Source organism: Rattus norvegicus, chromosome 4 (assembly GCF_036323735.1).
Source record: "Rattus norvegicus strain BN/NHsdMcwi chromosome 4, GRCr8, whole genome shotgun sequence".
NCBI lineage: Eukaryota > Metazoa > Chordata > Mammalia > Rodentia > Muridae > Rattus > Rattus norvegicus.
Window position 1 is genome coordinate 78,982,291 of NC_086022.1, and position 70,951 is coordinate 79,053,241.

A 70,951-nucleotide genomic window follows, 5' to 3' on the forward strand; every position below is an offset into this window, starting at 1 on the left:
AGAAGCCAGGGCAGAGGAAACGATCTGTTTCCTGTTTGGGGACAGTCAAAAACAATACAAGGAAGTGCTGCACCCTTTATCAGGGACTTCCCAGAAACTTTCCAAACCAGAGCCATCATTGTCATTTGCCAAAGGAAGTGATTTGTGGTGGTTTTGCCTGTGCAACAGAGGCTAGGAGTTCCTCTTTTTAGGTAGATCGGAGAGATTAGACACAGACCTGCAGATAAGCACCCAGCAGGACCTCAGGACACATCTTCTGACAGTCTCTATTGGGTCCTCACCACCCTGCTTCCCAACCTTCTATGAAGGAGGGAGCCTCAGCTGCACAGCTGAAGGGAGCAGAAGAGGTAATGGAGATCTGTCCCTTCTTCCCTTTAGTAACTGATTAGCTAAAGAGGTCACACTCCCTGGACCTCACTGAATCTCCCAGATGCTCAACTGCATTTGAGGCATGATGGGGCTGGTTAAACTGTCTCCTGCAAGAGATCCGAGCCAATGTCCGGTTTCCTTCTTTTGTTGGTCACACCATATCTGTAGGGAACATCTCTCCTGGAAGACATTCTTGTGTTGCAGAGTTCCCACCAACACACGCCCTCTAAGCACCCAGCCTTCTTTTGCAGGGTCTCTTTTCTCAGTTACCCTTCCTTCTGCTCACCCTTCTAAAGGATCTTCCTGCAGAGCTCATACACATATGCAGACCCTCCCTTCACCCCATCTACACTGCTATCAAAGTAAAAGATGTTCCTGTGAACGTGAAAATATCCTTTGCTTTCTAATATTTCCAAAGCTAGATCTAAATCTGAGTGATAGACCCAAAAGAAAAAGGGGAGGTAACAAGGGTGACATGCCCTATCCCAGCCTCATGGGGGGAAGGGAGCACTGACCTTTTCTACCCAAGTCCATGCAGATGTAGATAGCCTCAGGGTACTCACATCCCATAGCCTCAGGGTAAGGGTCTCCTTCTAGGCTGAGGCTGGCTTCTTCAGTTCTCATCCCAACCTCCCTCATTCTGACCCATAGGAAGTGCCCATGAGACCTTTTTGTTATGTTTCAAGGGAAACAAATGGTTTGACTTATTTTTATTTTTGTTTCTCACTAGGTTCCTATTCAAATTCTTCCATAGCTCAGGATAGATCTTGCCATGTATGTCAGAGCCACTGTGGTTCAAGGTTGTTTTCCCAAACCAGACAAGAATCATAAAGAGGCAAGTGGTACCAATGGAACATGAAGGCTTTATTGGGGTCTTATGGTGGAGCAGAGGGGAGACAGCACAAAGATGACGACGGTTCTGGGTTGACTCTCTCATATTTGCCTCCTCAGACTCTCTGCCAGGTCCTGTCTATCTTTGACTCTGTCTCAATGACTGCATGTGCTTGGTGGTCTGCTCCTAGACATCTATCTGTACTTAGCTCACAAAGGAGGGAGAAGGCACTACCCCCTGCTCCTCTCCAGGAAGACATATACAGTTCAGAATTAGTCATTGTACACATGTGGTCATTGCAGCAAAGTCTCTCAAGAGCTTAGAAGTAAGCCAGTGGTTAGAACATGGTTATAGAACACAACCTATTAAAATACTTTACATCGTGGGGGAAAACTCTAAGTGGAGGTCTGGGCCTTTCTATTCTGTCTCATTGTCATTTCCTCCCACTACACAGGGCAGGCATTTCAAGAATCACAGTGCCTGTTCCTCTTTACGGACAAGGAGGAAGCCCAAGAGATGTACAGCTATCTGGTCCATGGCTACCCCTGGGGCTAGGCAGCTGTGCAGTTTACACAAGAGAAAGAACTAGTCCTGCTGTCAAGAAGCTTTGATTATAGCCAAGAACAGACACAGGATATAAAAATGTGGTGTCAGTGGGACACGATTTATGAGGGCACCGCGCTGATGACTGAGGTGAAGGAGGGCCTGTGTGTTCAGAAAGAAGCTATGTAGCTGGACATAGAATGTAGCTGGGCCCTCTGGCCCAAGGACTGCAAAGTCCTCTGTGGAGACAGAGGGAACAGGCGACAGGCTGGACATAGGGTACAGCTACTGGTAAAGCCTCCTTGTGGTGGTTTGAATGAGAATGGCCCTCGTAGGCTCATAGATTCGAATCCTCGGTCCCCAGGGAGTGGCACTATTTGAAAGGATTAGGAGGCGTGGCCTTGGTGAACTGTGTCACTGCGGGAGGGTGGAGGGACGGTATTGAGGTTTGAAAAGCCCTTTCCAAGCCCAGAGTCTCTCTTTCCTGCTGCTCGTGTATCTAGACAGCAGAACTTGCAGCTACCTTCCCAGCACCATGTCTGCCTGCCTGCCCTGCTATGCTTTAGGCCATGATGATAATGGGCTAAGCCTCTGACACTGTAAGCAAGGCCCAATAAAATGCTTTCTTTTGTAAGAGTTGCCATGGTCATGGTGTTTCTTCATAGCAATAGAACACTGACTAAGACACTCCTGCTTATGGCCAGCTTGGGCTCATCTGGATGCCCTCTGCATCAGTACCTTCTCAGAGGCCATCTGAATCTGGGACAGCCTTTCTAGTCAGGACTCTTTAAGGGTGGCCTCCTCAGACCCTTGCTATTGGGTTAAAGGGTTTTGCTGGAGACATTTGGAAGTTCCATGGTGTAACAATGGCCCTCATTTTCCCACAAGATCGACTCAATTTCCTCCATAAGTTTCTGCAACTGGGCCTCCTGCTCATCCCCTTGTGCCCTGTTGTTGAAGCCACAATGGCGTCTCTCACATGCAACATCCAGAGCATCCAGGGTCTTATTGTTGTTCTCTTTAATATATTCTTCTAAAGAGCCCTCGGCCAGTTCTTCCTTCCGGGTGAACACCAGAATAGTGTAAGCCAGGATCCCGTTTCCAAAGATCTCCTGGAGGCACCTGGCAGCCTCCTGATCCTCTGTGGTGTACCGGCCTACCTGTATCACCAGGAGCACTGCATGAGGCCCTGGTGAGGCCAAGATGTCACAGATCTTCTTAGCTGTTGCCTCAGGCTGGTTCTGAGGTGACAAAATATCTGGGGTGTCGATCACCTCAAGTTCCTTCCCCTCCAACTCCCTGCTGCCTTTCTGGAATGCCATGGTCACTGGTCGAGCGCTGATTTTGGACTCAAATACTTGCCTGCCAAGGATGCTGTTTCCTGTTGCACTTTTCCCACTTCCTGTCTTCCCCACCAGAAGGAGCTGCAGTCTCTTTGGAGTGAGCTTTTTCTCCTTCAGATCTGGAAGAATTTTACAAAACCAAACACCGAGAGGGAGATGGGATTAGAACCTATCCTTCCTCTCTGTTTATCAGAGGCCATGCCCCTGAATACCTGAGAACAGTGTCCCAGGATGAGGAGAGCAGTGGTGACAAAGGTTAGCACCTGTGCCCAGGATCTGCCTCTCAGCCTGTGTCCTGAAAGGTAGAAGTAAACATACTTACCAAGTGGACATTAGAGCCACCAGCTGAGAAGTAAGACTCAGATGTCAACCAAACACTAGGTAATCCAATGCCAATATTTTTTTAAAAAAACAACTGGGGTTGGAGGCTAGGAAGGAAATGCCCTTCTCCTTAACCTGTGGGTGCTAAGACTGAAAGCACTTAAAGTGGCAAATGATAGTTTTCCAAGTGTGGTCCACATGGGAAACACTGATGGCTCTCAGATTACAGAGCACCAACACTCCCAAGGGCTGCTAGGCTCTGCCCTCCTTGCCTTCTCAGCACCCAAGGGTTTTACTTCTGCATGCCTGCACTCTAGCCTGACCTGAAGTCTTCATGGTTCTCTTGAGCTTTTCCAAAGGGGATAGAAATGAATTTGAGTGTGTTCATGGGAGTTTCAAGTCAGTGTGGGCGGTTAGATGTCTGTTCCTGCATGCCTAGCCAAGGCACAGTTAGAACCAAAGAGTAGCTCCTATCTGAGCCACTAGAGAGAATACTTAGAAGCTAAATGCATCATGAGATGCAGAAAGGAGATTTTTCAAATAGTGACTAACTTTGCTTCCTGTAAGAAGTGAAGAAGGCTTAGTCTGTGTTGGTGACTATGCCTCGTGGTAGAATAATCTGATTCCCCCCGCCCCCGACATCCCAGGTACTTCAAATTTATAAAGAAAAAAAATTATGTTGAAGATGCATGTTAAAATATAACGAATCACAGTTGGTTTCTTCTAGAAAGAAAACATGGGTAGGTATCTAGCATCTGTAAATTCCGTCTTCCTAGGTTAGGTGGCAATGGTGAATCTCTGTGAAGGCTGAGCCCAGCCTTACCTAGTGGCCACTGAGGAGGACATTCTGCTTGCTTGCACGACACTGTCGATCAGTATGACACATCAGACTGAGCTAATCACCCACACAGGGACTACTGACTTCCAGAGTTGCCCATGTGTATGACCAGCATGTCCTTCTCAAGGAGGAGCTTAGGTGTGAAGACTCTTCGCCTTGGGACTGGCAATTCTTAACTCTTGGGCCATCGCACCTGTCAGGGGTTCTTCCTGGTGTGAAGGGGAGCCCCTTTGCTTTCTTTAGACTACAGTGGGTAGATCTCTGTGATGAGGGCCTTCACCTGCCCCTCCCAGCACTCAGTGTGTTTCCCCCATGTTCATTTGCATACCAACATTCCCATCTGCACTTCTTAGATTCCCCTCTGCTAGGAAAGTAGTACCTTTTGTCAATTCTTGTCCAGGGTCCAGGGGCAACTGCCTTGTGGGATTCTTCTGGAGGCTGTGTTCACACCCTTCTTCTTCCATCTACAGGAAAAAAAAATGCATCTTAAAAACATGCAGGAAGCTATTTTTTTTATGTATGTGCATGAGCATACTCACGTGCTATGCACATGCAGGCAGTTATATGCTATGGTACACATGAAGAGGTTAGAGGCAACTTTTGGGACTCTGTTTTCTCCTTCCCCAGTGGGTGCCAGGCTAGGATCTCTCAGCAAGCACTTTTATCCATTAACTCACCACTACAGCCTGTAAATTTTCACTGAATGTATTTAAGGGGTACTTGCCTTTCTCTGGTCAGGGTAAAGTTATTCCACATGCTTGGGGGAGGGTGCTTGATGAGGAGAGGGAAAGAGGAGTATGAGACACTCTCTGGAGGCTTTAGGAACCATATCCCCCACCCAACTGTGGTCTCCATCATGAATGTAAGACATTATTTGTCATAGAGAAAGGAGCTACTAAATGTGTTATGGTAGACAGTCCAGAGCTATGCAATGAGGGCCTGGAATGGGGAGTTGGGTCACCAGAAGGAGAAGGGTGAAGGAGAGAAAGAAGAAAAGAAGGAAGCCATGTGGTCTTTATCTTGTGTTTTAGACATATAAGATCTATATGGACAGGATCAGGAACTTATGGGGAGAGGGTACAGCTTTGGGTCTTGAGTCTAGAAAGAACCATTTATGTTTTAATGCTGAGAACTGGTGTGGCTGTATGCTAGTAGCTGGACTCAGCACTTGTAAGCAAGATGGCGGCCATGGGGACCTTCTAGTGCAAGATAGAACCCTGCTGAGACCTGGGCACCTCAGTGTGCAGTGGAGACATGGTCATTGGCTAGGATGCTCACACTGCCTGGGCTTCAGTGTCCATTTAGGGGAAATTGTAGGCCTAACTCTGAAGAGACCTGCTCCTCCAATGTCACAACATATTGTTGTTATAGATTAACTTTGACTTCCCTTTGCAAATTAGAGCCACAGTGGCTCCAGCTCTGCTCTAATGAGAGTGATGCTCACTGCTTCCTGAGCCAATTCTATCCTCTGTTTCAAGAACTTGCAATGCTATTATCAGAGTCAGGAAGAAAACTGCATGGTCCATGGCTTTCCCAGAATGACCAATTAAACAATCTAATAAAGGCTCTGGGGTGGCATGCCCAAGTGCAGGAGATCTGGGTTCATCGCCACAGCACTGCTGGATGCTCTATTCTTCTCAGCTAGCAGATTGCTCTATTGTCTCTGAACCCCAGAGAACAGACATCCCTGAAGAGATGGCTTTGAGACAGGCTCTCAAGGGTTTCAGCAAATGTCTGGCTTCGTGGGCTAGCAGTAGAAAGCGAGAAAGATTAAGCGTAAAAGGTCATCAGAGAACAGAAGGCTGTCTGGCTTTTCTGTGTCACAGCTCTTTCTACAACCACACACATACACATGAGTGTGTATGCACTACACAGCCACACACATGTTTATAAATATACAAACATATTTACAACATATATAACATACATGAAAATACATGTGTAATACAAACAATAATGGTTTGGGGGCCATTTTCCTCCTTATTTTTTTATTCAAAATAGATTTTTTTCAATATGATATATTCTGACTATGGTTTCTTCTCTCCCAACACCCTCAAGATCCTTCCTGACTCTACCCTTATCAGAATCGGTACTCTTTCTGTCTCTCACAAAACAGACATATAAAAAAATTAATAATAATAATAATAATAGTAGTAATAATAAGAAAGAGAAAACAAAAATAATCAAACCAGAATAGGACAAATAGGCAAACAAACAAAAACATATAGATGCAGAGACACAGGCGTTCACATGCACAGGAATCCCCCAAAAACTTGAAACTGGAAGCCCTTAAATACCCCGACAAAACACGAGATGAAGAACTTCCAAACAAGTGTGCTGCTGACTTTGGGGTTAGCTGTCTATTGCTGGTGTGGGCTCACAACTCAACAATTAGTTTTGTGCACTCTTTGACTTTTTTCATTTTGTTTTGACTTTTTTTTGTCTTATTGGTTTTTTGTTTGTTTATTTTGATTTTCATGTTTTGAAATTTTATTTTGTATTTTTTAAGAGAGGGAGAGAATATGAAATTTGGTTGGAAAGGAGGTGGGAAAAAGAAAAACGCAATCAAAATGTCTTCTATAAAATAAATTTAAATAAAAACTATAAACACGATACCCACCATAAATTCAGTCTGCATCCATTTAAACACACATACACAAAAGCACACAAGCAGCACACATAACATTTATACAGCTGAAAACACATACACATATACAACACATGGATACACCAGAACAGTACATAAATGTAAACTCATGTATCCATCCAAATATGACACATACATAAAAATACAGCATACCCAATTCAAACACATGCACGTAAGTAAACAAGCATGCAGATGAACAGAAATGCACTTACATAGCCACTTAAATATGCCCGTCAGTACACAAACATACATACAACATATATAGATATGTAAGCTATATACACATATAAACATACCACAAGGCATGTAATCACATATATACACAAACACAAATGTTTATAAACAGTAAATATAACCAAACACACAAACACATATAACACACACTCAGCATGAACTCACATCTAAACACAAACACAAATCAAAACAGGACACACACTGTGCGCACACATACATGTAAACATACTCACATATTGGGACTTACCACTGGGCTGGCTGACAGGCAAGAACGGCTCTGTTTCCCACTTTCAGTCGCACTGGACTCCAGTGGATTTCCTGGCTCTCCTGGTAGGGCCAGAAGGTTTCTCTGAAAGAAGGAATGGAACGGCCAGGGCAAAGTGTCTATACAGCATGAGCCAATGGACCCGAGCGTTTTACTGTAAAGCCAATTCATCTTTCAAGCCATATTTTGTAAGCAAAATATGATCTGAGCTCAAGAAATGGCCTTCAGAATAGCAGCTCACTGTGCGACGAGAAACAGGAAACGAGCAGAAACACAAACCAGTCACTTCCGCTCAGTCACAGCTTAGGCAAATTTTAAAGAGTACACAGTCGCGGTTATTTTTACCCTGATCCAGGATAGCAGAGCTCAGTCAGAAGCTTAGGAAACTGCAGGTCGGGAACAGGAATCACTGGCCCCACTTTTTGGAGCCAAGCTCACTTCCTAGGGTGATCTTCCCCCAATCCATCTTGTAAATCTCTTTTTTTGGAACAAGGTCTAAAAATTCATTCTTTCTAAGGCTCTCCAAGTGTGGAGAATCTTTTAAAATCATCAGGCTGGTCCCAAATTTTTGATCACCAATCAAGAAGATGAACATATCTAAGTTACATGACTTTTACTACTTTGTTGACCCAGGGTGTCACAGTGTAAAGTTTAACAGCTTACAACCTACAGAGAGCAGCCTGCTGGTCTCCAGGGTTTGGAGTTCACTGATTTAAAAAAATAAAGATTTATTTATATTTTTTAGTAATGCCTATGTTCGTGTGTGTGTGTGTGTGTGTGTGTGTGTGTGTGTGTGTGTGTGTGTGTGTGCATGCCCAGAGGTACCTGTGGAGGACAGAGGTGTTAGATCTCTTGGTGCTGGAGTTACAAACTGTTGTGAACAGCATATTTGGGCGCTGGGAACAGAACCCAGTTTCTCTGAAGCCAAATATATGCTTCCTTTTTCTTTTCTTTTTGAGACAGGGTTTTTCTGTGTAGCCCTGGCTGTCCTGGAACTCATTCTAGACCAGACTAGCCTTGAACTCAAGAGACCCGCCTGCCTCTGCCTCCTGGCTGCTGGGGTTAGAGCCATACACCAGCACTGCCCAGCACAGTGTACACACTTAACTGCTGAGTCATCTCTCCAGGCCTCACTGAGATTTTTGGTAATGATTTTTATTATAAGTAAAAAGTAAAAGAAAAGAGAGCAACATAAACGGAATGGGCTACTTGACATTGTATTCGAGGAACTGTGGCATCACTAACTGGTTCAGGGGAGGTAGCTGTGGTCCTCTTGAGGTGCCCATAGGATATCGTGATTCTAATTTTACTTCTAGCTCACTTTATTTTGAAGCCAGTTGCTCATGAACGTAGGTGCTGCCTCAAAGGGGAGATGTGAATAAGGCACGATAGTTAAGTAGGAAGCCTCGTGAAGAGGTAGGCTTAGGTCTTTCTTTAAGCAGGGTTTAAGATGGCAGCTCTTTGTACTCCATCTGGAAAATGGCAAATAACATATTTACATTAACTTGAAATTAGAGGTGCAAATAGACCAAATATTTCCCCCAAATCTGTTCTCAAATCTTGTATCAGGTTAAAAAGCAAGACATTCTATGGTGACTTGAATAGATAAATATAGAATAGTGCATTTTCAGGGCATACTGTGTCTTTCATACACTCCATACACTGCCTAGTAAACTCAGTATGAGTAGTTTTGATTTTCTATTAAAGATGTCAGCAGAAAATCAGCCTTACAATAGATTTGGAGTTGTAACTTAAAACAATTCTACTTGAGACAACACACTTGTTCTCAATTGCATAATTTTATCAGTACAGCACAATCCCTGATGCACGTGGAATTTGGCAGCATACATCTTTGGATATTTTCAAACTATGAAAAGCCCCTGCAAAATAAGAGACCGCCTTACCATATTCCTCATCCAGGAAGCCGGGCATCAGCTCAATGTCAGTGGACAATCATCCTTCATCTGTAAATCAAGGGAACTGAGGAGGGTTTGTTTTCTTTTGAGATCTCCACAAACTCAGTGGAGTGTGTGTGTGTGTGTGTGTGTGTGTGTGTGTGTGTGTGTGTGTGTGTACCCACATAAATACACATAGGGAAGAAAGCAAAACATAGAAAAGAAAAAGCAACACAAACCACAGAGCTTCATAGGAACATCCAATGGATAACATGGCTGGCGGGACAATCTTAGTTGTAGTGAGGATTTTGGAGTTTTGGTTTCTTGAGAGACACAGAAATATTATAAGAATATGTTTTCCTTTTAATCCCAGATGTGAGGTATGGGGCTGCTTCAGACTGTCCATAGCAGCTGACTGTGATATGCCTCATGCTCTAGCAGGGACATGATTTTGCAATTGTGTGATATTTAGAATTTGGAGGACTTTTAAGAGAGTATATGTGCTAGGACTGGGGGTTGTTGGCTATAGAAACAAGAAGAAATTAGTTACTCTGATGGCAAAGATCAAACTTGTCCCTAATCAGCAGGAAGTTGTCTAAAGATAAAGTTTCCCCCTTTCTCACCCTTGACTTTATTTAGGGCTCTCTTCCCTTTCTTCTCTATCCTTTTCTCTCTCTTGTCAGGTGGGTTGACAGGATGGAAGAAAGAACCCACTAAATACCAAAAAGACAGATGCACCTAGTGACTGAGTTCAACCTTTGGAATTCAGATAACGGTGAAAGGAGAGAATTAACTCCATAAAGCCAACCTCTGACTGACACACATGTGCTGTGCCACCGACATTCATATGTCCTCTGCCTCAGACATAAGACAAGTGAATGCAGATAAGAAGAGCTTCTAAGTCATGGATCCAGGCATGCTGAGGTGAAAACACAGCAGTGAAGAGACTATGGATTTTTACCATGAAAATTAACTGATAGGAAAAATATAAAGCAAGATTTGGAGCCTTGCACAACTCATCTGTGTGTGTGTGACATTAAGTGGCAGTCAGTTGTAAAGCATTGTGGGTGATACAAGGGGCATGGCCACCAAACTATCCTTAAATATGAACTAAAACACTTTCCAGCCTTCTACATCACAGCAGACGCTATCCTTGGCAGTAGGAGGCTACAACAGTATGGATAGCTCTTGTGTTTCACGTGCTGAGTCACCACAAGTGCATGTAATGTCTGCTGGTGCTAATTTGACCCTTTGTGCTTGGAAACGTGTACACCAGTTATCTGAAGCCACACATACATGTAGATACCGGTGTCATTTTGTGTGACAGTGTGACACAGGGTTGTCGTCTACAAAATTCATGTTTGAGAAGCACACAACTGTGTTACCAACATATTCCCTCCACACACACCTGTCATGCTTTGTGGCTGGAGAGATGGCTCAGCAGTTAAGATCACTGACTGCTCTTATGAGGGACCTGGGTTGAATTCTCAACACACACGTGGCAGCTCAGAACTGTCTGTAACCCCAGTTCCAGGTGATCTGTGCACTTTTCTGACCACTACATGTTAACAGTCATGCCCATGGGGTCCCTGTACATGCAGGCTAGCACTAATCCACAATAAATAGTTAAATAAATAACTTTAAGTAAGTTCAGTTCTGTCTTGGACTGCGTGCATGGCTATGTGGGCCTATGTTGGTCATCCTTGTGTCAGTCTCCCAGTGTTGTAGTTTAATTTATTCAGAATGTTGTCCCAACATGATTTGTTTTTAGGACTTATATATTACTCTAAATCATTCTGTCCATCACCTCTGTAAATGCTGTTGCTTTTCCCATTCATAATCAGAATGAAACATCTATTTTTAGTTCTGATAGTTACTGTTTTCTGCAAGATGGCTTTACGTCTTTCAGGTCTGTGGCAGCTCAGGCCAGAGATAGCTGGTATTTAGCTACTGAGAATTCAGTACTTGTTACTGCATCCTAATCGGGCCCAACCTGACAGATGCAAGATACAAATGTGATATTCTGATGTTGAGCTCCCTCCAACCTTTACTTCCCAGACCCTTACTTTTGATGATTTAATTTCTTTGGACGGAGTTCCCTGTCTTTGGTTTTGAATGGAAGTTTGGGGACCTTCAAGGGTCTGAAGCCAGTGCTTTGTTCCAGAGTTTGTATTTTACCAGGAACTGAGGAATTAGTGCTACTGAACAGAGAATACTTTAGTTTTCTTATTGAGTCTCTGGACTCATTCACAGCTAAGGGAAAATGCAGGCCCTAGGGAGTTCAGCTGACACCCTCAGTTACCATCCAGGAGACCAATCTTCCCTTTGAGTTCATAGTTCACAGCTCCCAACTCAACTTAAGGTCATTCTGCTTCTCTCTCTCTCTCTCTCTCTCTCTCTCTCTCTCTCTCTCTCTCTCTCTTCTGAGCTAGGGTTCCTTCATATGGCCCAGGATGTCCTTGAACTTGCTATCTTCCTGTCCTAGCCTCTTGAGTGATGGGATTGCCTTACCTTTCTCTGTGTGTTTAACTCACATATGTTAACATTCACTTCATGCAAATCAAATACTTCTTTGTTCAAATCTCTTCAGCGTGTCTGTGTTGAAGGTGGCTCAGCAGTCTTTCTCACTGCATCTCTGTTGCAGAACCTAGACACCCATTTCTTGCTGGAAGACAAGAGGAGCATACGGTTGCTCGTAAACAGTGAGGTCCCTGAACAATCCATCTGACTCTGGGGTTTTGGAGAAAAAGTCACAGTTACAAAGAACCGGCTTTTAAGAAAGGGGATGTGGATTATGGGAAGAATAGTGGCACACAACTGCCAACTTTAAGTAGCACTTGCTGATCATTGAGGCATCTCTAAGGACTGTGCTAACTCACTTCAGCCTCACAACCACCTGTCGAGGAGGAAACTGTTCTATTCTCGGTTTAACAGACAAGGAAACAGACACAGAAAGCTGAGCTTTGAGCTTGCCGTGACCAAGTACCTAACAGAAATAACTTAAAGGAAGAAGTAGTTATTTTGTCAGAATGTAATCTTAGAAACAAAAGCAGACTGCGGGTCAGCCACAGCTACCAATAGCAGGACTCCCCCTTTCACAGATGCTGACTGGCACCCCTGAGGGCATTCCAGAAGTCTCCAGGGAACAGATTTTCAACTGTCTAGGTTTCTTACCCGGGGAGGTGCGTTTATGTTAAAGGGGTTTTTGATGACCACCCATTCTGCCTCCTACCCCTTTGACTAGGGATCTGAGCCTGACTGCAGAGTCCTGCTGTGAAGTCACCCCTCATCCTTAGAAGCCATAAGAGATCCTCACTTCTGCTGCACAGGCCATATGGTTGCCCATGTCTCCACATATTAATGACTCTTCTAATAAACTCTTTAGTACCCAATCACCTTTCTTACCATCCATATTGGACCTGCAACCAAGACCTCTCAAGGTTGTTTCGTGATTCCAGAGGGTTTGGAGTGGGATTCTCAGACAACGACATAGGACGTGGAGGCTTTTCTCCTAGGAAGTGGCTTTATTTGGGCTGGCGCATGCTCAGCAGATTCAAGCCGTGAGAGCAGTAGGGCTTGACCTTGTATACATTTTTAATTCTTCTTCCCCTTATATAGTATAGAAGTATAGACTCAAAGACTACATGGATGCTACAGCATTGCTGTGACCCTGGAGCAGTGAGGCTTCAGGGAGATGAGAATGCTAGGCTAAGGCGTGTTGCCTTCTCTCTCTCTCTCTCTCTCTCTCTCTCTCTCTCTCTCCCTTTCTCTGTCTCTACAACCCTCTCAACTCCCCTCCCCATTCTCTGGTCAATACTATACCGTCGTCCTGTGTGGCTGATCCCTCGGGGGGGGGGGGGAGGGATTCCTCAACTTGGCTGGCAGAGGCAAGCCCTTCTCCCACTGCTGACCACACATCCACCAAACATAGTCCTTCTCTCCTTATATTTTTATAAAACACAACAGATTCTCCTTCCAACAATTTTATTGCCATGTCCAGAGCATTTGTGCCGCTAATAGAAAGCCTGTGTGCCCTCATATTCTCTCTATACACAACAGGAGTTTAAAAGAGCACAAAAGGACACAAGTTTGTATTTGAGCTGCCATAAAGATCCTGCCTCTCCGGCCTTGTACATCATGGACCAGCACTTAGGACAGAGAGCTGATCATCTCCCTCCTACAAAGGCACAACTCACATGGAAATGTGTCCTGACTAGCTAGCAAGTCTCAGAGGGAGGACAGCGGACATGGAGCAGAGCTGGCCCAGCCGATCGACATACTAACTGAGGGCTAATACAAATGTCACCTGGCCTAGGCTACAGAACCCACGTGTTCAGACGAGGGAAGGACTGGGTGTTGCTGTGAGTATTGGTTAGCTGTGGTCTTTTTGAGAGAAAATATAATATTTTATTAACTCTTTGAGAATTTTATACATGAACACAATGTGTTTGATTATACGTATCCCTGACTCCTCCCAAGTCTAACCGTCACCTCTTCCCAACTTCATGTCCTTCCTGGTGGTTTTTTTTTTTTTTAAATAAAATTCATCAAGTCCAATTTATGCTGTCCACATATTCCTGAATGTGTGTCCTTTTACTGAAGCATGGTTGACCTACCAGGAGACACACCCTTTAAGAAAATTGGCTCTCTTTTCCCTAGAAGGTATCAACTCTGTGACTGGCATTTTAAGTGAGATTACCCTCTGTGGTATGAGTGAACCTTGTCTAATTAGTTGAAGACCTTAATAGAGCAGACTAAAAATTTCCCCAAAAGAAGTTTGGCCTCAAGATTAGTGCAGAAAATCTCCCTGGTATGGGCAATGTACAATGATAGACATGAAAATGTCATAATGAAACCCATTTGTCTGTCCACTGACTAAAAATATTAGTTAAAAGAGAGAAAGAGGAAACAGAAAAACTTCTTTGTTCCTAGCCTATCCGTCTTAGTCAGTGGATTTTGAACTGTGGACACAAGTCTCCTCACCTTCCTGGCTTAGATCTCTATCCTGCTGGTCTATCTTCTTCATTTTGAATTCCTTATGAATTCTTACAGTTGAAATTGCCTTTTAAATATCTATCTATCTATCTATCTATCTATCTATCTATCTATCTATCTATCTATCTATCCATCCATCCATCCATCCATCCATCCATCTATCTCTTTCTCTCTCAATACAGATAAAGATAAAATACAGGTACAATTGCCTGCTTCCTACTTTACTCCACAGACCCATAGGAGCCTACAGGTGCTGATCCGGGTCCAACTCACTCAGCTAAAACCTAACCAGACAGCAGTGTAGTAACTCAGGATTGAGCCCCAGGGTTTGGAAGCTATTTATTACTGGACACTGTGTGGCAAACAGTAATAAACACCATCAATTGTTCTCAGTGGCTTTTACATGAGTGTGTGGATTTGGCCAGATGCTGTCAACATTGGAAGATAATCAAAATTTCTAATTCTCTATATATTCTAAATAGGAATCCCTGTCTGATGTGTAACTCAACCTTGTTTCCCATTCTCTGTGCTGCCTCTAAACTCCTTTAATTGCTTCTCTTGCTTACAAAGACTATGAATTTCATGTACTCCCATTGGTCAATTCCTGGGGTTATGTCTTGTACGATTAGAGTCCTTATCAGAACGTTCTTGCTATAAGAGCATTTTGAAGAGTTTCTCCTGAGCTTTCCTCTACAGTTTCAAAGCTTCAGGTCCATCACTGTGTTTGATCCATTTTGTAATGTTTGGTGGGGCAAGAATTAAAGATCTTACTTTGTTCTTCTGTGTGTAGATGTGTAGTATCGCTATTTGCTGAAGAAGCTTTTAGGTAATGTATGTTTTTGACAAATTTTCAAAATATTAGGTGTCTATAGCTGTGCAGTTTATTCCTAGGTCTTACTGTAATTCTGTAGCTCATTGGTCAATGTGTCTGTTTTTCTGACAGTACAATGATGTTTTCATCACTGTGGCTCTGTACCATGGGTTGAAATCAGGTATTGTGGTATCTGCACCATTGCTCTTTTGGCTAAGAGTTGACTCTTTGTCATCTTTTTGCTTCTATATAATTTTCCCCCCTTTCCCCTAGTCGAGTAAAGAATGTCATTAGAGATTTTATGGAGATTATGCTTTTGTAGGTTTCTTTCCGCAATGTTGCAATTTTTACAGTATGAGTTCTGCCAGTCTATGAGTGTAAGAGGTCTTCCTCTCTTTACTATCCTCATTAATATCTTCACTGCCTTAAAGGTTTTTTTCTTTATTTTTTGCAAGGTTTTTTAATCTCTATGCTCAGGGAACCAGTTTAGCTTGGTTGTGATTATTTCTAGGGATTTTTTTCCTGGCTGTAGCAGATGGACTGTTTGCTAACTTCCTTACATGGTTGCTGTTACTGCACAGAAGCATTACTGAGCTGTCTGTGTTGGTTTTGTGTCCTTGATGGAATTATTTCAGTTTCTTAAGCAATTCATGACTTCTCTTCATTAACAATGTAAAGAAGGGCTACCAAATTGCTCATCAAGAAAAGTATCTGATCATAACAAGATTGTGATAAACATTTTATATTAAGCTGTGGTCCCATAATGCATGGACCTAAATGCAGAAGCTAAAACAACCAAATAAATATACTAACTTCTTTGAGTCAGTAGTAACAGACTCACTCAGGGGTGAGTGCACACACACACACACTCACACACAGAGACATATACTTACATACAAAGACACACACAGATACACACATAAACACACACACATGTAGAGACATATACTTATACACAAAGACACACAGATACACACATAAGCACACACACACACACACACAGAGAAAGAGAGAGAGAGAGAGAGAGAGAGAGAGAGAGAGAGAGAGATGAAAACTAAATATAAGTGCAATTCTTTAACTGAAGAGTCCTTCATTGCTAGGTAAGAATGCTAAGTAGTTAAATGTTAGGGCATCTACAGATGAAATTCACTACGGCCATTCAGTCAAAAAGAAATATAGTTTGACCATCTATTTAGATGCTTCTATGGCTCGAATATAGTTTAAATACCTCCCAAAGGTTTCTGCATTGGAAGTTTGGTTCTTGGTGTGATGATGCAAGAGGTAAGAGCATTTAAGAGATAAAGCTGATTATGGATCCTGTGATCTACAATACCATTCTGCCAGGCAGAGTGTGTCTTCTGATGCAATAGAGGAACAATTATTATCGGGGAAACCAAATCCATTCTCCTTGGATTTGAGGCCCATTCCATATAAGCAAGCTCATGCCTGGTACAGTTTACCTGGCTCAGAGGCCTTGACTGACAAAGTCATAGGCCTCTGGGGGAAACTTCTACTATTATTTTCCTAAGTGGTAATGTCAAATTGTCTTCTCAATACCTATTTATATCCACCGATTAGTGTTTCAGTTTCGGTAATAGAAATTTCTGTTTTCCATGGCAACAGTCAATGCATAGATTTATAACTGGTTCAAGGGTCAAGAATGAGTGAAAATAGAATTCATGACCTTATCATGGGACAGCTATATCACCCCTTCCATGGCTCATAGAACAAAGCAAAACATATATAAGACCCAGAGGATGGTATGGCCTTTATACTCATGAATTCACTGTAGCTCTGTACTGCACAAAATGAAGAAGGCTTGACTCATCAACATTTCGTCGTGGGTAGGGGAAGGGGCTATGAGTCCCCACCTCTCTCTAAAGAACTAATGGCAGCAAGTGGTTGTTAGAAGAGAGTAGTATCATTTTCTTCAGTAGTATAGTTGTCAAAACTACAGGAAATAAGCCATACCCATGCAAGCAACTCTAATCGAACTCTGTGTCACACACAACAGGAAAACATGAAACTAGGAGGGAGACTTAGAGAGAACTAGAAGAGTTCATTGAGAGAAGAAGCAGGATGAGTGGGTACTGGAGAGGTAAGAACAGCTCTGTGTGTGTGTGTGTGTGTGTGTGTGTGTGTGTGTGTGTGTGTGTGTGTTAATAAAAGGAGGGGAATAACCCTCATGGAAGGATTTAAGAAAGTATTAAGGTAGTTCTGTGCTTGAGAATGTTCTTCCAAGAGCGAGTTCTATTTTTCCCTGTAGTCTGGTTTCTGGTCTTGCCTTAGAGTTTTTACCTCTGGATGTGGCAATTTCCTCTGAATTGAATCATTTCCATAAGGAGGAAGCTAAATATATCCGTGGGCAAGGGGAAGCTCATAAGATTCAGGAAGAAAAACATTTACAAGACTTAGGAAGATCCTGAAACTTATAAGACTTCAAGAGATCCTACTCAAGGTTGTGTGTACCACAGCATTCACTGGAAAGAACAAACTCTTCTGAGGTGTTGAGGGCAAGTTTTTTCAGAAAGCCTCAAGAATGCAGCTTTGATGAATCATGAATGTCATCCTATGTTAGGTGTTAGGTGAACTTTTCAATCATTCATATGCCTGTAAGCAATTCCTTATCTATCTTTTTGTAAGGAATCACAATAACTTCACTGGCTCACTAAGCAAAATGGGTTGGAATTCTTTCTGTGATCTTTCACTAGTGCCCTATCTAAGATGCGTAAAGATTTTTTTTCCTATCTCCCCAGGGGGGGGGGAAAATCACACATGTGATTTTACATGCTCTTATACACACGGCTTATTGGTTGCTCTACTTCTGGGTAAACATCACCATAAATAAATAAGGACATCAAGTTAGTTGTTACATAGACATTTAAATCACCTAGAAATAGAGCCACTTTTTCAAATGACTAAAATAATTACCCTGCATGATGTAACCATGAGAGTTACCCTAGGCTATCTCAAGTACCACAGCCTGAGCAATGCTAAGCCTGGACCCTCCCCCAAACTGAGCTCTCAGCTTTCCACCAACACAGAGAAGAGGGTTAAACAGAACTTTCTGATGCTCCGAGTATGAGTGCATGTAACAGGTTGTTACTTGGAGATATGCAGGTGAAAAATGTACTTACAATCAAGACTTCTAGGACACTGAAGTAAAGAGAAGACACAGGGATGTGATGTGTCAAGAAGACCCAGAGTGTCAGCTCAGTTGGAGCATGGGAGCTAAGGTGGAATTGTAGCTATATTTCAACATGGCACCAAAGACGCACCTTATATCTCCATGCTGACCAATCACTGATTAGAAGCTACCTTGGCACAGGAGATGACCTTTCAAGATGTTGCTGTTCAGCTAAGAGTGATCCTCAGTGGTGGCTAGGGATGGTCCATGCTCTGCTGAGCCCCATCAGTGGTTAGTACTCCTCTCAGTTTGGAGATTAGGGCTACACTCCTGCAGAGAGGAGCAACATGCCGTCCTGCAGCAGATGGTCCTAAGCAACATACGTACCACTGAACAGGGTCTTCAGAGCCAATGCCATTAAACGAAAGCACTGGCTGTCACTTGACCTCTCAGCAGGTACAAGAAGGAAGGGATTCACCCAGGGCTAAGCTGAAGCATCCACAATAGGGGACTGTTTCCTGTTTTTCTTTCTTTCTTTTTTCTTTTTTCTCTCCATCTTTATTAAATTGGGTATTTCTTATTTACATTACAATTGTTATTCCCTTTCCCGGTTTCCAGGCCAACATCCCCCTAACCCTTCCCCCTCCCCTTTTTTAAGGGTGTTCCCCTCCCCATCCTCCCCCTATTACCACCCTCCCCTCAACAATCACGTTCACTGGTGTTCAGTCTTAGCAGGACCAAGGGCTTCCCCTTCCACTGGTGCCCTTACTAGGCTATTCATTGCTACCTATGAGGTTGGAGCCCAGGGTCAGCCCATGTATAGTCTTTGGGTAGGAGCTTAGTCTCTTGTTTCCTGTTTTTCAAACTGAAACCTTTCACATCGGCTCCACCCCTCTAGTTTCTGTGTTCCTTCAGGGTTTGTAGAACTGCAGCCAGATTCCTTGAGGACAGTGTGAGAGCTCATCTGTCCTGCAGAAGGTAAGCTGGGTGGGAAGCTGCAGAGCATGTGGGATAGGGGATGGGGGCGATGACCACGGTGCAGCCCGGCCACTCTGTACATGATGTTGAGAGGTCCTGGAAGACTTCTGGGACTGCTCAGTATGAGGCCCATCATTGCATGAGCAACAGGAAAGACTTGCTTGATGGCAGCCTCTGCCCATGTCGTCATTAGAAGCTGTTGCCTGGAAAACCCAGCACTTTTCCTTCAGATTCACTGCTGTCCCCGAGGATCTTCAGAAGCAGGAGGCAGGGCACCAAGTGTGAATGTGCTCTAACTCCCTTCAACTTCCCACATTATATCTCAGGGCACTGATGACTATTTGAGGACCATCAACATGGGCAGGATTGAAATCCTGTTGCTGACTCTGTGTCTAGGTCCACCTTATGATTCTTAAGAAAGAGGCTGTGACTCTGAAAGTATGGGGGCTGGAGTGGAGGATGGGAGCTCTGGAGCAGGGTGTGATATGCAGGGGGGTTGTATTTGTAATTCTGGCTGAGCCTGTGAGCTGGGGTGCTTTGCAGTCTCCTTTCCTAATGCTGAGGACTCTAATACAGGATCATTTACACGCTGGGCCAGTGCTCTGCCACTGAGCTGCGGCTCCAACCCTGTGTGAATTTCCTTCACACAAATGGCATTGCATAGCAAATGCCTTAATCCTGAGTGGTAGTTATACTTAACACTGCAAACAGAACTTGCCCTGTGCAGTCCCCAGGACCACCATGATGGACTGGTTGCTTGTCCCCTTTGACAGTTGGAGGGAACTGAATCTTACAAGGCTTCAGAGATTCTCAAGAATGGTCAAGGCCCTGACCATTCTGAAGCACTTTCTGCATTCATTTCTAGGTTCTCTGGGTGACCTGGAACCACTTCAGACTGTTGTGAGTTGGGTAGTTTTGATTCTTGGCTCTTGAGATTGCCTTGTCAGTATGGAAAAAAGAAAAATAAATCCAACTGAGAGATGGGTGGTCCTCACCTGGAATGCTTAGGGCTTCACTTCACTTCACTCCAGCTTCACTTCCTGGGGGAAGGGCTGTTCTCTCCCTTCCTGTTCCAGGTGGTGCATCTGATGAGATGTTCATGGGCCTTTAAACTCATGACCTGAGGATGAGACAGGTCTCTGAGAGTTCTAAGGGGCGTGGTGGAGGCAGAGGGTCTTGCCTTTCAGTCCCTGTACTGGGCAGTGTGAGTACAGGGATGTTGGGTGTTGTTTGGACGTGTTGGAACTACTGTTTCTATACCTATAAAATTAGAAAGAAATGGTTTCTCCATCCTTGAATCTTTATATGGAGAAAATACTCCCATGAAATATGTATGCTACTATGCATATATTGAACCATATACTTGCAAGGAACAGATTGCTGGACAAGGTCTGTTATTTGATAAGAGTGTTTTGGTTTCTGCAGTTTTACTATGGATAGTGAAACTGTCTCTTTGTTATTTGTTTTCTCTATTCAAGTTGGCTAATTCTTCAAATACTTAGGGAAAGTGAGGCAGAAACATCTGAGTTTTAGTAGAAAATATTTTCCCCACTAGTATCTTGCTAGCTTGGGGACTTGATGAATAAGGTGGAGACAAAAAAAAAAAAAAGGAAGGATAAATAGATAGGAAGCTTCCATCAATTCACATTTTCACATTTCCTGGAGTGTTCTTACATGAATATTGGCTGGTGGGTTATCTTAATAATTTCCTCTTCTTGAGCACAGGCACTCTGTAGAAACCCCACTAACAGAAATCCCACTTGGTCATGATGAGTCATGTTTATAATGCCATGGGATTCTGTCTTGCTGATATTTTATTAGAATTTGGTATTGATAATTGTATGTGAGATTTGTTTGCATTTTGCTTCAATCTTTGTGAACTTTGGCCCGTGAGGTTTATTTGCCTCATAGAAAGCTTAGGGAAGCTTTCCTTCTTTCCCTAGGTTCTGGGCAGTAGAGTAGCATTGGAATTTTCCAGTTACCTGGAGTTTAATGTAATAAAATCGTTCTGAGAAGCTATGAGGAACTGTGTACTTTGATGGGGAGCTTGAAAAGTAATTTGTATATCTTTCATGGTCCCTGGACTATCTCACTGCCTGTGACTTGGATCTAAACTAAAAGGAGGTATCTATACACAGAACACATTTGTGACTCAGACATTAGCCTCTGAGCTTTTTACTTAGGATGGGATGGTGGCCTACAGTTCCGTGCCTGGTGACCTTCAAACACTTTGCTAAACACCATAGTTTATCTTTTATCTCCCTGGAGTATGAGAATTTTCGAAAAATAATTTGAAGCTTGAAAAAGTAAGGCCAACACTGCCTTAAATAATACAGAGTTAAACAATTTCTACACCTCTACCAAACGCTCTTTTCTTTTGGAGCTAACAGTCTCTGCAGTAGATTGTCTGCATACATTAACATATGCTTCCCATCTAGGCCATGATCTCAAAATCAACCTGAGATGTTTAGCAAGACCTTTGTCTCAAAACACAGAAACAAAGACATACTTTAAATCTGGCCACTACATATGGCCAGATCGTTAATGCCTTCTACTGACTTCTTTCTCATAGGACAGAATGGTAATTGCTTCTCCCTGGATTCCCCTGAGCTGATGTCTCAAAAACAAAGTCGAATCTGTTTTAGAACAAAATATATCTAGATAACAATATGATAGTAAAACATCAGATTTCAAGCTGGGTGGGTGTTTTCCTCACAGGGAATGGAGAAGGGACTGCAGTAGGCTAGAATCTTAAGAAGGACATACTATGGAGTGTTCTAGATGAAAAGTCTCTCAGAAGCCTTAGGCTGTTTAGATCTGCAGTGGGGGAAGACAGAAGGTCAGAAGGTTAGTGTGGTTTCCATCTTATCTGACCCAGTTTCTCCCCTTCGACACCATAGTCAAGGCACCTGGATTCCAGAGCTTCCACATCAGACCATGGCTGAACTGGATGATGACTCTCTGAGGATTGTTCTGGTAGGGAAAACAGGAAGTGGAAAGAGCGCCACAGCAAACACCATCCTGGGGCAAAAGATATTTACTTCTAGAATCGCACCCCACGCTGTCACCCAGACCTGTCAGAAGGCATCCCGCAGGTGGAAGGAAAGAGACCTCCTGGTTGTTGACACCCCAGGACTCTTCGACACCAAGGTGAACCTGGAAACCACCAGCATTGAAATCAGCCGGTGTGTCCTTCAGTCCTGCCCCGGGCCTCATGCCATCATTCTTGTTCTGCAACTGAATCGCTTCACGATAGAAGAGCAAGAGACCGTTACTAGGATCAAGGCTATCTTTGGGAAGGCAGTCATGAAGTACCTGATCATCTTGTTCACCCGCAAAGACGAGTTGGAGGACCAGAACCTAAACGATTTCATTGAAGACTCAGATACTAACCTTAAAAGCATCATCAAGGAGTGTGACAGCCGCTATCTGGCCATCAATAACAAAGCGGAGGGGGCTGAGGGGGAAATGCAGGTGCAGGAACTGATGGGGTTTGTAGAATCCCTGGTGCGCAGCAATGGCGGGCTCTACTTCTCTGATCCCATATACAAGTATGCAGAGCAAAGGCTGAAGAAACAAGTGGGGATCTTGAGGGAAATTTACACTGACGTACTAGAGAAGGAGATTAGAATAGTGGAGGAGGAGTGTGGTCTTGGGAAACTTAGTACTCAGGAAGGAGAGGAAAAAATACAAGCCATTAGGGAAAAATACAACCTGAAGATAGGAAACCTACGTGAAGCAGCAGAGAAAAACATATTCACTTGGATTGTTGAAGAAGTTAAGAAAGTTCTTTTGAAAATATGGCATTTTTTTTCTTAAGGAGTCTGAATTTTTTTTCCATTTATTCTGAGCATTTCTTCCAGCTCACTCTCTACAACTCACCCTGCTGGCCCTTTCCTACAGCCACCAGCCACCGGCAGATTTAAGAGATAGCAAACCCAGGAATTCAATGCACCAGGGTCAGGACTCAGTGTCAGGCTCCAAGGCTGGATCACACTTGGCGCTCAGCTCCCTATGCTAGCCTGTCCTCCCGTTCCCACCATGATGAACTGAAATGACTTTGTAACCATGAGCCCAAATAAACACTGCTATCTTTAAGTTGCTTCTGTGAGATGTTTTGTCACACTAACAGAGAAGGCAAAATAAGCCTTTTCTCAGTTTGTAGTTCTGATTTTATTGTTAAAGGAGATCATCGGTGGTGTTATCGAAATATAGGAGCTTTTGTTCTGGATTTCAGAGTCAAATCCTTAACCACTGCTCCCCAACCCCCTACACGCCCATCATGGCTACACACCAGGGTTTCCTCTAGGAACCATTCCTAAGCCTTCCTTTGTAACTCTTCAGTCACTGCCTCATGTTGCTTAATCCTAACTCCACACAGCCTTGGCTGCCCGCAGGAAATGATTTACTGACATAGAATCTAGCTTTGGGCTGGAACACAAGGACAGGGAGAGAGGAGAAAGTATCTCCCCACACTTGCTGTGAGAAATGTCCCAGACCTCATGACTAAGAGTCAGTGCTCGCATGAAGACCGTATCCCACCTGATCCCAGGATGTTAGATGCTCACTGTTCTGTGGATTCCGGTTTTTGGTCTTCTGGATGGGTTGGCTCCGTTTTGTTCAGATTTTCTTTCAGGATTTGCCCAGTTCTTGTATCTTTTGTGAAACTCTATTAGGGTATGAAAAAAAAAAGACAATTGCTAATTTTAATGGGTGATCAGAAATAGGAATAGAAGCACGCATATTCCAAAGAAATGACCATTTCCCACACACCCACTCAGCAGGAGAGGCTCGGAATCTGACTAGCAGATTCCACCCCAGGGCTGATATATCTATGAATTCCTGCAACCCAGCTGAGGAACCTTTCTGGCCCTTGCCTAGAACCCATTTCCTTTTCTCCTTAGATTGATCTTCTTTGTACAGTTGGTGGTGTTAGCATGTTAGCTTTCCTTCTGAGCTCTGCCCAACATTACCTAGCAACAGCCAGGTAGAGCCTGGCTTGCTATAAAAAGACAGGCCTCTCCCTCTATCTGACCCTTTTCTCTCACTGGCCTCTCTCTCTCTCTGGCCTCTTGTCCCTTCCCTTTTCACTTTATGTGTTACCTGATGGCCTCTCCTCTCCTCTTCTCTTCTCTCCTCTCCTCTCCTCTCCTCTCCTCTCCTCTCCTCTTCTCTTCTCTTTGTGTTCCCTCTCTTTCTCTGCCTCTCTTTCCCCCAAAAAACTTCATTCTATACTAGAGTGGTACCTGGGAGTGGGGAGGGTTGCCCACCATACCTTGCTTTACAAAACATATCAGATGGGACTTAGATATTCCTGATAGCAGCTAAAGATCAGTTGTTTGCCCTTAGACTAATGTAGTCATCATGGTCTCCAACTCCTTCTGACTAATTCCTGACAGTCCCTGATGGCTGGCTCAGAAGGTCCAGAAGTCATCAGACAGATGCAACGTTATTCCAAACACCTGCCCAACTAGAGTGGGAGCTTTGTGCAGCCAGAAGCTATCCATGAATACCTGGTTAGAAGAGCCCAATAGTTATCAAGTAAACCATCTTAAATATGTACTCTGAAAACAAAGGGTAATTGTCTCTCAGAATAAGGTGCTCTGTGGTGAGCAATTTAACTATATGTAAAGTCAAGCTCTAAAGATGAACTACTGCATGACCTTCCCAGAGCTACTGACATTTGCATCAACTCCTTGGCTCCTGGAAAGCCCAGAAAATTCTCACAGATCTCATTTCTTTGCATTCTCAGTGAGTCAGCCACTTTCCTGAGTAAAAACATGGAGGAGCTTCACAGACACTGGTTCCTCCTCCCACTAGCTCACAGAGGAGCTGGCACCAGAGGAAACCCTCAGAGAGGTCCTGGCCATTTCTGAAGGCATTACAACTGGCCCTTTCTGAAGGCATGACATTCCAGCAATGTGCCATACCCTCAAAGTCCCGAGAACATGCTTCTGCCTCAGATAGTTCCCCTCTATCCTTCTCCATTTACAACACACACACACACACACACACACACACACACACACACGCACGCGCGCGCGCGCGTGCACACACACACACATTATTTTTTACAGAATGTTTCACTTGAACTTTTTACTTTTTGGCATTGCTAATGAGGTCTTACACAGCACATGTCATCAATTGGTATGTTTGCCATTGTGGTGCTAGCAATGAATCCCAAGCCTCCAGCACCATTAGCAATTGTATAATCACATAGTGATATCCCTAGTGCATGCGTGCTTGCTTGCTTGCTTTCTTTCTCTCTTTCTCTCTTTCTTTCTTTCTTTCTTTCTTCCTTCCTTCCTTTCTTTCCTCCTCTTCCTCTTCCTCCTCTTCCTCCTCTTCCTCCTCTTCCTCCTCTTCCTCCTCTTCCTCCTCTTCCTCCTCTTCCTCCTCTTCCTCCTCTTCCTCCTCTTCCTCCTCTTCCTCCTCCTCCTCCTCCTCCTCCTCCTCCTCCTCCTCCTCCTCCTCCTCCTCCTCCTCCTCCTGACACAGAGTCTCATTAAGTTGCCCAGGCTGGCCTGGAAAGCCATAATCCTCCTGTCTCAGCCTCCTGAGTGCTTGGACTATAGGTGTACATCACCACACTAGGCATGTTTTATTTTAGAAGGATTAGATTCTTTTTTAATGATTTGTTTTTATTGTTTCTGAAAATAAGTGTGTAGATGTGTGTATGTGTGTGGCTGTGTGGAGGTGAGTAAAAGGCCAGAAGCTTTTGATCTCTCAGAGCTAGAGTTCCAGACAGTTGTGGGGCTGCCTGACATTGGTGCTGGGAACTGAACTTGCTTCCTCGGTGAGAGCAGCTAGTGCTCTTAACCACTACCCTTGGGTGTCCAGCCCCACATTCTCTTATATTAAGCATGTTTTTAAAGCTATAAAAATCTACACTCAGATTAAGGAGCACAATCCCTAATGTTAGAAGCGTAATAACTGCATGTATTTCTATTTTGTATAAAATTGAGTCCTAGTGAATAGAGGGGAATGGTTCCTGCATCCCCATGCCTCTGCATTGTTGTCTTAGGCTGATGCAGCCTCTGTGCATTGGTATCCACAATGACTGATTATGGACACCTGCAATTTTAAATAATTTAAGTTTTTTTTTCCCGGAGCTGGGGACCGAACCCAGGGCCTTGTGCTTGCTAGGCAAGTGTTCTACCACTGAGCTAAATCCCCAACCTAAATAATTTAAAATAATTTTCCATGTGAATTTCAAGTCTGCATGGCTTCAAAATACACACTAAACCTACAAAAGAGGGGTGGCAGTTTACACATTGGGAACCATGTTACCCTATTTCTCAAGTACACGCCAAGGGTGAAAGAACACACTGCGGTCATGTGCCACGAGACCTTGCTCCTGGGGAAGAAGAAATTCCCCTGTTGCTCTGCTCTGAGTGAGACTCTGTCTGACAGGAAACATGTATCTCACTCTGGTTCAGTGAGAAAAGTCTGAGATGTCTGGGCAAGGCACTGTAGAAGAGCCCAAAACACCTCAATGGGAACTCTCTGGTGAGGTCTCACCATGTCCAGCCTATCCTCACGACTCATCCCAAACACTGAATGACTAGACCACCCAAGGGTTCCAGGTAAGGGGAGGGATGTCAGGCCTCTAACATCCTAACTCTGCCCTGTGAGGCGACCAGGTTGTTATATGAAAGGTCCAACCATTGGGTGGTGGAGAAACAAAACAGCTTAGGTGGAGACAGCAGGTGTGGTGTTGCTACAAACACACAGGTAAAATGTCAGGAAATGATCTTGTTTTCATAATTTGAGACCTTTCTGAGAAATGGAGGTCACAGGCTCCCAGAGATATGTAGAGATCAAAGAGAACAAAGCTGCATAGTGAATCGAGAGCGTTGTTCTGTGAGTGCGGCCCGGCACGTGTAAAGAAAGATGTTAAGGGTTGAAGGTAGAAGCCTGTGTTGACCTCATGTGCACACTCGGATAACTATGACTCACTGTTCATAGCTTTCCTCCTGTTCACACTCTTCCTGGCACAAATGGCTCTCTCCATGATAGTGGGGTCTGTGTAGAAGCCAGAGGCTGTGTGAGGACATAGTATAGTGTGTGACTGGGCAAGAAAGAGACTTGGAGGGACAGGAGAAAGAATTAAACGTCTGTCTAGCAATGTGATCTGCCTCCTGGGGTCAATATTTTGGGCCAAGATGTGAGCTGACCCAAGGTGTAATCACCTATCAGTGTCTACAGCACAGCAAGGCCATGAGGAGTCTCGTCAGCCAAAGTCCCAAACTGCTGCTCCATGACAGATCTTCTTAGTATAGCAAAGGCAGCCCCAGTCCCCAGTAGGGTCCTTATTTACATCTGAAACGTCATGAACATGACCCTCCCATTGCTACTAAGAGTCTGGAATTCTGAGCCCTCATCAGAACTACCCACGAAGCTCTGATTCTACAATTTCTAGGTCCCAGATTCTCAAAACTTCTCAAATTCCTCCTCCACACCTGTTACCAGCTCCATGTCAACCTCAGGTGTAATCACAGCAATGACCACATCCTGGTTCCAATTTTCTATTAGCTTCTTGTACTTTAGAAAATACCCAAGACAGTCAATTGTGTTTTGCTCCAGTCTGGAATTCACTATAGAACCAGACTGGCCTTGAACTCACAACCCTCTCATCTCAGTCTCCCAAGTGCTGTGATTTCAGACATGCCTCACCATGCCTAGTAGAAAATAATCACATAATAGGGAAAGTTTCAGAGGTATCCCTCCATGCTGGTTTGGTCCGGTTACTTCAGGCCTGTTACACCACCATACATAATGGTAGAAACATAAGGGAGAAGATCTCTTAATCATAGAATTAAAAGAGTAAAGAGAGAATCAGGAAGTGCCAAGGGGCACCAGTAGCTGCTTTAAAGACACATCTCCAATGACTTAACCTCTTGTCATTAATGCCATCTCCTGATGGTTTCACCGCCTCCTTTAAAGCCTTAGACTAGAGAGAACCCCATCAACATGTGGGTCTTTGGAGACCCTTGTACAAGCTATACCACAGCCTACATGTCACAAATAAAAAGCAAACCCAGAAAGTTAAGGTACCTTAGAAATAAACTCTCATTATTAGAATCCAATTAGCCCGACCTGTTCTATCGGATATGGGGGTGAGACAGCACCAGTGGTCCATACGAGGACAGTGTGCCAGGACAGCTGTTCTGAATTCGAAGTTTCTGTTCAGCAGCATCTTGGGAACCAGGGGCTCCAGGCTCTGTCACAGTCCTCTCAGGGGACAAAGGCAAAGGCTTGAGAGTCCTGCGGTGGGCAGAAGAAAGGAAAAGCTAGAAACTGGTAAGGGGAATGATCTCTGCTAACTTTTCATGCATTTCTGCTTTCTTGACATTTTTATTAAGGTTAAGGGCTTTGTATTTACATGCACACTTATAGTTTGTACTGTTCAAATCCAGTCTCCCTCTTCCCGCAGTTCCCAGCCTCCAGTAAGTGCCACTTTATATTATTATCAATGTTTCTTAGAGAATTCCCGCGTGCAGTATTAATCTTTCTGTGTTTCATCCACTTTGATGGAAGTTCCTTTATGGGTAAATGAAATTACATTGTGTATATATATTCCCCTTTTTTTTTCTATCTATCCATCTGTTGAGCACCTATTTTGATTCACAGCAATGTTTCATCTATTGTGAATGCTATTCCGATAAACATGGGCAGGCAAGTATCTCCTTGATATTCAGTTGTCATTTCCTTTGGGTATGCAGCCCCATGTGGAATCTCTGTGTTATGAGGTAGATTTATTTATATATCCTTTTGAAAAGCCTCACTGTTCATGGCTGTAGTAGTTAGCATTCCCTTCATCAGTGTATGAGCGCCTCCCGTCATGTCTAATAATAATAATAATAATAATAATAATAACAATAATAATAATAGCATTTACTTTTTGCTGTTTTGTAATGTCCATTCTAATTTAGGTGAGATGGCATTTTGTTGTTTTGGTTTGCATTTCCTTCAAGGTTAATTATACTGAGAATTTTCCATCCATTTATTGGCTACCTACAGGTCTTCTGAGAAGTGTCTGCTCAGCCCACCTTTTGCTCTTTCTTTATTTTATTCTTTCTTGATTTTACTTTTCTCTGTGGTCAAGGCGTCTAACTCCTTATGTGGAGCAGTGGTTGAAGCCCCTGTCAGATGACGAGATTACAGCTGTGTCCTCCCCCATGGTGTGGTATTTAAGGCTGTGTCCTCCTTCCTTGTGTAGTGCCTCTTCACGCTGTTTTCTCTCTGATGTAATTTCACTTTGAGGTCAAATACAAACCACCCATCCTCAATAGCAGTCTCCTGAAGTATCTTTTCTATAATTTGTTCTAATGATTTCAGAGTTCCAGATCTTAAATCCAGGCCTTTGAGTTAGTGTCTATGGTGGATAACAAGTAGGGCCAAGTTTCAATCTTCTATATGCAAATGTCCAGGTTTTTTTTGGGGGGGGGTGCTGTCTGTTGAAAAGGCTGCCCTCTCTACAGTGTATAATTTTGGCACCTCTGCCAGGATTCAGGTGGCTGAAAATGTGTGAATTTATTTCTGGATCCTCTGTTGGGCTCAACTGATCTATATGGTCAGCTGCATACTTTTCTATTCCTATGGCTATATTGTATTTCTTGGAACATGAATTGGTCATGTTGCCTACAACATGGCTTCTTGTGCTGGATGGCTTTGTCAATGTGGGAGGTCTTTTGTGTTTCCATGTGAATTTTTGGATTGCTTTTTCTAGTTACCTGAAGAATATCATTGGAATTTTGATGAGGATGGTGTGTCTGTAAAGGGATTTCAGCAATGAGGACATTTAAACTGCATTTTCTCCAATTCCATTTGCGAGTGCATGCACACGCACGCCTGTATAGCAGTGTCTCTGTGTGTGTATCTATACACATGTGTCTTTTTCAATTCACCTCACCAGTGCTTTATAATTTTCTTTGCAGAGGCCCTTCACTTCCCAAGTTAAATTTATTTCTATGTGCCTTTGTAACTATTGTGGATGAAATGGCTTTTATCGTGTGATATCTTAGAGTGTGCTATTTGAGACCTGTGACTTCAATAAGTGGTATTTAAGCCCAGGCTTGTGGTGCTCAGCATGCAGAGCTCATCTCTTTCCCATGGTGCTGTGTATCCAAGAGTAACAGCCATGGATTGTACCAGCCAAACTGCCTACAAACACCTAGCACTTAGGGACGTGAGTTATTAATGCTTCAGTCAATTTGCTTTTGTTTATTTTCTTTTATTCAGCTACTTTGCGCTTTATCCCAGTCTACCTGAGCTTTAGTATTTGTTTCATCTGGTCACTGTTCCCATGGAAAATGTTTACTCGTAAACTTCGGACCAGAGGGTGACTTTTGACCCTTCTGCTCACACAGTGAAGTTCTCTGCAGGACTCTGCAGCAGCCATTTACTGTTTTCTTTACATACTGAACCGGAAACAGTTATTTCACACGTGGCTGATCGTCTAACCACAGGGTTTATCTCACGATGTGGTTGAACTCAGGAAGGATAAAAGTCAAAATGAAACATTTCTTAGCATGTTTGGTGAGAAAACCAGTTGTTGAGGAGCTTCTGAGCAGGGGAAAGCAGCAGGTGAGAGGAAGCCAGTGAGATCTCAACTAAGGCTCCTCCTGGGCTCACTCTGACCACAATTACCTGTTTACATATACCAAGGAAGTGCGTGACGAAGCAGAGGACCTGGAGGAGGGCCCCAGTAAGAGAACCAGAGCCCAGCTCCTGTGAGGCACAGTGAGGGGAAGGGGCATGGCAACCCCTGAGGTGAGTTTTCATTTTCAGTAAGAAAAATGTGAGGACCCCTCCGCCTGAACCCTGCTCCAAGTCCTCACAATCTGACTTTCATCAGTAGATCTCGCTACTCTTTGCTTCCTTTGACAATCTGAGACCTTCTTGCTGCCACTTGCCTTGGGGTATACTACAGAGATAGCTCAGCAGCTAAGAGCACTCGATGCTCTTGCAAAGGACCTCCTGAGCTACCAAACAGTAATTAATGAGCTAACCCCTGGCAAATAGTTCCCCTTTTACCAGAAGTAAAGTTTTCCATCTCCATCTTGTGTGGTAAGAAATACTGATGTCATACCATGGACACCCACGTACTCCTAGATATTAGCTGTAGTGAGATGACAGTGGAAGAATCTAGAAGTTTGTTTTCTAAGTTCAAGAATACAAGACAAGCTGTTTGTCATTTGAGCCAAAAAAGACATACCTCTATCAATCCACATCAAAGTAACTACAGGAAGAACAGAGAGATTGGCAATAAATGTGAAAAGTGGACTTCAATAGATAGACATTGTTCTTTAACTTATTAAAATGATTCAACTACATCCACATTGGGTAATTTGTATGAAAAATCACAATGAAAAAATTACCTATGGGATTCATAAAGATAGCAAGGTGAACAAAGGTTTGAGAAAAGCTAACATTAGTAAGATGATAGTGAAATGTATTTTTGCTAATGTTTTACTGGGATCTGCACAGTAATACTTACAAAACTTATAAGTGCAGGTGTCAATTGTTTACTAATCCTCCATGAAGAAGTCAACTTAGACAACCGAGTCACCTGTAAAGTCATTGTAAAACCTGAGGATATTAAATAATTTTATTACACTCATAGTTTGTGTCAGGGGTTCAGGCTAAGCCCAGTGGGTACAACTGAGCCCTGCTGGGCCTCAGCAGGAGTGGTTCAAATGACTAAGGATAGCAGAGAATTAAATAAGGGGACAGGCCTGACCCCCTTGCTGTTACCTGTTCCTCAGTCCTCTGAGGTGCCCTTGTGGAGGCAGGAGTGGAACTTTCTACACCTTTCCAACCATTTCTCCCTGGTGTGTGTGCTCCCTAGTCTACCAGAGCACTGTAAAGTCAGAGGTGGCGCTAGTCAGCTCTGGTCCTTATTGGGCTAATAACAGGGGAAAAGGCCGATTCTGTGTGAGACCCTGAGTTCACAGATGCTCAAAGGTCTCATTTTAATAGTCCATTGTATTGTTACAGCAGCTCAGCCATCTTCACTCACTGAAGCAACAGCTCTGAATATACTCAAACAGCCCTTAAAGAAGCATGCCCTTGGGCTGGAGAGATGGCTCAGCGGTTAAGAGCGCCGACTGCTCTTCCAGAGGTCCTGAGTTCAAATCCCAGCAACCACATGGTGGCTCACAACCATCTGTAATGGGATCCAATGCCCTCTTCTGGTGTGTCTGAAGACAGCTACAGTGTGCTTATATACATAAAATAAATAAATCTTAAAAAAAAAAAAGCATGCCCTTGCATGCACCTTTGAGGAATTGTCAGCAAACTCTGCAAATAGAGGCCTCTGTGGAGCCCTGGCCCACTCGTAGCTCATACTGAACCTTCTCTATTCCCAACACACTGTAGTTCAAAACTACAGTGTAGTTGTTCTGAATAGAACTACTAACAATATATCCAGAGTTTCTATAAAGTGTAATATTAAAGTTAGATGTCAACCTAACGGTTCACCACTAACCGCCATTGGATAGACAACTGAACTCATAAGTAGGTAATGACCTGCGTGCCTTCCATCTTTTCTACGACGCCTCTGTGAACATTATGAAAATAGATTCAACACAAGAATGGGTTCCTATGAAGATGGCATCACATTAATTCACAAGTAAAGAGTTTTTGTGTATGAGCAGCTTGCATGCGCACACATATGCTATATACCACATGCATGCCTGGTGCCCTTGGAGGTCAGAAGAGGGCATTGGATTTCCTGGAATTGGAGTTGTAACTAGTCAGTTACCGATGGATTCCTGAGCCATTATGTGGGTGCTGGGAATTGAACCCAGCTCTTCTGCAAGAATAGCAAGTGTTCTGAACTAATGAGCCATCTCTCCAGCTCTTAATACACAAATTTTAAAAGGATCACCTAAGATGTATTTATCTACTCCTTGGCATGCATTTAAAAGAGGTTTGGGGTGAGAAGAAGGAGGGGGCCCTCTGTGGAGTGAGAGGAGGACACACTGGAGCAGGGCATGGCACTACACAGTCCATGAACTGATCCAAGGAGGTGGCCACTGCCTTTACATCCTGATACCACAGATGGGAAGCTCACAGGGGACACATCTCTGTGCTGTGTGCGCTGACAGCGCCCACCTCTCAGAAATGTCAATCTTGTTTCACAATTGCCTCGAGGAGAGCTTGACTTTTCCCCTTTCTCCTTTGTGAAACTTTGATAGTCCGCCACATGCTGTCCCCATCTGTTCATAGGAAACCATTTTACACCCCCCCACCAGTGTGAAAGAGGGGACTTCCAGGATTCAAAACAAATTTAGTGAACATGAACTTGAGATGGTATCTTTTCAGAAAGAAGCAAGGAGATGACTGTTCATTCTGCATCCTCCTCCTGACCACAGGAAAAAGAAACACCTTTGTGAAGTGTACAGCCACCAGACTTCATCTCCAAGAATGATATGGGGAAATGTTGATTGTAAGAAATTTTTGGGTGTTTGTATCTAGGTTAAATGTCCTTTTAATTCATAATCATCCAAAGAATCTAAGACTTCTGACAAAGGACGGCAGGGTAGTTACAGTGTAAAAGGACACTGTAAAACTCACCAGGGCCACACTTCTTCACCACAGCTTGGGAGTTTTAAAAATATTGAATCCACTTGTACTTTCTGCTCTGCAGTTTTGCACATCTTTATCTGTGTTCCTTCCCTCACCAAACATAGTATGCTGTATCATCTTGCTAAAAGGTATGTCTTAGCCAGGCCTGGTGATCCTGGAATGTAATACCAGTTCCCTGGGGGGGGGGTCTGAGGTAGGAAGGTGGCAAATTCAAGGCATGCCTCAGCTACAGGGCAACATGCAAGGCTAGCTTCGACAACTTAGTGAAACACTGTCTTAAAATGAGAGGCAAAAAAGCGGGGGACAGATATATAGCTTAATGCAATAGGACACCATGTGCCAGGCAAAGGGTTCCATCCCCAGGAATGAAGTATAAAATAGAGAAGAAAATAAATAGCACGACTGCCTCTCAGATGGCAGCTACAGGCCACATGAATGCAATATTTTATCATATGAACTTAATGTACAGCTTAGTTTCCCCATCACTCCAACCACACTGCCCAAGTTCATAGACCTGTGAGCCCTGGGAACATCGCTATCATCACAGAATCTTTGATTAAGCATAAACACTTTGCAAACAAGGGTTGTGCAAGAAACCACAAACAGTTCTCAATGATTTCTTAATATGTCTGCGGTCTGAAACATTTCCCACAATTGCTTCAATCTACAAGAATAAAACGAATTGTTGTGACTTCAGACGTTCACAGTAAGCCCTGCCATTCATTTTAGCCAGGGCCTGTTCCTTCTTCCTCAATTTTGTCCTGTATCTGTAGGCTTCTATAGTCGCATGTCCAAAGGAGATGTTCCTTCAAGGTTGGTGTTGCAAGGGCAAAACTGGAGAGGTTAGGCCAAGAAGAAGCTTTCTTGAAGAGCTTCCCACCCTCTCTAGTAAGGATTGAACCTAGGGTCTCCCATGTGTTCTATCCTCAGACCCCTTTTAGTTATTTTGAGACAGGACCTTATTAAGTTGTCTAGGCTTAAACTTATGATCCTCCTGTCCCAATCTCCTTAGAGTTGGACATGCCCATGCTTTTGGGGGACATGTTTAAAACTATGCTGACACATCTCTTCTAATGGCTCAAACAATGAAGCAAGAGAAATTCTATCCACATGCCCAACACGAAGGGGCAGCACAGAGACAGTCTCTTCCCTCAGCTGACCAGGAGTGCAGTCAATTGTCAGTACCCACTGTCTGGTCATCACCCTAGCCCAGAGACTGGCATCTGCTGAAGAGAGAGGTATCTAGGTTAAATGTTTTTTCCAGGGGAAGTTTACATCCAATAACTGGCTGAGAAATGAAATCCAGTGTCTTCACCTTCTATCTCAAGGTTTATGCACACTGTAGCGTTCCCTGTGGGGTCAACGTTTGTCATGACTGACTCAATCTAACTTGTCTTCACCGATCCTGTGTTCTTCCCTTCCTCTCTCAGGTAAATCCCAAGATGACTCCCTCATAGCTTCTTTTAGCACCTATGTCTCCACCCCAATAATCCGTGTGTCTTGGAACCCAACCTTTTTACACATGCACACACACATGCACGTGCACACACACAGGCACACATGTACACGAATACATACATAAATATACATACATGGATACATAGTTTATAATATTAATAGAGTAAAAGAGAAAATCATGCAGTTGCTACAACTATTAAAAGACATTTTTAAAAATAATTCACACCTCCAAACAAAGCCTTTATTTAGTGAAATAGGAATGAACAAAATATGCATACACTAATTTGAAGATTAATCATTAATAATCAATAACAGTCTTAGTGATATTAGATATTCTATTCTTTTTAAGTTTCTCTTTTTTTGTTTTCCTTGGTACTTTATAGAACCCAGGACCTTGTATATTCTAGGCAAATGTTCTATCAGGGAGTTAAACCCCTAGCCTATGGTGGTTGTTTTGTTTTGAGATGGAGTCTTAAGAAGATTGAGTAGCCTAGACTGGCCTTAAATTTGTCATCCTCCAGTCTCAATTGGACACCATTTTATAGTAAGAGAAATCCTTAAAGAGCAAAACAAAAACAATAAAAATAAAACAACAAACAAAGCAAATACAAACACATAAACACACACACACACACACACACACACACACACACACACACATTATATGTAACCAATTCTAGAATAGAGTCAGACAAGAAAGGCTATGGCAACATATTTGATACTGCTAACCTTTTGGACACAGACAGCTTTTAATCACAGAGAAGATCGAGTGTGTGATTCTATAGAGGAATGCAAAGACCACAACGGCATGAAAAATGTTTCTGTCTCTTTAAGCCATCATCATCCGGCCTTGCTCTCAGTTTCCTGATTTCTAAGACCCAGGCGGACTAGTGACTTCCTCTATGCTCAGCCCTAGGCAGAAAGAGACTTCTGCACGCACAAGCGAAGGGAAGGCAGGAGGCTGGGGGCTTTTCTGGGCCACATCAGAGACTTTCAGCAAGAAAGGTGAGCCTGAGGCATTGAGTTTGGGTGGAGAGGAGGTTGGACTGTGAGACCAAAATGTCTGTGCCCTCACACACTTGTGCTGTACAAAGCAGTATTTAGGTGCATACTGTGCATGCGGCACAGGCAAGGGAAGGCTCCCAGACACTTAGGATGGCCTGGGTTTCAACCTGACAAGTTTGGAGGAAGTCTTAGGAGTACATACATCCTTGATGAACAAAACTTATCTCTTCCCACACTTCTCTCACGAGGTAAGGGAAAGGTCTAGATCTCTTCCCAGGAGCAAAGCACAGCTTAGAAGACAGCCTTCCTCAAAATGCACACTCCGCAAAGGCAGAAGATACTTCTATGCCCCTATAAACCATGCTTTCAAGGCCACTCTGAATGTGCCATGTCTGCCCCTCTTCTGGGGCTCTAGCAGACCTCAGAGGAATGGAATTAGCCCCCACTTGGCAGGTAAACCTTTGCTTCCTGGTTTTGTCCCACTCCAACTGCAGGAATGCCTCTGTTTCTTCATGTCTACACAGAAGGATTTAACAAACAGCGACTTTCAAATTCTGGATGTGGATTAAGCTTGTGAGAAACATCCCATTTGTTGTATCAGAACTACTAAGGATGGCTCCAAGAAACGTGATGTTGAAGGGAACACCTAAATATTTCTTCAAGCTTGTAGGCGGGGAACTGGACTATTCTTGGGCTCTCTTGAGCATATAGAATTGCACCTGTTTTAAGTTTCCGGGTAATAAAAACATTTATCACCTGAGCGTTCAGTGCTTACTTTTCTCTTAGAAACGATTGAAAGGAAACTCAGCCAGCCACTCTGAACTCTGGGACGTCCTGGTGTCCTGCCCTGGATTTCCCATAGAGTCCCTGTACATGATTCCTCATTTCTCTCTGGGACAAGCTTCTGGCCCCTTCGGAAGCCTTGTTCATTCTCTTGGGTCTTATGGCCGTTTCTTCATTTTGATCTGTGTCATTTATGGGCATTTATCTTCTGATTTCTGCCTACAGATCAGTGGCATGGAGTCACATAGTGAGTTCTATTAAAGGCTTGGGGAGATGGGAGGGGCACCAGCCCAACCTGTTTCCAAAGCCCTTCTGTGGGAGATAGGCTATTGAGTTACCATTTCCCTTCTCTGTGTGCTGTGTCCACAGGATGGAGGGGACATATCACCCACAGTGGACACAAAGTGATGGAAAAATACAGATGGAGCGGTGGAAAATACAGATAAGCACTCAGACAGGAATGTGGAACCAAAGTTATCACCAGAGAAGGCCAGGGAGGGCTGGAGAGGCTGAATTTGATTTCTGACTCGGACTCGTTAGCTGAATAAAATGACTGGAGCAGCCGACTGAGGGGACACTGTTTTGGGCTTACGAACTCCCGGGATCAGGCCTACATGACCCGGAAGTGTTTGCCTGTATCAAATAATGTTACAATCAGAACATGGGTGGAAGAAGGGAAGCACTTAAAGCCAAGGGCTTGGAGACCCATAAGACAACTTTGCGGAGTGGGTTCTCTCCATCCACCCTTACCGAGGTCAGGAGAGCAAGCTCAGGTTGTCAAGCTAGCACTGCAACCATCTTTCTGGTCCTGCTAGATGTTATTCTTCAAACTCCAGAGGCTATCTCTAAGAAGGAATAGCAGAATTTATTATGGTGGACAAAAGGTGCCTCCCATTTGCCTGTAAACTGAAGCACACACCTAAATGTTCAGCTCCTTGTAGACAAAGCCTTGCTTTGTGCCTCCAGAGTCCCCTGTTCTTTAGGTTTTGCCTGACTTTGTTGTGTTTTGTTCAATTGCAGGGATGAGCACGTAAATGAGAAAACCAAACTGAGAGCCTCCTCAGAAGCATGGGGGGAAGAAAGATGGTGAGAGATGAGGAAGGCGCCTATGGTAAGGGCCCTTCCCTGCAATTGCACACTGGCTGTGAGTGGGCTCAGAGTAAGAAAGGGGTGGAGCTTCCTCCGGTCTGGAACCTGGTCCTACATTTGGCTGTCTCTGACCCTGTCCTGCTAGGAGCTCAGAGCTTTGACCAGGCTGTCACTGGGTCCAACCGCATGAAGGGAGGACCCTAAACCTACGCTGGCTTCCACAAAAAAAATGGCACAGGACGGGGAATCCAGAACTAGAGTGAGTTTCACTCACCAGGTCCCCAGTCTTAAGGAAAGAGGATTAACTGGGTATCAGGATTTGGGGAGTCAGGGAGTAAAAGCACACATTGCCAAACCTGATGAACTGTTTTCAACTCCTGAGCCCACATAATGAAGGGAGGGAACTGACTCCTTTAACTTCACAGGGACATGGTGGTAGGACCTCCAAGGAAATAAAATATTATAGAAAGGGGGCTGCATTCTTTTTAGGGAGCCAGCCAAAGGCAGGAGAGGTGAAAGAGGGAAGAAGGTAAATGTTCTTTTCTCTCTAACAACCTGGAGAGAGCCCTCAGGTAACCTCCACCTTTGAGCTGTGTCCTAGACTGAGCATTTCCTGTGGCTACCCAAGGAGCGCTTGTTGGGCTGCAGTCAACCCCATTGAAGGGCTCCTCAGTGCTTCATGGTCCGCATCTCTGGGGGATGGGGGGCGCATTAGTGTGTCAATTCAGCCTCAAGTTGGCCTTGATAAACCCAGGAGTTATAAAGGAATATTTTGTGAAACGTCAGCGGGAGCATCTGCAGGTGCTCAGAGAATCCAGATGCAGAAAGGAGAGGTGGGGAGGAGCCTGAACTCAGAGAGCCCAAAGCAGATGGGAGCACCAGGTTTCCAGGGGGAGCAGGCAATGTGGGTCCTTCCCCTGTATGCTGAAGGCTTGAATACAAGCAGTATCTCAAAGGAAAGCCTATGTCTCTGACTCAATATCGTCACATCTCAACCTCAGGCTCAGAGGATGACTCCAGGGCCCCACAGGAGCCCCACCTGAGGCTCATCTTGGTGGGCAGGACTGGGACCGGTAAGAGTGCCACTGGCAACAGCATCCTGGGCCAGAAGTGCTTCCTGTCCAGGCTGGGGGCGGTGCCTGTCACCAGAAGTTGCACCTTGGCCAGCAGAAGATGGGCCGGTAGGCTGGTGGAGGTGGTGGACACCCCGGACATCTTCAGTTCCGAGACCCCGCGGTCGGACCCCGGGTGTGTGGAGGCAGCCCGCTGCTTCGTGCTGTCGGCTCCCGGGCCGCATGCGCTGTTGCTGGTCACCCAACTGGGTCGCTTCACCACGCAGGACAGCCAGGCGCTGGCCGCAGTGAAAAGGATGTTTGGGAAGCAGGTGATGGCGCGCACTGTCGTGGTGTTCACGCGCAAGGAGGACCTGGCCGGAGACTCCCTGCAGGATTACGTGCGCTGCACGGACAACCGCGCGCTACGAGAGCTGGTGGCGGAATGCGGGGATCGCGTGTGCGCCCTCAACAACCGTGCCACAGGCAGCGAGAGCGAGGCTCAGGTTGAGCAGCTGCTGGACCTGGTCGCGTGTTTGGTGAGGGAGCACCGGGGCACGCACTACTCCAATGAGGTGTACGAGCTGGTGCAGGCCACACGGTGCGCTGACCCCCAGGACCAACTCACCAAGGTGGCGGAGATGGTGGTCGCACGCATGCAGAGGCGGACCAGGTTCCTAGCTGGGCTGTGGAGATGGCAGAAATCCTACAGGCAGGGCTGGAGGGGTCTGATGATCTTCGTGGGTGCTGCCCTCTTGATCTGTCTGCTGTTCTACAGAAAGGTCCCAGGCCTTTGGGGACCAGAGTAACAGATAAAGCTGATCTTAGAAGATGCTATGACTAGGAAGATCTTTAAAAACAAAAACAAAAACAAACAAACAAAAACACCAAAACCCCCCCCAAAAAAAAAAAAAAAACTGAATACTTAGAACTCTGCTCAGAGCTTCAGTGATTCACAGTTGGGGAACATGGCATCAACTTTGCTAAGGTTCTGTGGTGCTGAGTCTCAGCTTTAACTACATGCATTCAGAGTTTTAAAAATAAAATTGTCAACTAACAAACGCTTCCTCCAGACATTTCTTCATCTCTGTGGCCATCCTTCTCTTAAATTAGTGAAATACACCCGGTAGCTTGTAAACGGGGGCAAAAATCACAGCGCAAAGAGAACACGCTCCCCTTTAAAAACAATAATGTTCTTATTTATTCTTTGAGAATTTCATATATTTTTATCATATTTTCTCACTTTCCTCAAGTCCTCCCAAATCCTCTCCACCTCCCTACTCACGGAACCTCCTCCTCTTCTTCTTTTTTTTCTTCTCCTCCTCCCCCTCCTCCTTCCTCCTCCTCTTCTTCTTCCTCTCCCTCCTTCTCCTCCTCCTCCTCTTCTTCCTCTCCCTCCTCCTCCTCCTCTTCTTCTTCTTTTTCTTCTCCTCCTCCCCCTCCTCCTTCCTCCTCCTCCTCTTCTTCCTCTCCCTCCTCCTCCTCCTCTTCTTCTTCTTTTTCTTCTCCTCCTCCCCCTCCTCCTTCCTCCTCCTTTCCTGTCCTCCTCCTTCCTCCCCTTCTCCTTCTCCTTCCTCCTCCTCCTCTCCCTCCTCCTCCTCCTCCTCCTCCTCCTCCTCCTCCTCCTCTTCTTCTTCTTCTTCTTCTTCTCCCTCCTCCTCCTCCTCCTCCTCCTCCTCTTCTTCCTCCTCCTTCTGTCTTCACTAAACAACAACATGAAGTCCAATATACTCCTGAGCATACTCCAGGGCATGAAGGCTGGCCTGGGATTGCGGTTGATATACCCAGTATCACTTCATTGAAGAAAATTCATCTTCCTTCTCCCATGAGCCATAATTTGTGAATAGCTCCTGGCTGGAGTGGGACTTCATGCCCACAAGCCTTTGCCGGAATTTGAATTGGGCTCGAGTTTGCTCAGGTGTTGTGTACATGGTCACATCCATGTTCACGTGTGCACTTGCCCTGTTGTGTCTGGAAAACAGTTTCCTTGAAATCATCTGCCACCTTTGCCTCTTACAGTCCTTTTATCCTCTTTTCCACAGAGATGACATAAGCCAGGGATTTCCTACCAGTGTTCAAACCAAAGCATGGGATCTGGAAATTGACTCCACTAATTAGCATTAATAATGAGAGAAGAGTCACTGCCTACCTTCAAAAAACACTTGCCAGGACTTTGGGATGGAGGTTAATTTGTTCCTCTGTAAAAAGATATTAAAGGTTCTTTTTAAAAAATAATTATTTCAAGATGGACTTGACAACACATGTCTGCTAGGAGGCATAGGCAGGAGGTCAGGTGTTCCTCTCCCAGGACTCTTGGTTCAATTCTTTTTTTTTTTTTTTCAGAGCTGGGGACCGAACCCAGGGCCTTGCGCTTGCTAGGCAAGCGTTCTACCACTGAGCTAAATCCCCAACCCCTCTTGGTTCAATTCTTAATACTGGGTGGCAATAGTCTTGGTCTTGGTGGGGTCATGTGAACTCTGGCCTCTGGCAAGTTTCTGAGTGATTCTGAGCTTTTCTGAAGAGTTAAGAGGTAAAGGGTGAGTAAAAATCAAATCAAAACAAAACAAAGCCTCTTCAATGGGAGCAGAACTATCCCTCAGAATTCTCTTTTCCTTTCTTCCTTAAAAATCTAAATAATAATAAATAATAAAACCCCAAACCCTTAGAACCATTTGTTCTTCCTCTTTGCCTTTTCTCTGAGATGTATATCTTAAAAAAACCTTTTTCTTGAGTGGAGGGGTGGGAGGATCTTGTGTTCTGAGCACTCTCTCTTTGAAATGCAAACATCAAAGAAGGTCAGACCCTACCTAGCTCCCTGGGAATGTGGGGGTCTAGCTTAGGTTGAAGCCTGAGTGCAGGGCTTTCCCTGTTGCAGACCTTCCTCTTGCCCTAAGGAAATAAAAAGCTACTAGCAACTAGCAGACAAAGTTGGTCACTACAGACCTTAGGATAAAAGACAGTGACACTAATAAAGCCTCTTGAGGAAGAGGCTTTTTATGAGACTGACTCACACAGTGGCCTAGGCTGCCTTCTAACTCAAGGCAATCCTCCTGCTTCAGCCCCCTGACAAACTGGGATAAGAATAATCCACCAGCTTGAGTTATGTCTTCTCTTGAAAATACATGCAGAGGACTGTATCTACCTGGCTTTAAACATCTTCCCTCCCTACATCTCTCCTTCTTCTTCTCCTTTCCCCAACTTCCTGTACCGTCTCTTAGTGCCACCTCCCTTGACCCTGCGAAACCCTAGTGTTCACAACGGAGAGCCAAGTATACTTCCCTGACAACAGAAAGAATCATGCGGGAAGTCTCTGAGAATCGCCCCGCATAAGCCAGCAGTGTTTTATGTTCAAGACTTAAATTTAGCAGGTACAAAGGTAAATACTTCACCCTGCTTCCAGCCCGTCTGGATATTCCATAGGCTAGAAACTCCATAATGGCCATCCATGGCTCTGTCAAATAGTAAAGAAGGGGTAACCAGCATGAGGTAACAGCTTAGCTGTCCTTTGAGAGGGGGCAGTCTATGTTCTCTGGGACCAGAGATGCTTTTCTGACATGGGGCCCAGGGGCTTGGGAGTACAGATTCTCACCTTGGGTGCTGATGTAGAACCTGGGGCTCAGCACTTTCTAGCCACAAGAGGGCTTTCATGAAAAGGGGACTGTCTTCCATTTCTCAGCGTCAGGCTCCCAGAACTATGCACTCAACACCTCCCTGAAGGGGAAATGAGTAGAGCAGGGAGGCTTTCCACAGGAAGTGGTCATTTACTAAGGCAGTTCTGCTGTGTTCTGGCGGATGTTCATGGCCTCTCCACCTACCTGAAGGGAAACAGTCTGCAGGGCAGTGTGTGTTCTGTCACCATGGGTTTTTTTTCCTGCCTTCGGACTCAGGGTTTACAGCTCTGCGAGTAGCTGCTCCGTGACAGCATCGCTCTGCAGTCACAGGCCCACCGCCTGCCTGTAAGGAACCCCATCTGGGAGACGGGAAGCTGCGGTGCACTCAGGTGAGCTTGATTTGTTGGGTTTCCTGGACAATGAAAGAGCAGGAATTGAAAGAGAGTGAATTGAATGTCGGTGACAGCATATGGTGGGACAGAGACCTGAAATTTGCATGCCACCATCCCTAGACCCCAGGCTTCTCTTCTGATCACCTGTGCCTTTCTGAAACCCCTAGGAAACAAAGGTGAACAAATGCTCTTTCCCCTTTGACGAAGGAATAACCGAAGTCCCAGTGTCCACAGACTTCCCCAAGCTCCCCCAGCAGGTGGAGCACATTTCTTCTTTTTACCCCAGACTCCCCTACCAAGACCAGACAGACCACACCTGAAGAGGGCAGGATGGGTTCATAAGGCTCTTAGAGGCCAGAGTAAAATCTCCATGTTCCCTCTAGCCCTTCTCTAGGAGACTGGTCAGTGAATTCTATCTTAGGATCTTGTTCTGAAAACCACCTGATTATTCACGACTGGGTATCCCACACCTTCCCTTCACACACCCCAAGAAACTGTGGTATGTCAACAGCCTTGTGTTTAATACACTTGAACATACCCCTTGTCGACCGAACTTTACAGGAGAGGGTACTGTTTCCTGGACTCTTGGCCACTAACCTGGACATAAAGGAACTAGGGAGGGGTGGATGGGTGGAGCAGATGCCAGTGAAAATGTTGGTTTTGTTTTTAGTTGTGTGAGGGAGTGCACTGGTGTCCCCGGACACTTGTGGAGATCAGAGGACAGCTTTCTAAAGTCATTTCTACCTATCTGCTTGGTGGGCATGGCTTCTTTCTTGTTTCTGCCACACCCGGGGGCAAGCTGGGCTGGCAGCCTCTGGCTGATCCTCCTGCCTCCAGTGCTGCCTCACTGTGTATAACGCTGGGATTGCAGAAGCAGGCCAGCATATCCAGCCTTTCGTGTGAGGTCTAGGCCTCAGAGTCAAATCTTCAAGCTTGTGCATCAGGTGTTCTGGCCTGAGAGTCACTGTTGCCAGCCTTGTACTTAACAAGGAAGACAAGGAAGGCTATCTCTCTCAGCTTCCTGACTGAGCTGTGTTCTCACTGCTTGGTAAAATGAATTGTCCTGATAAGTTTGCTTGGCTGTTTTCAGACAAGGATGAGCATTTGGGTAGTGCTTCTGCCTCGTTCTTAATAATACCTCCCTGCTGTCCCTTGTCAACTCTGCTGCCCTCGCATGGCCTGTCAACCTCCCCTTCCCCCCATAGCCTCTGCACTCACACTAGGAAAAGTTAGCAGAACTGTCCCTTTGTAGAAGAAATCCACCTCCATGCTCAGTCTCCCCACAGTTGTGTGCACTGCAGGCCAACAGCCACATCCCTTCCTGTCCATCACAGACCCCTCCCCCTTTCCTTTCTTTGTAAGATGTTGACTGACTTTTCCTGTTTGATTTGTGTCTCTCTCTCATGCCCCTGCCTCACCTCTGGGCATTCATATCTGCCAAATAATTTGTCCCTCAGTGAAACATTTGTCCCCTGTAGTCTGTCTGATTTCTCAGAAACTGATTCAGAAACGTCCCTGCTAATATTGTTGAGTTTGGTTATGACAGCCACACTGCACACATGCAATGGACACTGAGATCCAAGTCGGATTCAGATTGAAATCCTTCCGAACAGAACTGATACCTCCCACGTCGTCTTATCTCTGAGTAATTCTTTTTCTCAGTTGGGTACTTTTGTTTTGTAAAAACATGAACCTAGACACGGAAGTACAGTACTCAGTGCTGGTTTGGGAGAAAATTCCAGCAGTCAGTACCCACTTTGTGTCCAAAGTATGGGATCAGCAGTGTCATATGTGGGGTTCCAGGAAGAGAGGATTGTAGGTTTATTATGGATGATCTCCTCCAATTCCCCATTGACTATTAAATCCAAAAGAAAGCACAGATGAAAGAAGCCACTTGGGTAGGTTTAGCTATAAGACAAATACGTGGCTCTGGGGAGCTCATGAACTTTAATAGGCATTCCAGGGGTCCGTCAATAACAGCACAGAGAATGCAGGGGAAAGAGGTCATGCAAGAAGCTTGGAAGTGATGTCTGCACTGCGGGCGGACATGGTGGGCAGAGTCAGTTCATCTCCACTGACACTGCACCCTTCACCTTCAGATCTCAGAGAATCAGTAGGAACGATACACTATGATTCAAAGAATTTTAATAAAAATCTGGGTCTAGCTTACAGTCGTCAGAACAATGTGTGAGAAGTAGCTTCGAGGGAGCTGTTCTTCTGTGGGAGCAATGAAAGGAGGGGGAGAAGAGTCAGGGGAAGGGAAGAGAAGGGAAGGAGAGAAGGGTACGAGGAGGCAGACAGACAGGGAAGGAGAGAGGAGGAGAAGGGGATAGAGGAAGAGGGAGATGCTTTAAGATATTCTGGCAATGTGAAAATAGTCAATAGTTTTCTAGGAAGAAGTCCAAAAGAGCCTTTTTTTTTTTCCAAAATAAAATTGCAAAAGAGAAAGTAACAGAAGCATCCTATGTAGCACATGTGCTATGAAGTATTGTAAATTCAACAACCAGTCCTATGTCCCTAAGGGTGATTCAAACAAGAGTGTGCAATCAGGGAACAACTGTGGAGATCTGGGGATTTTCCTGAGATACTGGGGTGCAGCGAGAGCTGACTCACCCGGCACAGGGTAACCCTGGTCATATTCATCTAAGAGAAAACCTGCGCTCCAGGTGACCTGTTCAGCAGGCGTGCAGAGCTACCGATGAGGACGATTTTACAGCGTTCTTCGGTGTGAAAAGCAACAATTTCAGAGCAGTTTAGATGTCTGTTAATAAAAATAGTGAGTAGCGTGTTGCAAAAATGACACTTATGTAAAGGTTTAGGATGAAATTGTCTAAGCATGTATATACATACATAAAATACAACATACAAAAGCACCAAAATACTGATTGCTGTGAAGGCTAGAATGAGTTAGACAGAAGATTGGGGAGAACACCAAAAACCATGAAGCACATCTGTGACGGTTTAATTTTTAAATTAGGTCATGCAACTATACCGGAACAGCAAATCACTTATGTTCATTGCAAATGGTGGCTGTTTGTTTTTATTCTGTGTTTTCTTTCATGTACCTTTCCCAAGTACAAATATGCTTTAAAACTAAAATGTTTAAAAACTAGCTAACATGAGCTGGGAGTTGACCGAGGAGCAGTTAGTGTCACAGGCTAGCCCTTCCTGTTGCATGCTTCCATTTTACCACACCAAAACCAGTGAAACAGCATTACAGTCCTTTTCACAGAATATGTATGCCATGCTCAATCTAGTTTCTGGCAGAATGTGCTAAGATACAAGATTGTGGTTTTTGGTAAACCAGGACCTCAGAACCAGGCAGGGAAGATGCTTTGTCTGACCTCCTGACCTCCTTCCTCTTGGTCAGTCCTTGGAGAAATTGTCATACTGCATTCATTCCTCCCAGGGAAAGTATGCTGGATTGCTTCTTTGCCTCTGGAACATTTCTGGACATGCATGGCACTTCAAACAAATCAATGTTATTCACAGCAGGGCAACTGTGTTCTCTACTCTGGCAAGTTCATCTAAGTTGGTCCAGTTTTTATTGTTGTTGTTTGTTAGTTTTTTGCTTGGTTTGTTCTGGTCTAGTTCTTGCTCATAGAGGAATGCTTCCCACATTCTGTACTTTCAGCTTGAGGAGGTCATCAGTTCCTCAGTAATGAACATGTTTTCCTCCTAGTAAGGAAAAACAATACAATAGCTCATTGTTCTGGGATGACCCCACCCCACTCCAGCAGTTATTTATAGATGTTTGAAAGTAACACCTAGGCGGGAGAGTTAGCAATGGAACTGGCCACCCAAGAATAGTTACCCTTAGCCACCCCAGTCAAGGTGCCTTACCAGTGCCCACAGGGACCCAACTTTAATTCCTTTCCCATTTTTGTTCCAGAAGAGAATGGAAGGCCTTCAGAAGAGCACATATGGAACTATAGTTGAAGGTAAGAAAACACCAAGGTCCTAAAGAGCTTGAGAACTGGAGGGAGTAACTGTTCCTTGTCCCACTCCAAAACAGGTGCAGATGCTCAGTTAAGATGTAGGGCGGGGGAGACGACTGGTGTTTGTCCTCCAGTTCTATTGTGTCCAAGTCATTGTTTTTTTCATGTATATAGATAATACACATGCACACACATATACATACATACATACAAATACACATGTAACACATATACATGTACAGACAGACACACATTCACACAGGCATACATGCTTACAAATACACATGTATATACATGCATATGCACACGCATGAGCATGTACACATACACACTCCACTGTAACACTGTGAAAATGTTTCTTTGACACTCATTCAGAGTTAGACAGGCCTGGAACTAAATTTTGAGACGTGCTCTTCCTTCATCTCCTCTCAGCTGCAAAAATTTTGAAAAAAATCCTTTAAAATGATTTCTTACAAAACACCTCCGAAAGTCTAAAGGAAATGAAAAACAAAACAAGCCAAAAAAACAAACCAAACCCACAGAGTAAAAGACATAAAGTAAGCATTTTTGCTTTCTGTAACACCGAGACTTGAACCGAGGGCCTCATGCTTGCTGGATGGGCATTCTACCACTGAGCTACACCCCAGCTTTCTACCCAAACGAGCGATCTTTTAGTCTATAACGTACTTAAAATTTGTTTGGACTCACAGGACAGCCCCAGATACTTATCCCTTCAATGCTGGTGAAGGGGTCCCTAGTCCCCCGCCCCACCCCACCCCCACACTCCTGTTCCCTGGGTCCCACCGGACCAATCAGAAGATCTCTCTGGCATGTCCTCTTTGTCTGCGTCTCAGTGTTTCTATCCATCTTCTCTTCCACCCTTCTCCAGCTCCCACTGTAGTGTCAGTTCCCAGATTTCCACCTGACAGTAACTGTCACCATCTCTCATCTCAAATTCAACTGCCGTTTTGCTTCCTAGCATATCCAGACAGCTCTGAATGTGAGTCACTGGGGGCTCTTCCACAGGCTGAGCACATTTAGATAATCTGTCTGGAGAATTGTGGGTAAGGAGGTGACTGTTCTGTCGGTCATGACTTCTCATCCGTCTCTGCCTCCTTCCAAACTCTTACTAATTTCATGACCAGTTTTCTGGGGATCTTCCCTGAGCATCTAATGGGGGAGAACACAGGACGTTTTCTTCAGAAATGATCTGTTTATCTTGGTTCAGATGGCACAGAGCCTTCATGCGACACTTCTACCCCTTGTCTGTGACTCCCAACAGGGACTCTGTGAAAGTCAAAAGTCACCTAAATTTATAGCCAAACAGTTAGGAGCATGGAGTTATGCCTGTTTTCCTGGGATGGAGGACCATGGCTTTGAGGAACTATCCACAAGGACCCATGACCTCAACGTCAGAAGACTCACTAAGGGAAACATAAACTTTCTCTTGTCTACAGGACAAGAAACCTACAGTGTAGAAGACTCTGGCCTCCTGAGGATCCTCCTGGTGGGTAAATCTGGCTGCGGAAAAAGTGCCACAGGGAACAGCATTCTCCGCAGACCAGCGTTCGAGTCCAGGCTCAGAGGCCAGTCTGTGACCAGGACCAGTCAGGCAGAGATGGGCACATGGGAGGGAAGGAGCTTCCTAGTGGTGGACACGCCCCCCATCTTCGAGTCAAAGATCCAGAACCAAGACATGGACAAGGACATTGGGAACTGCTACCTGATGTGTGCCCCAGGACCCCATGTGTTGTTGCTGGTGACCCAACTGGGACGCTACACAGTCGAAGATGCCATGGCTGTGAGGATGGTGAAGCAGATCTTTGGGGTAGGGGTCATGAGGTACATGATTGTCCTCTTCACCCACAAGGAAGACCTGGCAGATGAGTCCTTGGAAGAGTTTGTGACCCACACAGGCAACCTCGACCTGCACAGACTGGTTCAGGAGTGTGGGAGGAGGTACTGTGCCTTTAATAACAAGGCTTCTGGGGAGGAGCAGCAGGGGCAGCTGGCAGAGCTCATGGCCCTGGTGAGAAGACTGGAACAGGAGCATGAGGGCTCCTTCCACAGCAATGACCTCTTCGTTTATACTCAGGTGTTCCTTAGAGGTGGCTACAGTGAACACCAGGAGCCATACAAGTTCTACCTGACCAAGGTGAGGCAGGAGGTAGAGAAGCAGAAGAGGGAGCTGGAGGAGCAGGAGGGCAGCTGGATGGCTAAAATGCTTTGCAGAGTCACGTCCTGCTTGGACTGGCACATTGCAGTGTCTGTTCTTCTTATTGTTCTTGGTCTGACCCTTCTCATCACTTTAATTAATATGTACATTGGCAGGTGGAAATGAGTCTCTTTGGGTGAATCCTGCCATTATCCCTGTCCACCAAATTTCCCCATCTCCATGTTAGGGAAGCTCAGTCTTCAAATAATTTCACTATCATTTGACTCCTGTGCATGAGACACAGTAGAACCCTTCTAAATACCGTTAAGTAAATAAAATATGAAAGAAGAATGTGTTTCTCTCTTTGTTGAAGTTGTCAGGATAGATGATGGAGCAAGAAGCTACCATCATAAAGGTCTGGGGGCTTGCACAAAGGAGGACTCAGGAACTGTGCAGCAGTGGGTGTGTCTCACCTAGAGCCCCACTTCCTACAGATGTGATATTAAGAGGAGAAATGCAGAGCTTAGAGCAGAGTTATATTTTAGTCATAAGTTCACCCTGACCTCACGGTACCTATAAAGTCAGAACTCCATCATCACTCCACCCCTGAGAAAGATAAAGATGGTGTGCAGGAAGCAGAGGACTCTGAAGGTACAGAAGAGACTGAGGTTAGAGGCTGGGACGTGAGTGGGGACTGAGTGAAGAGGTTACAGGATCAGGGTGGGTCTTACACTAGAAAAAGCCGGGTCAGCAGTCAAGAAACACAGGAGCCAGAATGTCTATGATCAGAGATACAAAGGGCTTGGAAGACTGTGTAGGAGGTATAGGCCCTCGGCAGCACAGGCGGGCACAAGCCACTATGGTCAAGAGGCCATGCATTGACAAACCGGATGAGCAACAAATTTTGAGTTACATGTAATTTTCATGTATGAAGCTAGAACATTGTTCTCCTGAGTCAGGCGTTTAAAAAAAAAAGGTGAAGATAGGTTGGAGAACGAGTGCAGGAATTAAGATTATATACTGCTGTGATCTCATGCACAGGCACTGCACTCACATGTGCACAACCCCATACAGACACACACACACACACACACACACACACACACACATATGTGTGTGTGTGTGTATGTATAGATTATAGATATAGATATAGATATAATTATTTTTTAAATGTGAAAATCAGGTTGGAAAAATGGCTCAGAGGTTAAAGTACCAAACTAGTGTCCACATACAATTCAAGCTCAGTAGCATATATCTCTAACTCTAGAACTAGACAGAAAGGGAGACAGGTGGATCGCAGGGGCTCTCTGACCAGTCAGTCTAGTGGAAAATGTGAGCTTTCCAGGCTTGGTGAGAGAAATATTGTGAAATAAGGTTATCCAAGAAAGTGAAAGAATTTTACAGTGGAAATTGTGAAACAGAGAAAGAAATGGAAGAAAACAGCAGAAGATGAAAGGGTTGATCATGGTCAAGAATCAATATTGTGAAAATAGCAATATCGTTGAAACCAGCCTACAAATTCAATGCAATATTTGTCAAAATGTCAGTGTTATTCTTCAAAGAAATTAAAAAAAAATAAACAGAAAAGAAACCCTAACATTCCTTTGGAAGCTCCTGGGAACAGCTTGAGATCCCAGAGAGTTAAAAGAGAAATCTTGAGCAAAAGAACAATGCTGGGGGTATCACTAACCTGATATTACAGAGACATTGTAATGACATCGACAACAATATCAGGAACACAGATAAATAGAATAGAGGCCCAGACACTAATCCATGCACGTGAAGCCATGAGACTTTTGACAAAGATGCAAAAAAATATATATCAGAAAAAAAGACAACATGGGCAGGTCCTTTGCTAGGTCTCTGAGAGCAGGCCAGCTGAATCATTGTACAACTAACAGTCGCCTGTTAACAATATAGACAATATGCTAACAATATAGACAAATAAAAATCATACATCTATTCATATGTATATATGAATGGTATGGAAAGAGAAGTGAAATTGTCCAGGGGAATAAAAGGACTAACGAGAGGAGAAAGATTGGTAGGGAATGTAGGGGATACGGGAAAGTACAGGGTAGACTTACATAAAAATATTCTCTCCGACCCCAGTTCTATGTACAATAAATTTACAGAAACTTTAGATGTCATTTTCAAAAACTGACTGAAATAAAGGCGATATGAAGACTTCTTTATTACTTCAAATGCTTTAAAATGTGTGTAAAGAGACTTCGTTAACAACCAGGCACATCCCTAGACAGCTAAAAGGGACAAGTATGTTCACAGCCAGCTCCTGGGACCCAGGACAAGACTTGTCATTAGCATGCGCCACGCCCCCCTAAAAAAGCCAGATTTTCCTTTTCCCCGTCTCGTTCTATCCCCCAGAGGCAGCCTCTGCGCCCCTTTCCCCTGATAAACCTCTCACATGAGACCTGTTGCACGGTACGGTGTGGTTTTGTCAGAATTGCTACCTACTTCCATCAGACTTGAAATTCAAATCACTGATTCAGTGGGAAAGTTTGGCAATACAGAAACTGGGTGAGCTCTAGAGATGGTGGTGGGGAGCTCAGTTCCCTCCATCTCACTGAACAAGACTCCGAGCAAGAGGAGAGACTGTCTCTATCTGTGGGTCTTCTCGGTAGGCGGAAACCTGTAGCTCCTCCCCCGGAGACTCTTATTGACTTCTCATTGGTTGGCATAGGCCTGCAGGCTCTTTTCCAGACCCATCGTTCAAAAAGAGAATAGGGAAGCATTTACACCAGACACCCTAAGAGCTAAGGAGAAAGGCCTGGAATTCTAAAGGGAAGACAGAAGAGGCCCAGAACAGCAGTGTCCACAGACCAGTATTGCACGGTTTTTTGGGATCCCGGTAAAGATTTAATAATAAAGACACACAGACATCTGTATAATTTAAAGCTGTTGGCTTTTTGCTGAGGCAGTCTCTCGCTAGCCTCTAATTTAACCTGACTTCTCTGACTGAAGCTTCTCGCGGCTCTCATTGCTTACCTCCCTATCTAGCCTTCTCCCTTCTGCCTTTCCTTTGCTTCGGTCTGCCACTCTCCGCTTCTGCTCCAGCTCCAGGGCAGGCTGCCATCTCTTTATTATGCAAAACAAACAAACCCCCCAAATCCGACCACACTCCTTACTCAACCAGTTTAAGTAAGGCTTGGGGGTGGGGGGGCCTTCGTGGGGAGATCACCCTCCTCAGCACTGCTTGACTTTCTTTGAGGGACGGGAAGTGACAAACATTTACACATCCTGCTAGCCTGTTGCTGGCTCAGCTAACCATTGAAAACAGGAAGACACACTTTTTCTTTTCTTTTCTTTTCTTTTTTTTTTCTTTTTTTTTTTTTTTTCGGAGCTGGGGACCGAACTCAGGGCCTTGCGCTTGCTAGGCAAGTGCTCTACCACTGAGCTAAATCCCCAACCCCGGACACACTTTTTCATAGGCAGAAAACACAATATTTGTGGGTCATCCCAACACAGGGGAGTGGTTTCCCGGGGTGGCGCTTACAGCAATGAATGCTTTAGAAAGTTGCTTTAGAAACCGTCTCTAAAATGCTGAGCACCAAACATTGTAAAATATGAGCAAAGAAATAATAAAGAGGATTGATAAGGACAACACCAAACGCGCACAAAAATCCGAGTGTAAAGCCACCCACTTTTTCCCTCTGGGGAACACCTTGAGGACCCAGCTGCCCCCCGACCCCCAGCTCCCTCTTCTGCTTTTCCACCCTCTTCTGGCCTCACCTTGGCCAGGTAGAACCTGTTAGGTTTTAAATCTCGGCTAGTGTCTGGACAGCACACACCCACCCGGTTCCAAGTGGAGAGGGTTAATGAGAAAAGAGAAGAGCGGAAAGGTGGCTGGTCATGGGCACATGGAGTGGGGGGATGGGGAAGGGGGAAAGAGCAGTGAAGAACAAAGAGCAAGAGGAGGTAAGAGGTGGAGGAGGGGCAAGCAGCCTCTTACATAGTCAGGCACAGCTGGCTGTTGCTAGGCAACTGTGGGGCGGAGCATACCTCGCTGCTGTCAGGTAGCTGTGGCGGTGGAGCTTAGAATACCAACATTCCCCCGTTTTGGTTTAATTAAAAAAGAAAAAATTAGAAGTGATGGTGAAGCAGGAATAGGGTTGTCGTGATCTCTGACTACTTCCTGCTTGCTTTGGGGCGATGTGTCTCTAGGGAACCTAGAAAAATGGGTATAGGGATGTTTGTCCAGTCTTAGAGTTGGCTGTCTCCCTGTTGTCCGGGGTCTATGGAACCGTCCGAGGATAGGTCAGAAGGTCCAGAAGTGTCTGTGTCTGTGAGAGGAGACTGGAACATCTGGAGGTCGCTTCTCTAGAGCTGTCCTGGATGTAGTAAGCGCCTGGACTTGACAAGATGCTGGAACACACACACACACACGCACACACACACACACACACACACACACGCACGCACGCACACACACACACACTCACGCATATATATATATGTATATATATATATATATATGTCTATATTATAGGCAGAGAATAAGATGAAGCGCATTTGGGAGAAAAGAAAATTTTTTCCTTAGAGGTATATACCAACACCTCTCCCACCCCAGCACCTCCAAGAGAAAAATGAAATTCTCCCCATGATCCATGGCGGTGGTTCTGCTGCGCCCAGAGCCGGGCTGAGTGCAGATCACAGGACTTTCTGCCTAACCTGGGAAAGTTCCTAACAAACCAGGAGCAGCTGTTCACCCAGGAGTCTGTTGTGGAACCTGTTTGGGCGTGGTGGGCTGCTGCCTGTAAGCAGAAAGCGTCTAAGTTCTAAGGCTGTATAGTCAGTGTGCTGTGCTCCTGGACGCACCATAGCTTCCCTGTTCCCAGCTCAGTCCTGGATTGGAAACACCTTAAGGGTGTCTCTCTTTCAGGGTCTTTCTTTCCTTCTTCCCTGTTCTTCACAAGCCTTTCTGATCCTTGTCCTACCCCACTCTACCTACCTCTTATATGGTAAGGGGAAATGACTTTTCAGCTTTGTGACTGTGAAGAACCTATACAAACCTTCCTAAGGTAACGCAGGCCTCGGCCTGTCAAAGCTCTTGAGTGTTTCCTTGTACCATGTTCCAGGAGTAAGGTCTTGTATTAGTCAAGGTTCTCTAGAGGAGCAGAACTTAATAGTACACGCGTGCACGCATGCGCGCGCGCGCACGCACACACACACACACACACACACACACACACACACACAAGATAGAAAAGGGATTTATTAGAATGGCTTACTGTCTCTGGTCTAGCCAGTCCAACTATGCCTGTCTACCAATGGGAGGTCCAAGAATCCTGTAGTTGTTCAGTCCACAAGTTTGGACTCAGCAGGTCTGTATTATACACTGGGGTCCTGAAGGAATATGCTCTAATGCCAGTGAAGGAACGGACTTGCCAGTGAGAATGAGGGTAAAGAGACAGAGTAAGCTTCCGTCTTCCGTGCCCTTTGTGTAGGCAGCCAGCAGAAGGCGTGGCCCAGGTTAAAGGTGAATCTTCCCATCTCAAGGATCCAGATTAGAAATGGGTCTTCTCCCTTCAAAGCATTTAATTAAGAAAAACAAACAAACAAAAACCCTGGTAGGTATGCCTACCAATTTGGGCGTTACTTAATTCCATGTGTAGTCAATTCTATATGTGAGCAAAAGGAAACCAAAATAGCCAACACGGGCCTCCAAATGAATGTCTAATTACAGAACTGCAGGGTCTTTGGTGTGTCACTCAAAAACACTTTTTGGAACAAATGGATTTCTTAGATGCTTTCTAGCTCCTCCACATGTGAAACTGTCCAGAGACCAACTTGACAAGAAACATAAATTAGTAAACTTCAAGCTCTTTAATTTCAACACTGGATGCCAGGACCCAGTGTTTAGCCAAATAACTTTCAGCCTCCCGACACTTACAGGGCTCAGACGTTCTGTCCCTCCTGGTCGTGTGAGCTAGTTTCTAAAACAAATCTCTGAAGATGTTACTGTTTCCTTTGTCCTGGAGAGCTGGCGGCCATCAAAGCCAAAGCTCATCTGAAGCACAGAAGATGCAGCAAACCAAGTTTGACCCCAGCTTTGCTTTGCTCTTTGTCAGTGAGCAAGAAGGGGTGGGGGAGGGGAGAGTCTAAAAAATGTCTGGGGATTAAATGGGGGGACCTAGTATTTTGTAATTGTCAGCTTTGCAATGTTCCTCGTTTTAACTCAAGATATGGTTGCTGCGGCTGTCTCTGGGTCACCTTGGTTAGTAGATTCCAGGAGGGCAAGGTGGAGGTGCCCCTGAAGATTGATGGGTAGTACAAGGCCCAGGCAAGAGGCTGGGGAGGCCAGTGCCTTAAAAGGTGGAAGGAAGTATGCGTAACCAATTACAGGAAGGAATGGAGGGAGCTGGTGTTGATTCCTAAGCTCAGATCAGGGGCACCATGGAGGCCCTGAGCTCTTTACACTTCCGTGAGGAGACTGACTTTCAGGGTTGGATGAAAGCAGGCTGAAGAACATCGTGGATGAAAGGGCGATGGTAACATTGCCACTGCTTCCTGTACAGCTTCCTGGGCTGTGTACCCCAACTTAGGCTGCTGGGATGGGGTCTGTTACCCCGAGGTGCTTACCAACACCAACAGTCTCTCAGGCAGGAACACTCATAAGATGCCTTTGGCCAAGTAACTGGTGGCAGGTTGTTCCTCCAAATTGAGATCCTTAAACTGCTGTTTCCGAATCCAGTCTGAGGAGAAAGAGGAGCAAAAGCAAGAGCAGGAACATAATTTCTCAAGCCTTTTTGTTTAGACATTTCCCCTCTCCAGTGCTTTCTCTAGTCTGAACCCACACACTTCCAGCAAAATGACTGTCACCTTGCTGTTTCCCATCTGTATCCCTTTCCCACTCAGTCCCCTTCGTGTGTGTGTGTGTGTGTGTGTGTGTGTGTGTGTGTGTGCGCGCGTGCGCGCGGTATTGCACCCTTCAGAGTATCTTATGCTGGGCCACCATTCTCTCAGGACATTTGTGTGCCCTGTCCCCTCCCACTAGGAATCAGCTGTTAGCCACCCACCACACCACCCACCCACCACATCTATCAGTCCTTTTGTTTATGTTTAAGAAGTCGGTGGAAGGACCAATGGGTGTGCATCAGGTATTTTTGACCCTTGTTTGAACCTTGGAGCTAGCAAAAGTGGAAGCTCTCTCCCATGTTCTTTTAAGAAGCCCTCCCCTGGTGGTGCTTCCCTTGTGCAGGACTGGAAGAGACCGGAAGAAGGTGTGTGCAGACCACACTTGGAAACACTGTGAAAAGGTCACAGATTTGTGTGTTGGCCTTGTGCAGATTATCTTGGTCTCATTTGACAAGAGTGATAATACCATCCTTTCTCTCCCATATCCTTCACCACAGTGTCTTGAAAACAAACTGTTCCTGATCAGAAAAAATGTGTTATGCTGTTATGAGGAAAGTCACTGTGCAATGGTCATGGGGTCCTTTCCAGGAATAAAATCTTTATTGCTTCTAGCTTGTTTGCTTTGACTGTTTTGGTTTTTTTTTTTTGTTTTTGTTTTTGTTTTTTTTTTTTTCGGAGCTGGGGACCGAACCCAGGGCCTTGCGCTTGCTAGGCACTGAGCTAATCCCCAACCCCCGACTGTTTTTATTTTTAAAGTATTACTTTATCCAAAACAAACAAACAAACAAACAAACAAACAAACAGCAAATGCTTTACGTGAACAGATCAACCCGAGTGGTGATCTAACATCTTTCTCCATCTTTAAAATGAGAGACATTTCCCTCCTGTCCATTGTTGGTATCAGGAATTACCTTTACCTCCAACAGGGACACCATTTGGCCATGGCAACGTCCATACATTCCCAGTGTTCCTTTTGGTTCAACTCCACTTGGGAGAAGTTACGTCACATTCCAAATAAAAGGCAGACTTCTTCAGCTCTGTCTCTCTCTTCTCTTCTCTCTTTTATCTCTATTTTCTCTTCTCTCTCTCGCCTCTTCACCTTCTCTCGTTCTCCCATTACATCTCTCCACGTGGAGCCGTGGTGGTGTTGGTTTGGTGGGGTTGGTTTGGTGTGCTTTATCCGGAACGGCTCAGGCTGATATTTAACAACAACATCCAGCACTGTGAATATTCACCAAGAGAAAGAAAAGCGATGGGAAAGAAATAAAATTAAACCTCCAGGGGATTGGAAGATGGATCTCCAGTTCAGCTGCTTGGTGAGCACTGGATTCAGTGAGACAATGTTTCATAGATACAGTGGAGAGATGAGAGAGAGAGCTTATTCGCACACGTGAGGAATGGAGTTTGCATTCCCCGAACCCACGTAAGAGATGAGTGTGATCATGTTCATCTGTGACCCCAGCACTGGTGGGGAGGAGGTGGTGTAGAGGCAGGAAGATCCCCAGTGCTCATTTAGGTCCCTCTAGGCAATTTAGCCAGTCAGAGAGTGCAGACCGTGGTTAGTGATGGAGAAAGGCATCAGATATCCCTTTGCTCTTCTGCATCGAGGAACCCAAGGCTCTTGGGGCAGAAGCCTTAGGGTTTTTCTTAACTAATGATGGAGTCCTGACCCTGACTGGATGAAGCAAATGCTCCTAGTGGAATCTAGTCAAACAACTAGGGTTCCTTCTGGACGATGGGCAGAGCATGAATTTCAAATTGCCTCTTCAATTTCCTCTTCAAATTCCATCTTCCTGCCACAACTCTAATTTCCCAGCTCACACAACCACTGATATCCCGTCCCAAAGTCTGGTTTCCCTCCACCTCCTCTCTAGCTTCCAGACACAACACAGCCTGACTGAACAACTATAGGGAAATTACTTTAGAAGTTCACCCACTCCTTTTCCTCCTTGGGAACTACTAGCAGGAAACAGAATGTCTAAGAGTCTCTCCTGAGTCCTGAGTGGGGTATAAGGCTTGTCCATTTGAGGGACTAAACTCACTGATGTTCCACAGACAAGAGACTAAAATTGTCTTCAGGTTGACACTAATTACTGCTGGTGGATTTAAGGGTGAGCAGGAGAGAAACACACACACACACACACACACACACACACACACACACACACACACACACACCACACACACCACACACTCCACACACTCCACAGGGCCCCTGTTACTTAGTGGACGCTGGAGGATTTTTCCGTTCAAGGTCTACACTCCCTGTGGAGCCACCTTCCAGTCCTAGGCAGCCTCTCGCTTTGGTTTGTAGTCTTTTCATAAAAATATGAGAGCTACCAGAGGTAAAAGCCAGCTCATGAGACCTGTCTTACAGAGAGAGGAAGATGGTGTCTCCTGCAGGGCAGGAAAGAGTGATATATGTGGGTTTCTCTGAAAAAGATGTGCTCCAAGAGCCAACGAAGAAGGCAGCCAGAGGAAGAGGCTGATGTTTTAAAAAAATAATAACCAAGTCCCACACCCGCGGATCCCGGCCCGCAGCAGCTCTCTGCTCCCAAACCCCGTGGGAGAGAGACCTCACCGCCTGATCAGGTGGGCACTCCTGAGGCTGCAGAGCGGAGGAGACCACCAACACTGCCCACCCCTGCCCACATCCCTGGCCCAAGAGGCAACTGTATAAGGCCTCTGGGTTCCCGTAGGGGAGGGCCCAGGGGCGGCAGGACCCCTGCACCTGAGACACCGCCGGAACCTGAAGGAAACAGACCGGATAAACAGTTCTCTGCACCCAAATCCCGTGGGAGGGAGAGCTAAACCTTCAGAGAGGCGGACATGCCTGGGAAACCAGAAGAGACTGCACTCTGTGCACATCCAGACGCCAGAGGAAAACACCAAACGCCATCTGGAACCCTGGTGCACGGAGGCTCCCGGAAAGAGCGGCGCAAATCTTCCCGGTTGCTGACGCCGCGGAGAGGACTTAGGCAGTACCCCACGAGCAAACTTGAGCCTTGGAACCGCAGGTAGGACCAACTTTTCCCCTGCAAGAAACCTGCCTGGTGAACTCAAGACACAGGCCCACAGGAACAGCTGAAGACCTGTAGAGAGGAAAAACTACACGCCCAAAAGCAGAACACTCTGTCCCCATAACTGGCTGAAAGAAAACAGGAAAACAGGTCTACAACACTCCTGACACACAGGCTTATAGGACAGTCTAGCCACGGTCAGAAATAGCAGAACAAAGTAACACTAGAGATAATCTGATGGCGAGAGGCAAGCGCAGGAACCCAAGCAACAGAAACCAAGACTACATGGCATCATCGGAGCCCAATTCTCCCACCAAAGCAAACACGGAATATCCAAACACACCAGAAAAGCAAGATCTAGTTTCAAAATCATATTTGATCATGATGCTGGAGGACTTCAAGAAAGACATAAAGAACTCCCTTAGAGAACAAGTAGAAGCCTACAGAGAGGAATCGCAAAAATCCCTGAAAGAATTCCAGGAAAACACAATCAAACAGTTGAAGGAATTAAAAATGGAAATAGAAGCAATCAAGAAAGAACACATGGAAACAACCCTGGACATAGAAAATCAAAAGAAAAGACAAGGAGCTGTAGATACAAGCTTCACCAACAGAATACAAGAGATGGAAGAGAGAATCTCGGGAGCAGAAGATTCCATAGAAATCATTGACTCAACTGTCAAAGATAATGTAAAGCAGAAAAAGCTACTGGTCCAAAACATACAGGAAATCCAGGACTCAATGAGAAGATCAAACCTAAGGATAATAGGTATAGAAGAGAGTGAAGACTCCCAGCTCAAAGGACCAGTAAATATCTTCAACAAAATCATAGAAGAAAACTTCCCTAACCTAAAAAAAGAGATACCCATAGGCATACAAGAAGCCTACAGAACTCCAAATAGATTGGACCAGAAAAGAAACACCTCCCGTCACATAATTGTCAAAACACCAAACGCACAAAATAAAGAAAGAATATTAAAAGCAGTAAGGGAAAAAGGTCAAGTAACATATAAAGGCAGACCTATCAGAATCACACCAGACTTTTCGCCAGAAACTATGAAGGCCAGAAGATCCTGGACAGATGTCATACAGACCCTAAGAGAACACAAATGCCAGCCCAGGTTACTGTATCCTGCAAAACTCTCAATTAACATAGATGGAGAAACCAAGATATTCCATGACAAAACCAAATTTACACAATATCTTTCTACAAATCCAGCACTACAAAGGATAATAAAGGGTAAAGCCCAACATAAGGAGGCAAGCTATACCCTAGAAGAAGCAAGAAACTAATCGTCTTGGCAACAAAACAAAGAGAATAAAAGCACACAAATATAACCTCACATCCAAATATGAATATAACAGGAAGCAATAATCACTATTCCTTAATATCTCTCAACATCAATGGCCTCAACTCCCCAATAAAAAGACATAGATTAACAAACTGGATACGCAATGAGGACCCTGCATTCTGCTGCCTACAGGAAACACACCTCAGAGACAAAGACAGACACTACCTCAGAGTGAAAGGCTGGAAAACAACTTTCCAAGCAAATGGTCAGAAGAAGTAAGCTGGAGTAGCCATTCTAATATCAAATAAAATCAATTTTCAATTAAAAGTCATCAAAAAAGATAAGGAAGGACACTTCATATTCATCAAAGGAAAAATCCACCAAGATGAACTCTCAATCCTCATCTTCGATTGGTTTATATACAAGTGTGCAATTTCTAGGCTTGAAAGTAAAATGATGCTATCTGGTGCTGGATAGAGGAGCCTTATTTTTTATTATGGCAGCTTGCTATTTTTGTAACATGGTGATTTGGTTGAACACAATAAAGTACAGTAGTAACTGATCTCCCCCTCTTCCTGGATGAGTGAGGAGATGATTAAATGTTGATGTCAGCATCCATGAGCATATTCAGATGAGCTTCTGCTTCTGTTGAAAAGGATGCTGTGTTTGATTGTGGTCCGAAGCTTTGAAGCACTACTTGGCATCTCCTTCCTTGGAGGTCTCACTGTTTAAACATAACAGATTTGATAGCTTGTTGGTAAGGTGAGGTCCAGCTTGTCTCCACTAGGTTATCTTCATGTGAATCCGGTGGTTATACGGTTTTGTTCTAGGGATATTTCATTTTTTTAATAACGGTTTTAGCTGACATTCATGGAGAGAATGAATCCTTAGAAGTGTGCCACTAGTGAAAGGAAATCCTGTCTAGAGTATGTTTCTTTACAAAGCTGTGTCACACCATCCTTTGGGCCCTCTGCTGGAAAAGTAGAATCAAGTCTCAAATAATGCCTTTTAAATTGTATCCTCTAGTATTATAGATGTAGGACAGTACTGTATCATACCTCTGTGGATGTAAAATAGCTTGTACCTGCTTTATGATACGTAGTAGTGACCGTGCTTTATCAGAGCTGTTTTTAATGATGTTGCTCAGAATGTTTTCTTTCCAGATGATGATTGAGAAGCTAATTTAAAAAAAAAATGGTGCCAGGTACCACAAGAGTAACAGAACTGTGCTGTTTTCTCGGGTTTTGTTTTTTTACTTTTTTTTTTTAATGGAGTGTGCTGGATGTCTCTACAGTTTTGTTCAGATGACTGCAGAACCTGGAAAAGCTGTTGCTGCTGTTGATGCATAACACACTGCTATTATTGGTCTTTTTATATAAATATAAATATATATATATAGATATATAATTTGAATTTTTTGAAACTTTACCTATGCTGTCAACTTTGGAAAAAAGTATCCCCGTTTACTGTGTTGAGTTGGCACTGTACAGAAATTAACAGCCATATTGGTCTAGAAATGTTGAACTTAAGTTTTTTCCATTTGTACAGGGGTAACACACTGTATTAAATATGTAAGGTCTTATCTACGTGGGTTTGATTACAAAAACTAATAAAGTATTCTCTAAATTAAAAAAAAAATAATAACCAGTTCTGCTTCCTGCCCCACCCTCACCGGCACACCGCTGATTGGCTTGTGTGTGGAATATTCTCTACGGGACTAAGAGAATCGAGAACCCTAAAAGCGTGGGCATCCCGAGACTCAAGCTTCTCCTCTGAACCAGGCAGACAGCGTACATCTCTTCTGCTCTGCTGTTTACCTCTGCCCTACAGAGGGAGCTTCTTAGATGGAATTTGAGGTGGCAGCTGAGCCTAAAGTGGCTCTGCCCAGGGCCCGCTGGGCAAATCAGTAGGTGTCAAGCTTGAGCCAGGCTATGTAAGATTCAAACTTTAAGGACAAAGGCTGCCTTAGGGAAACACCAGGTGGCTGGGACTTTAACACACTGTCCAAAGAATTTCGGGTAACACCCTGTTCCAGGAAATGAGCTAACCGCCCTTAGCAGTCCCCCATCCGTGTGCCAAAGATATCTCACCATTGACAAATGTAAGGGTCAATGTGCGTCATCAAGGACCAACTCATGCTGTTGCAAAAGGGTGTCCTCCACAGGTGTATAAAAGGTGTCTGCTTTTGTTACTGGGGGTCGCCTCTGTCCCCATTACTGGGCCACCCCAGTGCGCTGGATCATTAAACCTCTTGCTTGATTGCATCGCTCTCCGACTTCGGATTTTCATGAGTGAGACCTCCGGGACATAGGGCTGATTGGGTCCTACAGCTGAGGTACCCTGGCTTCTGAGCAGAGTATGGGAGAACAAAGCTTAGGTTTTTCTCACCTGGGCAGACCTTGTCTCCACAGACGCCATGACACTAGCTACCCAATCTATACTATGATTTAGGCAAAGCAACAGCACTTGGTGGAATCCTAAGTCCCTTCTGCCTCTGCGTGATGCTCTGCTGGCTCAGGAACCAGAGCGGTGAGACCGTTCTCCCCTTGGAGAGCCTTTTGGGTGTCCAACTTAGTTATGTGTTTTGAGTTCAAATAATTTTTTTTTGGTGTGTGAGTGGTTTGCCTACATGTACGGAAGTGCCCTTTGCACAAGCCTAGTGCTTGCAGAAGCCAGGAGAAGCTGCTGGATCCCCCGGAACTGGAGCTATTGACAGTTGTAAGACTCTAACTACTGAGCCATCCTTCCAATCCCAAGTTTGGATGATTTCTTTAAGAGAAGGAGGAGGAGGAGGAGGAGGAGGAGGAGGGGGAGGGGGAGGGGGAGGGGGAGGGGGAGGAGGAAGAGGAGGAGGAGAAGGAGAAGAAGAAGAAGAAGAAGAAGAAGAAGAAGAAGAAGAAGAAGAAGAAGAAGAAGAAGAAGAAGAAGAAGAAGAATGTTCGAGCAGCAGGAGAGTGGGATATGAGATCTATTTGGATAAAATGATAGAGATGTCTTTCCTACAACCTGCATATCCTTAGATTTTTCTTTAAAATTGACATGTATGCTCTTGTTGGGTTCTGAAAGCCCCTGTGTTATAGGTGTAAATGATCTATAGATGTTAATTTACCCCAGCATGCTTTCCTCCTCACAGAACTCCGAGGTTAGGCTTTCTGGTGCAGGCCTTCTGCAACAGGAAGGTGCATCCTGCTGTGAAGGGACTGTTGGCAGCGTGAAAGGAAGCCATCTGCTGCAGCCACAGAGAAAAACAAACTTCTACAAAAGCCTGGGGCTCCAAACTGAGGAAGGGAGGTGGAAGGGACAGGGAGAAGAGGAGGAAGGGAAGAAATGGGGAGGGAAGAAGAAGAGAAGGGGGAAAGAAAACGGAAGAGGAACTAATTTCAAAAAATTGCAAGCAATATAGTGAAGGAATTAAATTGGAAGTTTTCATTTTAGGTCAAATACGCTAAGCTTAGTAACTGGCATCGTTGTCTTGAAAACACTGCCCCCTGCTGGCTGCCTGCTGATTTGCTGTGTTCTATATTGCCCAGTCTGGAAACAGAACAGTGGTTTGGGGGGTTTGTTTGGTTTTGGTGTATGTGTGCGCGCGTTCGCGATCACATGTGCACATGCTCCCGAGTGAACACAGGGGGGCCAGGAGTAGACTGACTGAAGGTGTCTTCTATCACTCCTCTACCCTACAGCCCTGAGACGGGATCTCTCAGTGGATTGCTTTCTACTAGACTAACTGCCAGGAGCTCCAGGATCTGCCTACCACTTTGTGCTGCCTGATGCTGAGATTACAGGTACAAGCAGTCACACCAAGATTTTTATTTGGATGCTGGGGATTCGAACTTAGGCTCTCATATGTGCACAGAAAGTGTTTTTACTGACTGAAGGCTAATATTCATCTCTCAGCACCTCAACAAACGCTTTATGACTTGCTACTCGAGAGACCCTCTTTTCTCATCCCCTTTTTAAAAAACATGTTGCTATGCACACACGAGAATCCAAACATGAATGCCCGTGGCATTTTTGTTCACAGTGTCTCTCCAAATGCAGAGACAACTTGGATACCTTTTAGTAGGTGGGTGGATGATGTGACACATCTAGACAGTGGGAACTAAAAGAGATGAGTTAGGCACACGGAGCCCCCAGGGAACGTATATGCATGCTGCTGAGTGGAAGAAGCTGACCTGGCAGGGCCCGGTGCTGTCTAGCCTCAGCTCAGGGGTATGTGGGAAAGGATAGCGATCTTCCAGCTATTTCCTGGAAGATCACCTGCTGTCAGGGGCTGGGGGAAGTAGAGGGAGAAATGAACAGTGAAGCATAGAGGAAGCTTACAGTAAGGAGATATTCTATCTGATCTGAGGGTTCCTGTTATCCACTTGTCAGGAGTATGAGTGACCCTGCTATTAAACTACGCACTTTAGTTAATAAAATAATGAGCAGAATTCCATAGACAGCAATAATGCTCTACTAATGCAACGTGTTACTGATAGGAGAAACTGGTGAGGAGGTCTGCTCAGATTTTCTGTAAATTTAAAATAGTTGGGGCTGGAGAGATAACTCTGCAGTTAAAAACATCAGCTGCTCTTTCAGAAGACCTGAGTTCAATTCTCAGCACCCACAACCATCTGTAACTCTAGGCCCAACACTTTCTTCTAGCTTCTGCAGGCACTGTTACACATGGTGCACATGCATATTGCAAACAAAACCATCTATACACATAAAAGAGAAGATATAGGTTAAAATGAATATTCTTTTAAAATTGATTTTTAATAAAGGTAATTAATTTAAACTCAGTAGAGGATAAAAAGTGATGAGACAGGGCAAGAATCAGGGTTAATGAGGTGAAATAGAGAGGGGCTTGAGAAGGGGTAAGGACTGGAGAAAAGAGGAAAATAAAGAGTAGGAGAGCAGTGGTCACTTGCACATGACAAACTCATTCTCTGTAAAAGCTTAGGGAGAGACAGCCAAGGTCACCAGCTGACAATGCTGGTGGAAGTGCTGGTTTATTTTTATTTCTCTGTGTATGTATATCTGTGGCTGTGTGTGCACAGGACTGAAGGTACGAGAGGAAGCCAGAAGAAGGTATTAGATCCGCTGGAGCTAAAGTTGCAGGAGGCTGTGAGCTGATGTGGGGTCTGAGGACCAACTCGATTCCTCAGGAAGAACAAAAGTGCTCTTAACTGCTCAGCCATCGCTCCAGCTCCACGAGTTAGGACCTCAGGAGCCTGATTGGCAACTGGGATGCTGACATTTTATTCCCTGGCTGCCCACTGCTGCTCACATCACAGTGGTGGCTTTTAGCCCACCATGGCTCTGTCCTTTTCATCTGGTTACTTGGTTATGGTTGTTGTTTATGTATGAAACCCATCTCTAGCTTCTCTAATCATCCATTTAATTCATTGGCAGATGATGACAGGCAGATGATAGATAAATAGGTTATATGTATAATATAGTGGAGAGTTACATTTCCCAAAAATACATAGTAGCAGCAAAGTGGGACTTTGATATTTTGGAGCCTTAAATTATGTGTCCTGTATTATTTCTAAGCATATTATCTAATAATATGCCAACTAACTTAAATGCATAGCTCCTATGCCAGTGTTGTTAAAAATTTCTAAAGAGATACAAACAATAAGTCTACAGTGGGCTTTTAATCCTAGTACTTGAGAGGCACAGGCAGACGTTTATGAACTTGTGGCCATCCTGGTTTACATAGAGTTGCAGGTCAGCCAGGGTTGAAACATGAAGTTCTATCTCAACAACGACAACAACAACAATAACAAAATTTAATAGACGCGACAAAATAAAATCACAAAAATTACTCAATTAATGCAAAATAGGACAAAAATTAAGGCTAGGAAAACCTAGAAAGATCAAAAACAGATATGTGGTGATTATTTTAATTCAATAGTAGCAATAGCTACATTAAATGAATAGCCAAAAATTTTAAAATTATAGTCTGTTAGGCTATTAGAAAATAAGACCCACTTAGATGATGCCTTTGAATTTCCCACTTTAAAAATACAGACATAAGTAGGTTAAAGCTAAGAGAACACTAAATTCAAACAATATTCAGAGAAAACTAAACAATGTCAGAGAGGAAACTTGAGAACACAGGATAGATATTACCAGGATTCCAGGGGAGATGCTAGGACTCCAACACGGTGATGGAGATGCCACGAACATGGAAATCCACTGTTGTAGTCAGAGACTTAGCATGTTTCTCAGTAATGGGTGCAGCAAGCAGGCAGAACACCATTGTTTGTAAATGGCTTGAACAATCCTACCGACCCATTTGACTTACTGGTCTGTATGAGACACTCTGACGACTGTCAACAGAACACACTCTTCCCAAGAAATTTTCAACCAAACAGACCGCATTCTTGTCTTCACAAATATTAGAGAATAGCAATTGTGTCATATGTTTGCAAGCTACAGAGGGAGATGCAGACCCTTTAAGAGGCCAACATGTTACTAGGACATTTCTTTGATGTGGATTGTGAGTCTCCATCCCTTTTCCTCTCTCTCTCTCTCTCTCTCTCTCTCTCTCTCTCTCTTTCTCTCTCTCTCTCTCTCTCTCTCTCTCTCTCTCTCTCTCTCTCTCTCTCTCGGAACAGATTTTCTCTACCATGGGTACCTGCATGCTGTTCTGCCCCACCACAGGTTCAAAGACAATGACCATGGGTCAGAAGTTCCTAAATGGTGAGCAGGAAAAAAAAAGGCAGAAAGAAAAGAAAATCTTTCCTCTTCTCAAGTTGACTGTCTCAGGCATATTGTTTCAGCGGTTAGATGAGAAGAACATGGAATTACCGCTCACTCTCGGTGGGGGTGTAAAACTGTATAGGCACATGGAGGTGCTGCTTCAGGTACATTTGCTCAGACTTGGAGGTCATATGGCCGGAAACTACAAGGAGCAGTCTCTTTTTTTTGTCCATTTAAAAATGTTTATATTACATGCTTTAGAAATTAAATCCTTTGTAAATGGTCTTGGTGAAAAAGTTAGACTTAAAAATTACTTTAGTGGATAAGCCAAAGCTGTGGAGAGCAGTGCTTTGGAGAAACACTTGCACGTCCACATCAGGGCGTTTTCAGGAGACTTGTGACAGGAGGATGCAGGAAAACAGCCCGAATATTCACCGACCAACCGTGGAGGGAATACACAAGCCGTTAGCCAGTCTGTCCAGTGCAGGGACACACAACCATAAACACAAGCAAGCTGCTCAAATGTGGGTAAAGCCCATGCCCGTCGAGTAAGCCAGAGAACAGACATACTCTTCCCAAAAGAGGACAGAGGCCCATCTCATTTTCTCCAAGGTTAATCATGGGAAAAGTTTAAATTTTTCTATTGTAGAAAGGAATAGCTATGGCACTAAAACTATATAAAAATAAGGACGTAGTGACTACAAAGGACAGTGATTCCAGTCTGGGGGGCTGGGAGGAGGGCATGGCAAGCAAGCAGGACATTGTGGCAAACATGTATCCCTGTTGAAAACAAAAAACAAAATGTGTTTAAACTGGAAACATAGCCTTGTTTTTGGTAGACGCTCTCTCTATGATAACAATGCTCATTATTTCAAAACCGATGTATCACATACACTTCAACAGCGGTTTGTGGTTTCTGTGTATGAAATCTCATAGACTGGGTTTGTTGATTGTCTTAGTTAGGGTTACTAATGCTGTGGTAAAATACCATGACCCAAGCAACTTAGGGAGGAAAGGGTTTATTCTGATAATGCTTCTACATCAACATCAACAGCTCATCATCAAAGGAAATCAGGGTAGGAACTCAAGCTGGGCAGGAACCTGAAGGCAGGAGCTGATGCAGAGTCCATGGAGGGGTGTTGTTTACATATTAGCTCCCCATGACTTGCCCATCTTGCTTTTTTATAGAACCCAGGACCACCATCCCAGGGATGGCACCACCCACAATTGCTTATCTCTCCATCTCAACCATTAATTAAGAAATGCCCTACAGGAGTGTTATTCGTGTTGGGGTTCAGCTGTGGTTCCCTGTCCTCTGTTTCCTCCCTCGGGGTGTCTAGACACTGCTGCTACACAGCAGGCTGGAAGGATGCAGTGAGGGGGATGAGGCAAGCTGGTCCCAAGGTTCTGAGTTATCTCAAGTAATTGTTCACAGTCAGTTACAGATTGAACTCCTGCTCTATACTCCCCCACCCCATGTTTCACAAATGTACCTGACTAGAGATAAAGACAAAGCCCACCTGTCCCAGAAGTCCCTTGATGTGCTTTTAATTGGGCCTGTGAGCTTACTTCGGGGTCTATTTTGGTAATGGGAGACCCCAGCATGCTGGACTTCTGCAGAATAAAATACTCTTTGTGTTTACATACTTTCTGAGTCCAGATTCATTCTTTGGTGAAACATGGACCTTTACAGAAGCAGAGTCAGAATAGATGGGGTTTGCAGCATCCCTGTTTGGCTAGGAGTGAGTGCAGGGGGGAGGGGGAATTGTGTGTGTTGGGGGGAGGGAGCAGAGAAGACCTTCTCCAACAGTTTTAATGAAACAGCTCTTAGAGGATCTTAGCTTATGTGTATAACTCTGTTCTGGGTGGACTTGTACACGTATATTTTATTGGGTGGGAAAGGACTGTATATGAACTTTGGCAAGTGGGAAGGAGTTTTCAGGGTGATTGTAAAATCACTGGCTAGAATTTTTTAAAGTACTGTGAATGTCTCATTCGTATGGAGAGGCATTCCAGAAACCCCAGGTATTTGCTGGGCAGATTTTTATCAGGAAAGAGATCTTTTGTCTTATCAGGAAAGAGATCTTTGATCTTTTGCCAAGGACTATGTGACATTCCTCAGGTAGAAGATTGGGGGTCAGGCTTCCCAGATCAGGCAGAGAAAAGGAAGCCCTGCTAAGAAAAGGGAGTCCTCTATTTTGCCCTGAGCTCAGAGGAGCTATCTGGACATGGTAAAATGTGACCTTAAGTATGGAGGTGCAACATACAGGCTTGCCTGCAGCCTGGTTTCATGAAAGCATTTTCTCAGTTGACGCTCCATGTTCTCTGATGGCTCTGACTTGTGTCATGGCTAACACAAAACTAGCCGACCACTGACCTTTCTTTTTTGTGATGTTGGGGAATCATACCCAGATCCTTGCACATGACAGACAGGTGCTCTGATGCTGAGCTATGTTTCCTGAACTGGGTAACACTGCAATAACTTTAGATAACTAGATGGTGTTAGTCCTACTTTAATAAGCATTAAATTCATTCCAGAGGAACACACACACACTTTCGGTATAAAAGTGGAAGATATTCCAGATGAAGAGAACCCTGCAAGATTCAAAACAACACCTAAGTAAAAGTTGAAACAATTATTGCACACGGAAGATAAGCTTCAATAATTTTAAAGCTCTTTAGGGATACATTTATTAACCAAAAAAGAGTTCTTTTGATACTTCTTGTAGTAATATTGTTGATAAAATGGGCAGAAAGATATGTAATGTCAAGTGTTTTAGAAAATAAATGGTATGAAAAAAATTCTAAACCATGGTAGGTGAGAGGGAAAAGAGGCTTGGCTTTTCCCAAGGAAGATTTGAGTGATAACCTTTGTTAGCATTCTGTCTAAGTTCCGCCCCGAAGTTACCTGGCAATAGCTGGGTGTGCCTGACTCACTATAAAAGGGGCTGCCTGCCCCCACCTCACTCTCTTGTTCTCTCTTGCTCTTGTTCTTGCCTTCCCTTCCCCCATTTCTCCCCATTCCCTTACCCCCTCTCTCTCCATGTGCTCATTACAGGCCTCTACTTCTCCTCTCCTCTTCTCTTTCTCTCTCTCTCTCTCTCTCTCTCTCTCTCTCTCTCTCTCTCTCTCTCTCCTTTTCTCTTCCTTTTTCTGTCTCTACTACCCTCTTGAATCCCCTCCCCATGCCCTGAATAAACTCTATGCTATACTGTACCATAATGTGGCTGATCCCTGTGGGGGGGGGTGGAGTGGGGGCTCAGCATGGGTCCCCTGAGGTACTCCCTTCTCCATACCTCACCACACCTCCATCAAACATATCCCCTCCTCTCTTTATCTTTTTATAAACACATCAACCTTGGTTAATGATAGTAGTTGCTTTGTGGTGAATACATCTGTCATAGTTGAAAATGATTGTGGCTCCCCTTTTCTCCTTGGAGGGTGTTGGCCATCAGCCTAAGAGGACAAAGGGGAGCAGAGGTGGGGATCAAGATTCCAATGGCTGTGAGTATGGTGGAATGCCCTCTGGAGACCACTGCAGTTAGATAAGTTATTGTTTCAGGAACAGGGTATATAAAGGACTTTTTAAGGGGAACGTGTGGAAAGGATTAATTGGTCAGCATCAAAAGACTGGGAAGAGCTGATTGGTTATAATACAGTACCTAATTATCCTGTGGGTAGGAAGCCAGAGCGGGATGTGTCATGCAGCCTTGCAGATAGCTCTGTACAAGGTCCCTTTTCAGACAAGGCAGCCAAGGCCAGCCATCTGTGTTCAGGGACACTTTCCAGACAAA

At 44.6% G+C, this 70,951-nt stretch overlaps 4 protein-coding genes across 7 annotated transcripts; 3 read left to right on the forward strand and 1 right to left on the reverse strand.

The window, feature by feature from the left end:
• Positions 1-2,306: 2,306 nt before the first annotated feature.
• Positions 2,307-7,716, reverse strand: Gimap6 (GTPase, IMAP family member 6). The gene is made up of 3 exons (NM_001011968.3): positions 7,375-7,716; positions 4,626-4,710; positions 2,307-3,206 (listed from the first exon to the last, which is right to left on the reverse strand). Exons 1-3 carry the CDS (start codon positions 7,561-7,563, stop codon positions 2,566-2,568), a joined length of 915 nt encoding a protein of 304 aa, NP_001011968.1. The 5' UTR covers positions 7,564-7,716; the 3' UTR covers positions 2,307-2,565.
• An 11,409-nt stretch (positions 7,717-19,125) lies between these two features.
• Positions 19,126-23,296, forward strand: Gimap7 (GTPase, IMAP family member 7). Of its 2 annotated transcripts, none has more exons than NM_001024328.2 (2): positions 19,126-19,198; positions 22,099-23,296. In NM_001024328.2, the coding sequence occupies exon 2, from the start codon at positions 22,136-22,138 to the stop codon at positions 23,015-23,017; it is 882 nt and encodes a 293-aa protein (NP_001019499.1). In that variant the 5' UTR covers positions 19,126-19,198; positions 22,099-22,135; the 3' UTR covers positions 23,018-23,296. The 2 variants fall into 2 exon arrangements, with proteins under 2 accessions (NP_001019499.1, XP_063142578.1); XM_063286508.1 differs by lacking the exon at positions 19,126-19,198 and adding an exon at positions 20,069-20,098.
• A 12,886-nt stretch (positions 23,297-36,182) lies between these two features.
• Positions 36,183-40,070, forward strand: Gimap1 (GTPase, IMAP family member 1). The gene is made up of 3 exons (NM_001034849.1): positions 36,183-36,256; positions 38,060-38,150; positions 39,130-40,070. Exons 2-3 carry the CDS (start codon positions 38,108-38,110, stop codon positions 39,987-39,989), a joined length of 903 nt encoding a protein of 300 aa, NP_001030021.1. The 5' UTR covers positions 36,183-36,256; positions 38,060-38,107; the 3' UTR covers positions 39,990-40,070.
• A 2,790-nt stretch (positions 40,071-42,860) lies between these two features.
• Gimap5 (GTPase, IMAP family member 5) lies at positions 42,861-49,627 on the forward strand. Of its 3 annotated transcripts, none has more exons than XM_006236458.5 (3): positions 42,861-43,180; positions 47,079-47,124; positions 48,579-49,627. In XM_006236458.5, exons 2-3 carry the CDS (start codon positions 47,082-47,084, stop codon positions 49,460-49,462), a joined length of 927 nt encoding a protein of 308 aa, XP_006236520.1. In that variant the 5' UTR covers positions 42,861-43,180; positions 47,079-47,081; the 3' UTR covers positions 49,463-49,627. The 3 variants fall into 3 exon arrangements, with proteins under 3 accessions (XP_006236520.1, NP_001029085.1, NP_663713.1); NM_001033913.1 differs by having other exon boundaries at positions 42,935-43,180; positions 47,076-47,124; positions 48,404-49,627; NM_145680.3 differs by having other exon boundaries at positions 42,935-43,180; positions 47,076-47,124.
• The last annotated feature ends 21,324 nt before the right edge of the window (positions 49,628-70,951 follow it).

Coding starts and splice junctions, on each gene's coding strand:
- Gimap6 (NM_001011968.3), bottom strand. CDS start 7,563: ATGAATTGGCTTTACAGTAAAACGCTCGGGTCCATTGGCTCATGCTGT. Junction 4,711..7,374: donor GCCTGTCAGCCAGCCCAGTG/GTAAGTCCCAAT, acceptor TTTTTCCTGTAG/ATGGAAGAAGAAGGGTGTGA. Junction 3,207..4,625: donor TGGACAAGAATTGACAAAAG/GTACTACTTTCC, acceptor AAATTCTTCCAG/ATCTGAAGGAGAAAAAGCTC.
- Gimap7 (NM_001024328.2), top strand. CDS start 22,136: ATGGCTGAACTGGATGATGACTCTCTGAGGATTGTTCTGGTAGGGAAA.
- Gimap1 (NM_001034849.1), top strand. CDS start 38,108: ATGGGGGGAAGAAAGATGGTGAGAGATGAGGAAGGCGCCTATG. Junction 38,151..39,129: donor AGATGAGGAAGGCGCCTATG/GTAAGGGCCCTT, acceptor TCTCAACCTCAG/GCTCAGAGGATGACTCCAGG.
- Gimap5 (NM_001033913.1), top strand. CDS start 48,482: ATGGAGGACCATGGCTTTGAGGAACTATCCACAAGGACCCATGACCTC.